Below are 71,193 nucleotides of genomic sequence, written 5' to 3'. Positions count from 1 at the left end.
CCTCTTGGGCACAGGAGGCCTGGGGGCTTTCCCAGCTCTTGGTGACCATGCCTTGGGAAACATAAAAGGCTTTTCCAGTCTCCAATCTTCCTCCCTCAATCTCTCAAAGGAATCCTTTCAGATGCCCAAGGCTTTCCTCTGAGATATCTGTGGGCCATCCCTCCTTGACACAGGAGGCCCGGGGACTTTCCATACATTTGATGGTCATATCCTGGAACAAGATGAAAGGCTTTCCTCATGCATCCTCTTTCCAAAGTACAACAAGTAGCAATGATAGACATTTTACCTTTAAAAACGTGCTCCACAGATTTGCTCCTTGACATGGGAAAGGCTCTCCATGCTGCCGGGCCTTCTGCTCCTCACTAAGTCATTTCCTTTGTTTTACCATTGCTATCCAGATGAGGATGGAATTGGTCTTATTTCCTAAGGACCTTGCATTCTTTTCCTCAAGGCTCAAGCAGGATTTTCATCCCTTCAGCCCCTCCAGGTAATTCCTGCAGATGCCCAGGGCCTTCCTCTGAGATGTCCTGAGGGCTATCCCTCCCTCCTGGGCACAGGAGGCCTGGGGGCTTTCCCAGCTCTTGTTGACCATGCCCTGGGACAAGATAAAAGGCTTTTCCAGTATTTTATCTTCCTCCTTAAGCCCCTCTGAGTAATTCCTCCAGATGCCCAGGGCTTTCTTCTGTGATGTCTTGTGGGCTATTCCTCCCTTCTGGACACAGGAGGCCTGGGGGTTTCCCAGCTCTTGGTGACCTTGCCTTGGGAAACATGAAAGGCTTTTCCAGTCTCCAAACTTCCTCCCTCAACCTCTCCAAAGAATCCTTCCAGATGCCCAGGGCTTTCCTCTGAGATATCTGTGGGCCATCCCTCCTTGACACAGGAGGCCCCGGGGGCTTTCCATGCATTTGATGCTCATGCCCTGGAAAAAGATGAAAGGCTTTCCTCATGCATCCTCTTTCCAAAGAACAACAGGTAGCTATGATAGGCAGACATAGTACCTTCAGAAACTTGCTCCACAAATTTGCTCCTTGACATGAGAAAGGCTCTCCATGCTGCCGGGCCTTCTGTCATTTCCTAAGTTATTTCCTTTGTTTTGCCATTGCTATCCAGATGAGGATAGAATTGGTCTTATTTCCTAAGGACCTTGCATTCTTTTTCCCAAGGCTCAAGCAGGATTTTCATCCCTTCAGTCAGCTTTGAAAGTGACCTCCCTTGGAGCTGGCCTTTCAGCAGAAAACGCTCCGTTAGCCTTTCCACTCACCTGTCTTCCTCCCTCAGCCCCTCCAAGGAATCACTCCAGATGCCCAGGGCTTTCCTCTGAGATGTCTTGTGGGCTATCCCTCCCTCCTGGGCACAGGAGGCCTGGGGGCTTTCCCATCTCTTGGTGACCTTGCCTTGGCAACATAAAAGGCTTTTCCAGTCTCCAATTCTCCTCCCACAATCTCTCCAAGGAATCCTTCCAGATGCCCAGGGCTTTCCTCTGAGATGTCCTGAGGGCTTTCGCCCCCTCCTGGGCACAGGAGGCCTGGGAGCTTTCCCAGCTCTTGGTGACCATGCCTTGGGACAAGATAAAAGGCTTTTCAAGTATTTTGTCTTCCTCCTTCAGCCCCTCCAAGGAATCACTCCAGATGCCCAGGGCTTTCCTCTGAGATATCCTAAGGTCTATCCCTCGCTCCTGGGCACAGGTGGGATGGGGGCTTTCCCAGCTCTTGGTGACCTTGCCTTGGGCAACATAAAAGGCTTTTCCAGTCTCCAAACCTCCTCCTTCAACCTCTCCAATGAATGCTTCGAGATGTCCAGCGCTTTTCTCTGAGATGTCCTGTGAGCTATCCCCCCCTCCTGGGCACAGGAGGCCTGGGGGCTTTCCCAGCGCTTGATGACCATGCCCTGGGCCAAGATAAAAGACTTTTCCAGTCTCCAATCTTCCTCTCTCAAGCTCTCCAAGGAATCCTTCCAGATGCCTAGGACTTTCCTCTGAGATATCTGTGGGCCATCCCTCCTTCACACAGGAGGCCCGGGGGCTTTCCATACATTTGATGGTCATACCCTGGAACAAGATGAAAGGCTTTCCTCATGCATCCTCTTTCCAAAGTACAACAAGTAGCAATGATAGACATTTTACCTTTAAAAACGTACTCCACAGATTTGCTCCTTGACATGGGAAAGGCTCTCCATGCTGCCGGGCCTTCTGCTCCTCACTAAGTCATTTCCTTTGTTTTACCATTGCTATCCAGATGAGGATGGAATTGGTCTTATTTCCTAAGGACCTTGCATTCTTTTCCCCAAGGCTCAAGCAGGATTTTCATCCCTTCAGTCAGCTTTGACAGTGACCTCCCTTGGAGCTGGCCTTTCAGCAGAAAAAGCTCTGTTAGCCTTTCCACTCACCTGTCTTCCTCCCTCAGCCCCTCCAAGGAATCACTCCAGATGCCCAGGGCTTTCCTCTGAGATGTTCTGTGGGCTATCCCCCCCTCTTGGGCACAGGAGGCCTGGGGGCTTTCCCAGCTCTTAGTGACCATGCCGTGGGACAAGATAAAAGGCTTTTCCAAGATTTTGTCTTCTTCCTTCAGCCCCTCCAGGTAATTCCTGCAGATGCCCAGGGCCTTCCTCTGAGATGTCCTGAGGGCTATCCCTCCCTCCTGGGCACAGGAGGCCTGGGGGCTTTCCCAGCTCTTGTTGACCATGCCCTGGGACAAGATAAAAGGCTTTTCCAGTATTTTATCTTCCTCCTTAAGCCCCTCTGAGTAATTCCTCCAGATGCCCAGGGCTTTCTTCTGTGATGTCTTGTGGGCTATTCCTCCCTTCTGGACACAGGAGGCCTGGGGGTTTCCCAGCTCTTGGTGACCTTGCCTTGGGAAACATGAAAGGCTTTTCCAGTCTCCAAACTTCCTCCCTCAACCTCTCCAAAGAATCCTTCCAGATGCCCAGGGCTTTCCTCTGAGATATCTGTGGGCCATCCCTCCTTGACACAGGAGGCCCCGGGGGCTTTCCATGCATTTGATGCTCATGCCCTGGAAAAAGATGAAAGGCTTTCCTCATGCATCCTCTTTCCAAAGAACAACAGGTAGCTATGATAGGCAGACATAGTACCTTCAGAAACTTGCTCCACAAATTTGCTCCTTGACATGAGAAAGGCTCTCCATGCTGCCGGGCCTTCTGTCATTTCCTAAGTCATTTCCTTTGTTTTGCCATTGCTATCCAGATGAGGATAGAATTGGTCTTATTTCCTAAGGACCTTGCATTCTTTTTCCCAAGGCTCAAGCAGGATTTTCATCCCTTGAGTCAGCTTTGAAAGTGACCTCCCTTGGAGCTAGCCTTTCAGCAGAAAAAGCTCCGTCAGCCTTTTCCACTCACCTGTCGTCCTCCCTCAGCCCCTCCAAGGAATCACTCCAGATGCCCAGGGCTTTCCTCTGAGATTTCTGTGGGCTATCCCCCCCTCTTGGGCACAGGAGGCCTGGGGGCTTTCCCAGCTCTTGGTGACCATGCCTTGGGAAACATAAAAGGCTTTTCCAGTCTCCAATCTTCCTCCCTCAACCTCTCAAAGGAATCCTTCCAGATGCCCAGGGCTTTCCTCTGAGATATCTGTGGGCCATCCCTCCTTGACACAAGAGGCCCGGGGACTTTCCATACATTTGATGGTCATATCCTGGAACAAGATGAAAGGCTTTCCTCATGCATCCTCTTTCCAAAGTACAACAAGTAGCAATGATAGACATTTTACCTTTAAAAACGTGCTCCACAGATTTGCTCCTTGACATGGGAAAGGCTCTCCATGCTGCCGGGCCTTCTGCTCCTCACTAAGTCATTTCCTTTGTTTTACCATTGCTATCCAGATGAGGATGGAATTGGTCTTATTTCCTAAGGACCTTGCATTCTTTTCCTCAAGGCTCAAGCAGGATTTTCATCCCTTCAGCCCCTCCAGGTAATTCCTGCAGATGCCCAGGGCCTTCCTCTGAGATGTCCTGAGGGCTATCCCTCCCTCCTGGGCACAGGAGGCCTGGGGGCTTTCCCAGCTCTTGTTGACCATGCCCTGGGACAAGATAAAAGGCTTTTCCAGTATTTTATCTTCCTCCTTAAGCCCCTCTGAGTAATTCCTCCAGATGCCCAGGGCTTTCTTCTGTGATGTCTTGTGGGCTATTCCTCCCTTCTGGACACAGGAGGCCTGGGGGTTTCCCAGCTCTTGGTGACCTTGCCTTGGGAAACATGAAAGGCTTTTCCAGTCTCCAAACTTCCTCCCTCAACCTCTCCAAAGAATCCTTCCAGATGCCCAGGGCTTTCCTCTGAGATATCTGTGGGCCATCCCTCCTTGACACAGGAGGCCCCGGGGGCTTTCCATGCATTTGATGCTCATGCCCTGGAAAAAGATGAAAGGCTTTCCTCATGCATCCTCTTTCCAAAGAACAACAGGTAGCTATGATAGGCAGACATAGTACCTTCAGAAACTTGCTCCACAAATTTGCTCCTTGACATGAGAAAGGCTCTCCATGCTGCCGGGCCTTCTGTCATTTCCTAAGTTATTTCCTTTGTTTTGCCATTGCTATCCAGATGAGGATAGAATTGGTCTTATTTCCTAAGGACCTTGCATTCTTTTTCCCAAGGCTCAAGCAGGATTTTCATCCCTTCAGTCAGCTTTGAAAGTGACCTCCCTTGGAGCTGGCCTTTCAGCAGAAAACGCTCCGTTAGCCTTTCCACTCACCTGTCTTCCTCCCTCAGCCCCTCCAAGGAATCACTCCAGATGCCCAGGGCTTTCCTCTGAGATGTCTTGTGGGCTATCCCTCCCTCCTGGGCACAGGAGGCCTGGGGGCTTTCCCATCTCTTGGTGACCTTGCCTTGGCAACATAAAAGGCTTTTCCAGTCTCCAATTCTCCTCCCACAATCTCTCCAAGGAATCCTTCCAGATGCCCAGGGCTTTCCTCTGAGATGTCCTGAGGGCTTTCGCCCCCTCCTGGGCACAGGAGGCCTGGGAGCTTTCCCAGCTCTTGGTGACCATGCCTTGGGACAAGATAAAAGGCTTTTCAAGTATTTTGTCTTCCTCCTTCAGCCCCTCCAAGGAATCACTCCAGATGCCCAGGGCTTTCCTCTGAGATATCCTAAGGTCTATCCCTCGCTCCTGGGCACAGGTGGGATGGGGGCTTTCCCAGCTCTTGGTGACCTTGCCTTGGGCAACATAAAAGGCTTTTCCAGTCTCCAAACCTCCTCCTTCAACCTCTCCAATGAATGCTTCGAGATGTCCAGCGCTTTTCTCTGAGATGTCCTGTGAGCTATCCCCCCCTCCTGGGCACAGGAGGCCTGGGGGCTTTCCCAGCGCTTGATGACCATGCCCTGGGCCAAGATAAAAGACTTTTCCAGTCTCCAATCTTCCTCTCTCAAGCTCTCCAAGGAATCCTTCCAGATGCCTAGGACTTTCCTCTGAGATATCTGTGGGCCATCCCTCCTTCACACAGGAGGCCCGGGGGCTTTCCATACATTTGATGGTCATACCCTGGAACAAGATGAAAGGCTTTCCTCATGCATCCTCTTTCCAAAGTACAACAAGTAGCAATGATAGACATTTTACCTTTAAAAACGTACTCCACAGATTTGCTCCTTGACATGGGAAAGGCTCTCCATGCTGCCGGGCCTTCTGCTCCTCACTAAGTCATTTCCTTTGTTTTACCATTGCTATCCAGATGAGGATGGAATTGGTCTTATTTCCTAAGGACCTTGCATTCTTTTCCCCAAGGCTCAAGCAGGATTTTCATCCCTTCAGTCAGCTTTGACAGTGACCTCCCTTGGAGCTGGCCTTTCAGCAGAAAAAGCTCTGTTAGCCTTTCCACTCACCTGTCTTCCTCCCTCAGCCCCTCCAAGGAATCACTCCAGATGCCCAGGGCTTTCCTCTGAGATGTTCTGTGGGCTATCCCCCCCTCTTGGGCACAGGAGGCCTGGGGGCTTTCCCAGCTCTTAGTGACCATGCCGTGGGACAAGATAAAAGGCTTTTCCAAGATTTTGTCTTCTTCCTTCAGCCCCTCCAGGTAATTCCTGCAGATGCCCAGGGCCTTCCTCTGAGATGTCCTGAGGGCTATCCCTCCCTCCTGGGCACAGGAGGCCTGGGGGCTTTCCCAGCTCTTGTTGACCATGCCCTGGGACAAGATAAAAGGCTTTTCCAGTATTTTATCTTCCTCCTTAAGCCCCTCTGAGTAATTCCTCCAGATGCCCAGGGCTTTCTTCTGTGATGTCTTGTGGGCTATTCCTCCCTTCTGGACACAGGAGGCCTGGGGGTTTCCCAGCTCTTGGTGACCTTGCCTTGGGAAACATGAAAGGCTTTTCCAGTCTCCAAACTTCCTCCCTCAACCTCTCCAAAGAATCCTTCCAGATGCCCAGGGCTTTCCTCTGAGATATCTGTGGGCCATCCCTCCTTGACACAGGAGGCCCCGGGGGCTTTCCATGCATTTGATGCTCATGCCCTGGAAAAAGATGAAAGGCTTTCCTCATGCATCCTCTTTCCAAAGAACAACAGGTAGCTATGATAGGCAGACATAGTACCTTCAGAAACTTGCTCCACAAATTTGCTCCTTGACATGAGAAAGGCTCTCCATGCTGCCGGGCCTTCTGTCATTTCCTAAGTCATTTCCTTTGTTTTGCCATTGCTATCCAGATGAGGATAGAATTGGTCTTATTTCCTAAGGACCTTGCATTCTTTTTCCCAAGGCTCAAGCAGGATTTTCATCCCTTGAGTCAGCTTTGAAAGTGACCTCCCTTGGAGCTAGCCTTTCAGCAGAAAAAGCTCCGTCAGCCTTTTCCACTCACCTGTTGTCCTCCCTCAGCCCCTCCAAGGAATCACTCCAGATGCCCAGGGCTTTCCTCTGAGATTTCTGTGGGCTATCCCCCCCTCTTGGGCACAGGAGGCCTGGGGGCTTTCCCAGCTCTTGGTGACCATGCCTTGGGAAACATAAAAGGCTTTTCCAGTCTCCAATCTTCCTCCCTCAACCTCTCAAAGGAATCCTTCCAGATGCCCAGGGCTTTCCTCTGAGATATCTGTGGGCCATCCCTCCTTGACACAAGAGGCCCGGGGACTTTCCATACATTTGATGGTCATATCCTGGAACAAGATGAAAGGCTTTCCTCATGCATCCTCTTTCCAAAGTACAACAAGTAGCAATGATAGACATTTTACCTTTAAAAACGTGCTCCACAGATTTGCTCCTTGACATGGGAAAGGCTCTCCATGCTGCCGGGCCTTCTGCTCCTCACTAAGTCATTTCCTTTGTTTTACCATTGCTATCCAGATGAGGATGGAATTGGTCTTATTTCCTAAGGACCTTGCATTCTTTTCCTCAAGGCTCAAGCAGGATTTTCATCCCTTCAGCCCCTCCAGGTAATTCCTGCAGATGCCCAGGGCCTTCCTCTGAGATGTCCTGAGGGCTATCCCTCCCTCCTGGGCACAGGAGGCCTGGGGGCTTTCCCAGCTCTTGTTGACCATGCCCTGGGACAAGATAAAAGGCTTTTCCAGTATTTTATCTTCCTCCTTAAGCCCCTCTGAGTAATTCCTCCAGATGCCCAGGGCTTTCTTCTGTGATGTCTTGTGGGCTATTCCTCCCTTCTGGACACAGGAGGCCTGGGGGTTTCCCAGCTCTTGGTGACCTTGCCTTGGGAAACATGAAAGGCTTTTCCAGTCTCCAAACTTCCTCCCTCAACCTCTCCAAAGAATCCTTCCAGATGCCCAGGGCTTTCCTCTGAGATATCTGTGGGCCATCCCTCCTTGACACAGGAGGCCCCGGGGGCTTTCCATGCATTTGATGCTCATGCCCTGGAAAAAGATGAAAGGCTTTCCTCATGCATCCTCTTTCCAAAGAACAACAGGTAGCTATGATAGGCAGACATAGTACCTTCAGAAACTTGCTCCACAAATTTGCTCCTTGACATGAGAAAGGCTCTCCATGCTGCCGGGCCTTCTGTCATTTCCTAAGTTATTTCCTTTGTTTTGCCATTGCTATCCAGATGAGGATAGAATTGGTCTTATTTCCTAAGGACCTTGCATTCTTTTTCCCAAGGCTCAAGCAGGATTTTCATCCCTTCAGTCAGCTTTGAAAGTGACCTCCCTTGGAGCTGGCCTTTCAGCAGAAAACGCTCCGTTAGCCTTTCCACTCACCTGTCTTCCTCCCTCAGCCCCTCCAAGGAATCACTCCAGATGCCCAGGGCTTTCCTCTGAGATGTCTTGTGGGCTATCCCTCCCTCCTGGGCACAGGAGGCCTGGGGGCTTTCCCATCTCTTGGTGACCTTGCCTTGGCAACATAAAAGGCTTTTCCAGTCTCCAATTCTCCTCCCACAATCTCTCCAAGGAATCCTTCCAGATGCCCAGGGCTTTCCTCTGAGATGTCCTGAGGGCTTTCGCCCCCTCCTGGGCACAGGAGGCCTGGGAGCTTTCCCAGCTCTTGGTGACCATGCCTTGGGACAAGATAAAAGGCTTTTCAAGTATTTTGTCTTCCTCCTTCAGCCCCTCCAAGGAATCACTCCAGATGCCCAGGGCTTTCCTCTGAGATATCCTAAGGTCTATCCCTCGCTCCTGGGCACAGGTGGGATGGGGGCTTTCCCAGCTCTTGGTGACCTTGCCTTGGGCAACATAAAAGGCTTTTCCAGTCTCCAAACCTCCTCCTTCAACCTCTCCAATGAATGCTTCGAGATGTCCAGCGCTTTTCTCTGAGATGTCCTGTGAGCTATCCCCCCCTCCTGGGCACAGGAGGCCTGGGGGCTTTCCCAGCGCTTGATGACCATGCCCTGGGCCAAGATAAAAGACTTTTCCAGTCTCCAATCTTCCTCTCTCAAGCTCTCCAAGGAATCCTTCCAGATGCCTAGGACTTTCCTCTGAGATATCTGTGGGCCATCCCTCCTTCACACAGGAGGCCCGGGGGCTTTCCATACATTTGATGGTCATACCCTGGAACAAGATGAAAGGCTTTCCTCATGCATCCTCTTTCCAAAGTACAACAAGTAGCAATGATAGACATTTTACCTTTAAAAACGTACTCCACAGATTTGCTCCTTGACATAGGAAAGGCTCTCCATGCTGCCGGGCCTTCTGCTCCTCACTAAGTCATTTCCTTTGTTTTACCATTGCTATCCAGATGAGGATGGAATTGGTCTTATTTCCTAAGGACCTTGCATTCTTTTCCCCAAGGCTCAAGCAGGATTTTCATCCCTTCAGTCAGCTTTGACAGTGACCTCCCTTGGAGCTGGCCTTTCAGCAGAAAAAGCTCTGTTAGCCTTTCCACTCACCTGTCTTCCTCCCTCAGCCCCTCCAAGGAATCACTCCAGATGCCCAGGGCTTTCCTCTGAGATGTTCTGTGGGCTATCCCCCCCTCTTGGGCACAGGAGGCCTGGGGGCTTTCCCAGCTCTTAGTGACCATGCCGTGGGACAAGATAAAAGGCTTTTCCAAGATTTTGTCTTCTTCCTTCAGCCCCTCCAGGTAATTCCTGCAGATGCCCAGGGCCTTCCTCTGAGATGTCCTGAGGGCTATCCCTCCCTCCTGGGCACAGGAGGCCTGGGGGCTTTCCCAGCTCTTGTTGACCATGCCCTGGGACAAGATAAAAGGCTTTTCCAGTATTTTATCTTCCTCCTTAAGCCCCTCTGAGTAATTCCTCCAGATGCCCAGGGCTTTCTTCTGTGATGTCTTGTGGGCTATTCCTCCCTTCTGGACACAGGAGGCCTGGGGGTTTCCCAGCTCTTGGTGACCTTGCCTTGGGAAACATGAAAGGCTTTTCCAGTCTCCAAACTTCCTCCCTCAACCTCTCCAAAGAATCCTTCCAGATGCCCAGGGCTTTCCTCTGAGATATCTGTGGGCCATCCCTCCTTGACACAGGAGGCCCCGGGGGCTTTCCATGCATTTGATGCTCATGCCCTGGAAAAAGATGAAAGGCTTTCCTCATGCATCCTCTTTCCAAAGAACAACAGGTAGCTATGATAGGCAGACATAGTACCTTCAGAAACTTGCTCCACAAATTTGCTCCTTGACATGAGAAAGGCTCTCCATGCTGCCGGGCCTTCTGTCATTTCCTAAGTTATTTCCTTTGTTTTGCCATTGCTATCCAGATGAGGATAGAATTGGTCTTATTTCCTAAGGACCTTGCATTCTTTTTCCCAAGGCTCAAGCAGGATTTTCATCCCTTCAGTCAGCTTTGAAAGTGACCTCCCTTGGAGCTGGCCTTTCAGCAGAAAACGCTCCGTTAGCCTTTCCACTCACCTGTCTTCCTCCCTCAGCCCCTCCAAGGAATCACTCCAGATGCCCAGGGCTTTCCTCTGAGATGTCTTGTGGGCTATCCCTCCCTCCTGGGCACAGGAGGCCTGGGGGCTTTCCCATCTCTTGGTGACCTTGCCTTGGCAACATAAAAGGCTTTTCCAGTCTCCAATTCTCCTCCCACAATCTCTCCAAGGAATCCTTCCAGATGCCCAGGGCTTTCCTCTGAGATGTCCTGAGGGCTTTCGCCCCCTCCTGGGCACAGGAGGCCTGGGAGCTTTCCCAGCTCTTGGTGACCATGCCTTGGGACAAGATAAAAGGCTTTTCAAGTATTTTGTCTTCCTCCTTCAGCCCCTCCAAGGAATCACTCCAGATGCCCAGGGCTTTCCTCTGAGATATCCTAAGGTCTATCCCTCGCTCCTGGGCACAGGTGGGATGGGGGCTTTCCCAGCTCTTGGTGACCTTGCCTTGGGCAACATAAAAGGCTTTTCCAGTCTCCAAACCTCCTCCTTCAACCTCTCCAATGAATGCTTCGAGATGTCCAGCGCTTTTCTCTGAGATGTCCTGTGAGCTATCCCCCCCTCCTGGGCACAGGAGGCCTGGGGGCTTTCCCAGCGCTTGATGACCATGCCCTGGGCCAAGATAAAAGACTTTTCCAGTCTCCAATCTTCCTCTCTCAAGCTCTCCAAGGAATCCTTCCAGATGCCTAGGACTTTCCTCTGAGATATCTGTGGGCCATCCCTCCTTCACACAGGAGGCCCGGGGGCTTTCCATACATTTGATGGTCATACCCTGGAACAAGATGAAAGGCTTTCCTCATGCATCCTCTTTCCAAAGTACAACAAGTAGCAATGATAGACATTTTACCTTTAAAAACGTACTCCACAGATTTGCTCCTTGACATGGGAAAGGCTCTCCATGCTGCCGGGCCTTCTGCTCCTCACTAAGTCATTTCCTTTGTTTTACCATTGCTATCCAGATGAGGATGGAATTGGTCTTATTTCCTAAGGACCTTGCATTCTTTTCCCCAAGGCTCAAGCAGGATTTTCATCCCTTCAGTCAGCTTTGACAGTGACCTCCCTTGGAGCTGGCCTTTCAGCAGAAAAAGCTCTGTTAGCCTTTCCACTCACCTGTCTTCCTCCCTCAGCCCCTCCAAGGAATCACTCCAGATGCCCAGGGCTTTCCTCTGAGATGTTCTGTGGGCTATCCCCCCCTCTTGGGCACAGGAGGCCTGGGGGCTTTCCCAGCTCTTAGTGACCATGCCGTGGGACAAGATAAAAGGCTTTTCCAGTATTTTATCTTCCTCCTTAAGCCCCTCTAAGTAATTCCTCCAGATGCCCAGGGCTTTCCTCTGAGATATCTGTGGGCCATCCCTCCTTGACACAGGAGGCCCGGGGGCTTTCCATGCATTTGATGGTCATGCCCTGGAAAAAGATGAAAGGCTTTCCTCATGCATCCTCTTTCCAAATACAAGTAGCTATGATAGGCAGACATAGTACCTTCAGAAACTTGCTCCACAGATTTGCTCACTCACCAGTGATACATGAGAAAGGCTCTCCATGCTGCCGGGCCTTCTGCTCCTCACTAAGTCATTTCCTTTGTTTTACCATTGCTATCCAGATGAGGATGGAATTGGTCTTATTTCCTAAGGACCTTGCATTCTTTTCCCCAAGCCTCAAGCAGGATTTTCATCCCTTGAGTCAGCTTTGAAAGTGACCTCCCTTGGAGCTGGCCTTTCAGCAGAAAATGCTCCGTTAGCCTTTCCACTCACCTGTCTTCCTCCCTCAGCCCCTCCAAGGAATCACTCCAGATGCCCAGGGCTTTCCTCTGAGATGTCCTGAGGGCTATCCCCCCCTCCTGGGCACAGGAGGCCTGGGGGCTTTCCCAGCGCTTGATGACCATGCCAAAATAAAAGACTTTTCCAGTCTCCAATCTTCCTCTCTCAAGCTCTCCAAGGAATCCTTCCAGATGCCTAGGACTTTCCTCTGAGATATCTGTGGGCCATCCCTCCTTCACACAGGAGGCCCGGGGGCTTTCCATACATTTGATGGTCATACCCTGGAACAAGATGAAAGGCTTTCCTCATGCATCCTCTTTCCAAAGTACAACAAGTAGCAATGATAGACATTTTACCTTCAAAAACGTGCTCCACAGATTTGCTCCTTGACATGAGAAAGGCTCTCCATGCTGCCGGGCCTTCTGCTCCTCACTAAGTCATTTCCTTTGTTTTACCATTGCTATCCAGATGAGGATGGAATTGGTCTTATTTCCTAAGGACCTTGCATTCTTTTCCCCAAGGCTCAAACAGGATTTTCATCCCTTCAGTCAGCTTTGAAAGTGACCTCCCTTGGAGCTGGCCTTTCAGCAGAAAAGGCTCCATTAGCCTTTCCACTCACCTGTCTTCCTCCCTCAGCCCCTCCAAGGAATCACTCCAGATGCCCAGGGCTTTCCTCTGAGATGTCCTGAGGGCTATCCAACCCTCCTGGGCACAGGAGGCCTGGGGGCTTTCCCATCTCTTGGTGATTTTGCCCTGGCAACATAAAAGGCTTTTACAGTCTCCAATCCTCCTCCCACAATCTCTCCAAGGAATCCTTCCAGATGCCCAGGGCTTTCCTCTGAGATGTCCTGAGGGCTTTCGCCCCCTCCTGGGCACAGGAGGCCTGGGGGCTATCCCAGCTCTTGGTGACCATGCCCTGGGACAAAAAACACTTTTCCAGTATTTTATCTTCCTCCTTCAGCCCCTCCAAGGAATCACTCCAGATGCCCAGGGCTTTCCTCTGAGATATCCTGTGGGCAATCCCCCCCTCCTGGGCACAGGAGGCCCAGGGTCTTTCCCTGTCCTTGCTGAGCATGCAGTAGGCCAAGATGAAGGATGTTTCCAGTTTCTCGACTTCCTCCCCGAAGCTCTCCAAGGAATCTTTGAAGATGTCCAGGGCTTTCCTCTGAGTTATACTGTGGGCAATTCCCCCCTCCTGGGCACAGGAGGCCTGGGGCCTTTCCCAGGGCTTGATGACCATGCCCTGGGCCAATATAAAAGGCTTTTCCAGTCTCCAGTCTTCCTCCCTCAAGCTCTCCCAGGAATCCTTCCAGATGCCCAGGGCTTTCCTCTGAGATATCTGTGGGCCATCCCTCCTTCACACAGGAGGCCCGGGGGCTTTCCATACATTTGATGGTCATACCCTGGAACAAGATGAAAGGCTTTCCTCATGCATCCTCTTTCCAAAGTACAACAAGTAGCAATGATAGACATTTTACCTTCAAAAACGTGCTCCACAGATTTGCTCCTTGACATGGGAAAGGCTCTCCATGCTGCCGGGCCTTCTGCTCCTCACTAAGTCATTTCCTTTGTTTTACCATTGCTATCCAGATGAGGATGGAATTGGTCTTATTTCCTAAGGACCTTGCATTCTTTTCCCCAAGGCTCAAGCAGGATTTTCATCCCTTCAGTCAGCTTTGACAGTGACCTCCCTTGGAGCTAGCCTTTCAGCAGAAAAAGCTCCGTCAGCCTTTTCCACTCACCTGTCGTCCTCCCTCAGCCCCTCCAAGGAATCACTCCAGATGCCCAGGGCTTTCCTCTGAGATTTCTGTGGGCTATCCCCCCCTCTTGGGCACAGGAGGCCTGGGGGCTTTCCCAGCTCTTGGTGACCATGCCTTGGGCAACATAAAAGGTTTTTCCAGTATTTTATCTTCCTCCTTCAGCCCCTCCAAGGAATCACTCCAGATGCCCAGGGCTTTCTTCTGAGATGTCTGAGGGCTATCCCCCCCTCCTGGGCACAGGAGGCCCGGGGGCTTTCCCAGCTCTTGGTGACCTTGCCTTGGGCAACATAAAAGGGTTTTCCCAGACTTTTCTAGTTTTATCCTGGGCCAAGATAAAAGGCTTTCCTGATGCACTGTATTTTCAAAATACAACAAGTAGCTGTGACAAACAGGACTCACCACTAGTTCCCAAATCTTTCCCCTCAGCTTTCATCCCTGGACACTGATTCATTGAAAGCGCTCTTGAACTTGCCCAGTGCTTGTGCTGCATGCAGAGAGAGCTGGAAAAGGGCAGCTCTGCATGGTGTTTGAGCCTCGAGCCCTTCAACACACAGGCTGTGTGGCACAAGTAAGAATCTCATGGGAAATAGAGTGAAGGGATGAGCAGAGATTGCTCCCACTACAAACATGCACTGGGTAAGAACCAGAGAGAACGGAGCAGAGGTATTGCCTTGGAGGAGCCAGATTCACAGGCAAAAGCCAGGCTAAAAGGGCCCGGAGGAGCCCTGGGGCAAAAGGCAGAACACAAGACACCAATCCATAGCCCTCCCGTGGGGCCCTCCTGAAACTACAGAAAGCTTCATCTCCCCAGGGGCAGGTCACAAGTCCTACCTTCATGGAGCACAAGCAGCAGGCGCCTTACCACAATGGCCCAAAGGAGCAGCCCCGCCACAACGGTGAGTCCTCAGTGCATGGAGGGAGGCAAAAAACTGCCTCAGATACTTAGCAGTCCACCAAGGATGGGAAAAAAGCCGCCTTCTCCCAGCTGCAGGGCACAGCAGGTCATTCTTTTGGAGCATGAGCAGCAGGCAGTTACTGAGTCACAATGGACCACAGGAGCCTGGGGACGTGGGGTCATACTCAATGCTGAAGAGAAAGGCAAAAAACTCCTGGTGACCAGTGCCATCTCAAGTCTTCTAAGACTGGCCAAATCCTCCTTCAGAGCAAGGCAAGATCCTTCCCATGCCTCACAGCCACCTGAAGTGGCTGCTTCAAAACACCAAGACCCCTGCCAACATCTCTACATCCCATTTCTTACTGTCCCTCCAGGTAATCCCTCTGGCTCTCCAGGGCCTTCCTCTGCGATGTCTTGAGGCTGGCTCCTGGCCTTCTGACAGCAGGACAGGGAGTATGCTCCTTTTATACTGCCCTGGGGCATTGTGACATCATTGTTACCAGGTGGCGCTGTGTGCCAGCGTTGTCGGGTGTCGCTGTTTCTCAGCGTTGCCAGGTGACATGGCAGTGATGTCTCCCCCTGCAGAGGCCCACTGGCCACCCCTCTGCCCAGCAACTTTCCCAGGAAGACCCCCAGGCCATCCTCGTGACCAGGAGGCCCAGGGGCTGTCCCTGCCCTTGGTGGCCATGCCCTGGGCACAGCTGCTGCATGTCCCTGATGCCTCCCCCGTCCCTCAGCTCCCAAGGACAAAGCTGGTGCTTTTATGCTTCTCTCGGGCTGTGCCAGAAACCAACCCCACAGCCCACAGACTGCCCCTATCAGCTGTCCCTTCTCTGGCCGCAACTCATTGCCAAGAGACATCATGGCAAGGAGAACAAGGGGCTTGACCTAGCTGGACACAAACATTTTGCCTGGCTATAGCACGGGATGGTTCCAGCAGCCACAGCCCAGAAGAAAGCCCAAGTGTAACCCAGAGCCATAGCCTGGGATGAATGGTGCCAACAGACTGCCACAGAAATATGGCAGCCTTTAAAAAAGCAGTGAGCAGAGGTGACACTGCTGTGGTGGAAAAGCTTTTCAGACATGGCACATTCAGCTCCTGCCCAAAGCACAGGCTGGCAAACAACAACTCATTCGAACCGAAACACAGCCCTTGGCTTCTCTAGCCCTGTCCCACTGACACCAATCTGCGTAGCTCCTCTGTTAAACACATTCATCAGCTGTGCTTAATACAGGATATAAAATATGCATCAGCCACAGGGTGAAACTTCCAGAGCTCATTTGTGACTTTAGCCTTTCTGTGGGTTGTTTGCCTTCATACAGGCTTTGCTGATGGAGGGGATGTCTCCTCTGTCAGAACTTGAGCTGGTAGGGAGGATGAGGCTGTAGAACCACCATATCAGAGATTTTTCTGCTTCATGGGTGCAAGGATTTCAAACTGAAACCTATGCCCTGAGCTACACTTGAGAACAAGCTGTTGTCCAGTTTCTTTTCAAGACCATGCTTTCCTCTCTTCCAAGGGTTACACAAGGCAAATGCATGCCGACATTGCACATTCTGAAACAATGAGCTCTAGCCATACTAACTGCATTCCCGTACTGTGAGGGATGAAGTCCCATAATCTGGGCCTTACCATTTCAAAAGAGCGTCAACGTCTAACTCCATAACGTTCATGATAGCCCTGGTCCCAACACTTTTGGGTCCCTTCCAACTGAATGATGCTGTTCTAATGAAGAATGTTAATAGAGAAAAAGCAGTAGTTTCTCCCACGTTGTTGGAATTGGACAGAAAGTCAAGGAAAAAGGCCTTGTCCAAAGTTGCCCAGCAGTTTAGGAATTGGATTTCAAAAAGATTACTTGACAGTCGAAGTTACACTGCCAACAGAGCTGTTTAGAAAAAAAAAAGCAGGGTTTTTGAGGATATGTGAAGGCTTCTACAAAAATATCTTTCAAGAGTCCATGGATGTTGCCCATGGCAAGTACTGATTTCTGTTTGAAAGCTAAGGCTCTTTCAGCTTGGGCACATTTCGTTTTAAAATGAACATTCAGAATTTCTCAGAGGAAACAGGGACTTGCACAAATTAAGTTAAAAACTCAGCTTCCTATTTCAAAACATCTTTCAGAAAAATGGACCATCCAGCCACAGATGTGCAATAACATGAAGTCCCTCTGTTAATCTCAGATGAATATCAGTTCACGAGGAAGCTGTCTGCTTGGCTGTCTGATTTATGGTATCTCACCTGGCATGTAAGGCTCAGACTGAACCCCATCCTGCCATCACCTTTAAGCACCTGTTTTACCCATGCTTTTATACTTCATAAAAGGAGCTTGCAGAAGTGTTACCAACTTCAAGTCAGCACCAAGTCTTTCGAGAAAAATCACCTGTTGTGATGTCTGAGCCATCCTAGTTCAATGATGCCACCACTCACGTACAGTTCTGTAAAAAATGGGTCTTGCTGGAAGTTCAGGGCCACAGATGGCAGGTGTGCTTTTTTACAGTCCCCACTCGGTTCTGCTTCCCAGGGAGGAGTGTATCTTTTTCTCCTCTGATACTTTACAGCCCCTGATGCTAAGTGTCACAGAAATTCAATTACACCTGTCCTTCCTTGAATTCTTCTCTCACACCCTGGGAAATACAGCAGATCCCCAATTCTGGTGGGCATGAAGCTGTGAAGATGCCAAGTGTCACTTGGCCCAAAACAGACACAGAAACTTCTTTCTGTGTTCCTGTGCTTTCTAGAGCATAGGCATGATTGATCCTAGAAATTCTTCTTGATCTGTGATACTCATCCTGATCTATCTGACATACTCCAGATAGTTAATTTAGGGTCAGATGGAATACATCTTACAAATGCCCAAGTGTGAAGGGTCAGTCAGGGACATCCAGACATTCTGTCATTGCTATCAGGACACACCAATTGTCCAAAGAATATACAGATATTAGATGAAACTACACACTTCAAATCTTTGCTGCCACTGTCACCTTCTCCTTCTCCCTTCCAACAACCTCAAAGCCTGATAGAACATTCAGAGTCCAACAAATACTACCTTTTCATCAAAGTGCATCACTCTCTACTGGAATTGCTCTTTGGCAACCTTACACAGAAAGACTTCAGACCTTCCTTTTTCCTGATTATTAACATGAAACAATGCTCAGGGAGCAGGAATACACACATGCCATTGGAAATGGCTGAGCAAGGGAAAACTAAATGCAACCTAAGGCAGTGAATTGTTCTCCACTTCAAAGCCAAAGCTCCTGCACTTTTCTACATGGTTGTGCTGTCACTCTCCAAAGGTCCCCCCTCCATCTCCCGTCACCATGGCCTCACTGTGTCTGCATGTGAAAGCTGTTGGTGGTTCCAGTGTGTTCCTAGTTGGGGATGGCAGCTGCAAAGATCATAGCAAAGATCTCCAGCTCTGTCAGCCAGCGCTGAAAAGAGATGATAGAGCAATCGGATGAGCTGGCATTTCCCCAGGCATTAAGGCTTTTGTCTTTTAGGGCAAGCTATCCCCTGCTGACAGTCAATGCTGCACATCCGTGCCTTTCCCCTGCAGCCTGCCAGCTGTTTCAAAGTCAACTTCTCTGGCTGATACACAAAAGTCAAACCAGTTTTTTTTCTGAAGCTCCATCTAATTTCAACTTTGGCAAAATGGCTTCAGGAATTAATAAGGCTTCAGGAAGAGCAAGTGGAAACACGTGCCCTTCCTAAAGAGGAATGAGTGCGGAAGAGGGAAACCTCAAGAAAACCAAGGTTCTTCAACTGGAACTAGACACACGTGCTGACTAGGGAAAGCAGCTGTATCTTTTTGCCTGAAGAGTGATAATGTGAAACCCAACTTGAACTTGGGGACCACATAGGATTTGAGGTGGAACGTGTTGTATCTAATGCAAACTCATACAGCTAAAAATCTGGCTTGCATGTGACCCTTTGTCGTGGTTTAGGCCCATCAGGGAACAAAGACCACGATTAGCCTGTACCGAAGAGGCTGAGAATTGCTCAAGGGCAGGGAGGGCTTAATTGCCGCTTAAGGTTCAGGACAAAACAGACCAGGCTACTCGGTTTGGGGAAGAAAACAGAAAAAAAAAACCCAACTCAATTTAATGCAACATCAACTAAAACATACCTCCAAAAACCCAAAACATAACCAAAATGAAACAACACAGAGTAATACATCAATGAAGAGTCCAACCAGCCTTTTTAAGAACACCTTCTTGCCACACCTCCCCTCTTCCCGGGCTCAGAGCCCTGATCCCGGGGTTTTTACCCTGTCCCCTCCTGAACGGTTCGGGGGGGCAGGCAGTGGGGGTTTCAGTTAGTCTGTTCCCAATAGCTTCTGCCGTTTGTCCCTCCTCAGGACGGGTGAACTCCACACCAGTCCTCCCTGCAAGTCCATGGGGTAACTCACACGCATGGCAGACCTGCACGGGCTGCTCCGACGCGCACTTATTCCAAAGGCTGCAACTCCTCTCTGCCTCTCGTGTGGGGCTGCTCTGAGGCACACAGGCTCTCCAGCACGGCCTGGGCCATGGCCGTCTCCCCACACAGTCCCTCGCCTGTCCGGGCTCACTCACATGGAGCTGCTGGTAACTCTCGGTCCTGCCATGGATCTCCATAGGTTGCAGGGGCACAGCTTGCATTCTCGCCACGGCTTGCAGAGGAGTCTCTGGTCTATTGCTTCTCCTTCCTTCCTCCTTCTCTGGCTGAAGGGTCCGCGTGGCTGCCTTGTATCACTCATACACCTCCTGACTCACATTCCAAATTCCTGTCCCCTAAATAGTGATCACAGAGGCGCCAGATTGGCCCAGCCGGGCCAGAGGTGGATGTGAACCCAGGAGCCGGGGGAGAGTCCGCAAACCCTTTACCGGGTCTTCACTGCAACCCGCTCCTCCTGTTACTAAGCCAAAAGCTGCTCCTTGCTAAACCAGAACACCCTTCAACACACTTGATTCCCAGGACTTGAAGATACACACGGGAAAGAAATTGTGATAGCATACTGTTTTCCTTTGACTTGCTTATATCCAAGTCCCTGGAGGGATTTGGTGGGGATACCAGACCTTAGTGGTTGTGTGACTGGTGCCTGATGTCCTATGGAGTCATCTCTTACTTCTTAACATAAAACATACTGCTATTTCTCTGAGATCACTGACTCTGGAAGAGTTACAGCCTTCAGAACTTGCACATGATAATTTACAAAAGGACATTAACATTTCATAGAATCCTAGAATGGTAGGGGTCGGAAGAAACCTTTAGAGATCATCTAGTCCAAGCCCCCTGCAGAAGCAGGTTCACTTAGATCAGGTCGCATACGAACATGTCCAGGCGGGTGTTGAAGACCTCCAGGGAAGGAGACTCCACACTCCCTCTGCGCAGCCTGTGCCAGGGCTCCCTCACCCTCACAGTGAAACAGTTTTTTCTTATGTTTAAGTGGAACTTTTTGTGTTCCAGTTTCATCCCATTACCCCTTGTCCTGTTGCTAGCTATAATAGAAAAAAGGGATGTCCCAACCTTCTGACACCCACCATTTAGATATCTGTACATGTTAGTAAGATCTCCCCTCAGTCTCCTCTTCTCCAGACTAAACAGTCCCAGTTCCCGCAGCCTTTCCTCGTATGAAAGATGCTCCAGTCCCCTGATGATCTTGGTGGCCCTGCACTGAACTCTCTCCAGCACTTCCCTGTCCCTCTTAAGCTGAGGAGCCCAGAACTGGAGACAGTACTCCAGGTGAGGCCTCACCAGGACACAGTACTCCAGATGAGGCCCCACCAGGGCACAGTAGAGAGCGAGAAGAACCTCCCTTGACCACCTGACCACACTCTTCTTGATGCATCCCAGGATGCCATTGGCCTTCTTGGCCATGAGGGCACATTGCTCACTCACGTTTAGTTTATGATCAACCAGGACTCCCAGGTTTCTCTCTGCAGAGCTGCTCTTCAGCAGTTGAAGATCTAGACCTACAAAAGGAATTTCACGATATGTCCAATGAACAGGACATGTTGTTTTTTGTGTGGTCTTTTTCCTATTGTTCCTGGGTTTGTTGGTCATTCTCTGTAGCTTGTTGAGCATCCTCTGAATGTCAGCCCTTCCCATTATTGCATTGACTGCTCCTCTGGATTTGGTATTTGGTTAAAATTAAGAGTAAATTCTGTCTTATTTGAGGATGATGAAGACCTTATAGTACCATTCTCTTAGCATGTCACCCTTAACAGGTAGCCAGGCAATGATTGCTGTGACCTTTCAAAGATGATGCTGGCCATGCAGTGACGTTGGCCACCTCCTTCAGCACTCCCTCTACCTGTGTAGTCGCATAGACTCCTATGGGTAAGGCTCATGGAAGTGATGCTTCCCTCTCCTATTGGAGCTCAGTCAGGAGTTCCATGTGCACCCAAAGTTGATGTTCTGCTATGGCTGCTCAACTTTCTGCATTTTGCAGTGGACCCTTCTTGTGTTCTGAGGTAACTTGAGGTGCAACCACTTCTGCTGGACCTTCTTGCTCCCTCACTAATTGCCTAAACAAGTCAAACACTCACTTTCAAGAAGCCTTCGCAGGGCATCTTCCTGAAATGGTGCTAGTCTAGATGAGTGAAAGCACTCAAACTTGTCCAGCTATTCCTGTGTACTTGCTTGGATAGATCGATTGAGGGTAGAATGAGTCTCCATCTTGAAGCTCTCAGTTTTTCATTTTGGAGATTTTTCACTCGTCATTTAACATGTTCTTCACATAAAACTGCATGTGTGCTGCATCTAGAAAGATGATGCTTTTTCATAGCCTTTTCCTTTAGAAAAGTCTCGTCTTTCTCCTTCTAGTCCTGTGTGTGTAAGTAAGAGGGGAAGGGAGGTAACAGTGTCTATGGGGTGTAGCAATGTGTGTACATCTCTGCACGGTCACATTGACAGGCATTGAAGGTTGAGTCTCTCTGCTTGAGGAAATGTGTTTGGCTAACTGTCCTGTAGCATATTTTTGAGATCTGTCAGAGTTGCTGATGGTATGGCACTCTTGGACTGTGTCTGAAAGGATATTTACTCAGCTGCAGGCAGCTGTTGGTACACACCTGAGATTCAGTGTATCCAAGCCTGCTATGCTCAAAGATCTATCTACTCTGTTGCAGAAGGAAAAAGTTTTTCCAGAGCCCAGCTGTCCACATGATCAGTCTTGTCTTTTCTTAAAAGGAATTGTTTAATTTGAGGCCTGTGAGTTTTCAAGAACTTTTCATTGATGTCTGTCAGCAACTGTAGTCCAACCTTGGAGCACAGCAGGAGTTGATTTATCTTTGCTTACTGGCATGGCTTTAGGCAAAGGAAAGATGCTATTCTTTGCTTTATTCTCCAATGTGACTGTACTGTGCCTGTAATTTACTGGGTCTGCTTTTGAACACATTGTGGTGGGAAGTTTTCAAGAGTGAAAAGAACCTTGAGGAATCTGAGGAACTGCATTTGGATTGCATGGAGACTGCTGTGGGAAGTAGAAGTACTTGTTGATATCAGAAATGTCTTAATTGTATCTACTCCAGAAAAGGGACTGTCATGGTTTGGCCCAGCTAGCACAACAGCACCACGACAGTTTCTCGCTCGATGCCCCCATTCACCCCTACCCTCGTTAAGATGGCGGAGGACCCAGCGAAATGGGAGTAAAAAGATAAGCAAGATTGTTGTGGATTGAGACAAGGGCAGGGAGGGCTGACTGCCAATTATGGTTCTGGGCAAAACAGACTCTAGTACTCGACTTAGAGAGGAAAGTAGGAAAGTTTATTCTACAAGAAACAGAACAGAATAAAAGCAAAAAGGGAGTAGGATGATGAGAAAATTACAACCAGCACTTTAAGATCTCCCTCCCCCATCCCTCCTTTCTTCCCGGGCCCAGCTCACTGCTCCCGATATCTCTACCTCCTACCCCCCCAACGGCTCAGGGGGGCAGGTAGTGGGGGATGTGGTCAGTCTGTCACAGATGGGCTCTGCCGCTTCTGTCTTCTCAGATGAGGATGACTCCTGGCATTCTTCCCCTGCTCCAACATGGGCTTCCTCCCCCGGAACACAGTCCTTAACAAACTTCTCTGGTGTGGGTTGTTCCCAGCAGCTGCGGCTTCTGCCGATACAGGGTCCCTCCCACGGGACACAGTCCTTGGTGAATATCTCTGATGTGGATTCTTCACCGCGGTTGCAGTTTCTGCACTTGCAAGGTCCCTTCCTCGGGACAAGGCCTCCTCCGGCCAAAATCACTGTCCCTGGCTCGGGGTCTTTAAAGAAATGAAAATAAATCTCAGCTTCACCAGTTCTCTCATCTGTTTTGGTGACTTCTGACTGCATAATTGTTTTCTTCTGGAGCCATACTTCACTTCTGGCCAATAGACCTAGCTCAAGTGATAGTAATGTAATGTGTTAATTGATTTTTTTTTTTCTTTTTTTTTTTTTGGTGATACTATAGAAGATGCAGGACTTTGGGCTAGGCAGTTCAGTTGTTTTGCTACTGTTTTCAATTGCTCACTTAAGCCAAACCCATTTAAAATACTGACATAGCAACATTCAGTTCAAGATTAATAGGAAAATGTTAGCATTGTTCTGAGTAATGCTTCAACAGGTTTAGTCATTCTTTCCGGTCGCTACAGGAGATGGAGTCTTTTTATCTGAGATTCCAGTGCAGCCCTCTGCAGGGAGGTGTGGACCTAACCTGTGCCATTAAAACCATGTACAAATTCAAGACTGCCTTTTGAAGAGTTGTGAATATGATGCTGCTTGTCAAGTGCTATTGGAGAGCTTTGGCTGATGAAAAATATTGTTGCTTGCTCCTCCCGACAGTTTGGTTGGTTGATGCTTGGTTAGCTTCTGGAACACTGTGCCTCAGCCAAGGCCTACTAAGCCCTCATGGTTCTGTATCTCAGGCATTGCAGTGGTAGAACTGTACACTGATTCCACGTGTGCCTGCTCAAATCTTGAGGGAGAAATGGTGATTATGCTGGAACGTGTTCAAAATTGGTTTAGTCTTATGTCCTCTCTCTCCTTTTGCTGCTCTCCCCTCCTGTTTCTTTGCTTTGCCAGTCCCCACATGAGGCAGAGTGAGAGCAGGGGGCAGCACTAGGTCTGTGCTTCACAAAAGGCAAACCCCAAGACCTCTGAATTGATACTGACACTCACAATACTGGCAGTGCTGTTATTCACCGTACTACCTTAGGCACTTCTGAGCACCCATCACAGGTCCATTGAACTCTAAAGCATTTTAACACAAACAGAACCGGTTGGTGTTAGAGACAGGGAGAAGTAGTGTCATGCTGGCCCAAATTCAGGAGTGTAGTTTTCTCTATGGGTTCTGAATCTCTCAAGTGCTTAACATCATTCAGTGTCACAGAATTGGGCACTTCAAAAACCTGTAAACACCTTTTCAACTCAGATGTCAGATTTAGTTGCCCTCTGTGATGTCTTTGTTCTATTAGCATACTAGAAATGGCAAAATCAGGTTTATGGGGCTACAAGACTATAATCCTTACTGTTGTTAGTCCAGTTCAGACACTTTTGACAAGTCAAAAATGGGTTTTGCTCCTCTTCTGCATCTCAGGGTTATTGGTCAGGATGAGGCAGCTCATCTCAGAGAGCTTTGCTCTTCTCTGTCTCCTTCAGGTAACTTATACACACCTGTAGTTCTTCATTGTTACGTATAACCATAACATATTTAACATTTGCTTTTTTATAGCTAAGAAAAATCAGTATCATAATTAAGACAATGACTCTGGGATGTAAAGCCAAGTTTCTAATTGTGGAAGAGAAGCACTTTCAGTGCCTTTTGGTCTGTGGTAGTAATATGGCTTACTTGATGCTTTATTTGTTCAGTGTACAGTAATGTCTCCCTTTGCAGCTTCTCTACCACATGCCAGGCTACACGTTTAAGAGCGGGATGCTGTGCCATTTCTGCTGATTGTTTGAAAATTGCTTGGCAGTCCCTAAAGACATTGAGCCTAACGTAGCACATGATTGCAGTGGTTCCTTTGAGCTGAGTGTTGCTTCTGTAAGTACCATGTAATTAAAATCACGTCCTTCAGCAGACGTTACTTTACTTACACATCTCTTGTCAGAGAAATGATACACAATGAAATAATTTGCAGTAATTTGTGGGCACTTGTTGAGCACGTCATTGCAATGGTGTTATACATTTCTAACATTCGCTGGCTTGCTCCTTGATAAGCCTTTTTCATAAAATTGGTCTATGGTTTTATGTCATATTTGCATGCACGTTTTTTTATGTCTCTGAAATTTTGATTTCCACCATGACTTGGCCCAGAGGATGCAGTTTTACATCTCTGGCATCACATATTACACTACACATATATGTAGTCTTTCCAGTCCCAATGTTGCAAGTGCACGTGGAATAGCACACATTCTTCTCAAATATGTATATTACCCTAACCTCTTGAATGCTATTCAGATTTTTCTGTGAAATACAACTGCATCAGTATTTTCTAAGTATAATGTCAACTGACCGGTATACATAAGAAGTGGAAACATAGTTGTATCCAGCTATCAAGCCAAGGCTGGAGAACTCAGTAGCTTCTGTGCTTTCACTGCTGTGGTAATTTTTCTACAACTCAGCAGACACACAGATATACAATGAAATATGCTGAATAAATGTGCTGTAGCCAGAAGGAAATACTATATTGCCCATCAACAAGAAAAGTTCCTTGAACTAACAAAACAGTACTATTCAAAGTGCAAAATAAACAAGCTAGATAGTATATAATTGAAAGACTACCAATTCAGGATATGGTTTGTACATATCATAGATTTGTGGTCACATGATGTATACAGCATTTCAGGAATGTAGGCAGTTTGGCTGTGCCTAGCAAGCCAGCAGAATAACAACAGCTTTCCCATATACATAGGATAATTGACCCTTTGACCACTAGATTTTTAGGCTGAAACCACAATGGCAAGGTAAGCTGTCCTGATTCTTTAGGACTTTAGCCCTGTGAGTTGCACTTGCCTGTGAAATACCATGTTCTTTCTCCCTAATCACCAATTTCTAGCTCTAGCTCTAGAACCCATGCAGTCAGGCTTCTAGTTCTTATCAAACTGTCAGTCTGTTTATGAGGTTTGTTCCCCTCCAAATTTTACATGGTGTTTTAGTAGGGAGCTGACCTTCTGTAGAAAGCAAATCAAGATCCAGACTTTACTGATGAAACTTCACCAGGGGCTGAATGTAGTCTGTCCTCCCTGTTCTGTGCCGCTCCAGGCAGTACACAATAGTTCTGCTGACTTTGACTCCCCGAGACTGAGAACTGAGCCACTACCTCACATTGGATGTGGTAAGGTCACACTGGATGTGGTAAGGTCATGTATTCTATTCCTCTTCTTCAAGGCATTTTGATTACCACTGTCGTGGTTTAGGCCCATCAGGGAACAAAAGACCACGATTAGCCTCGAGTACCGAAGAGGCTGAGAATTGCTCAAGGGCAGGGAGGGCTTAATTGCCGCTTAAGGTTCAGGACAAAGCAGACCAGGCTACTCGGTTTGGGGAAGAAAAAAAAAACCAGAAAATAATTTAATGCAACATCAACTAAAACATACCCACAAAAACCCAAAACATAACCAAAACGAAACAACACAGAGGAATACGTCAATGAAGAGTACAACCAGCCTTTTTAAGAACACCTTCCCGCCACACCTCCCCTCTTCCCGGGCTCAGAGCCCTGATCCCGGGGTTTTTACCTTGCCCCTCCCTGAACGGTTCGGAGGGGCAGGCAGTGGGGGTCTCAGTCAGTCTGCTCCCAATAGCTTCTGCCGTTCGTCCCTCCTCAGGACGTGCCAACTCCACACCAGTCCTCCCTGCAAGTCCGTGGGGTAACTCACACACATGGCAGCCCTGCACGGGCTGCTCCGACGTGCACCCAGTCCAAAGGCTGCAGCTCCTCTCTGCCTCTCGTGTGGGGCTGCTCTGCGGCGTGCAGGCTCTCCAACACGGCCTGGGCCATGGCCGTCTCCCCACACAGTCCCTCGCCCGTCCGGGCTCACTCACATGGAGCTGCTGGTGGCTCTCAGTCCTGCCACGGATCTCCACAGGTTTCAGGGGCACAGCTTGCATTCTCGCCACGGCCTGCAGAAGGGTCTCCGGTCTACTGCTCCTCCTTCCTTCCTCCTTCTCTGGCCGAAGGGTCCGCGTGGTCGCCTCCATCTTGTATCCCTCTTACACCTCCTGACTCGCATTTCAAATTCCCGTCCCCTAAATAGTGATCGCAGAGGCGCCAGATTGGCCCAGCCAGGCCGGAGGTGGGTGTGAACCCAGGAGCCGGGGGAGGGTCCGCAAACTCTTTACCGGGTCTTCACTGCAACCCGCTCCCCCTGTTACTAAGCCAAAAGCTGCTCCTTGCTAAACCAGAACATTCCACCCCTCGCCTCTGCGAATCACTTATTCAAGAAAACATAAGGGAATCTGAACCACCTTCACAAATCAACATATAGTAACTAAGATCAAACAGAACCAAACACTTCCCCGTGAAAATAAATGATATACACATAACACAATAAATACACATAAATAAAAATCCACCCCTAGACACAAGGTAGCCTCACCCAGACGTCTGTTTTGTCCTTTACCACTCCCAATTCACCATCCTTATCAGAAATTCCAATCTCCAGCAGCTCGAGGCCCCACGTTGGGCGCCAAAAAATGTCGTGGTTTAGGCCCATCAGGGAACAAAAGACCACGATTAGCCTCGAGTACCGAAGAGGCTGAGAATTGCTCAAGGGCAGGGAGGGCTTAATTGCCGCTTAAGGTTCAGGACAAAGCAGACCAGGCTACTCGGTTTGGGGAAGAAAAAAAAACCAGAAAATAATTTAATGCAACATCAACTAAAACATACCCACAAAAACCCAAAACATAACCAAAACGAAACAACACAGAGGAATACGTCAATGAAGAGTACAACCAGCCTTTTTAAGAACACCTTCCCGCCACACCTCCCCTCTTCCCGGGCTCAGAGCCCTGATCCCGGGGTTTTTACCTTGCCCCTCCCTGAACGGTTCGGAGGGGCAGGCAGTGGGGGTCTCAGTCAGTCTGCTCCCAATAGCTTCTGCCGTTCGTCCCTCCTCAGGACGTGCCAACTCCACACCAGTCCTCCCTGCAAGTCCGTGGGGTAACTCACACACATGGCAGCCCTGCACGGGCTGCTCCGACGTGCACCCAGTCCAAAGGCTGCAGCTCCTCTCTGCCTCTCGTGTGGGGCTGCTCTGCGGCGTGCAGGCTCTCCAACACGGCCTGGGCCATGGCCGTCTCCCCACACAGTCCCTCGCCCGTCCGGGCTCACTCACATGGAGCTGCTGGTGGCTCTCAGTCCTGCCACGGATCTCCACAGGTTTCAGGGGCACAGCTTGCATTCTCGCCACGGCCTGCAGAAGGGTCTCCGGTCTACTGCTCCTCCTTCCTTCCTCCTTCTCTGGCCGAAGGGTCCGCGCAGGGCTGCCATGTGTGTGAGTTACCCCACGGACTTGCAGGGAGGACTGGTGTGGAGTTGGCACGTCCTGAGGAGGGACGAACGGCAGAAGCTATTGGGAGCAGACTGACTGAGACCCCCACTGCCTGCCCCTCCGAACCGTTCAGGGAGGGGCAAGGTAAAAACCCCGGGATCAGGGCTCTGAGCCCGGGAAGAGGGGAGGTGTGGCGGGAAGGTGTTCTTAAAAAGGCTGGTTGTACTCTTCATTGACGTATTCCTCTGTGTTGTTTCGTTTTGGTTATGTTTTGGGTTTTTGTGGGTATGTTTTAGTTGATGTTGCATTAAATTATTTTCTGGTTTTTTTTTCTTCCCCAAACCGAGTAGCCTGGTCTGCTTTGTCCTGAACCTTAAGCGGCAATTAAGCCCTCCCTGCCCTTGAGCAATTCTCAGCCTCTTCGGTACTCGAGGCTAATCGTGGTCTTTTGTTCCCTGATGGGCCTAAACCACGACATTTTTTGGCGCCCAACGTGGGGCCTCGAGCTGCTGGAGATTGGAATTTCTGATAAGGATGGTGAATTGGGAGTGGTAAAGGACAAAACAGACGTCTGGGTGAGGCTACCTTGTGTCTAGGGGTGGATTTTTATTTATGTGTATTTATTGTGTTATGTGTATATCATTTATTTTCACGGGGAAGTGTTTGGTTCTGTTTGATCTTAGTTACTATATGTTGATTTGTGAAGGTGGTTCAGATTCCCTTATGTTTTCTTGAATAAGTGATTCGCAGAGGCGAGGGGTGGAATGTTCTGGTTTAGCAAGGAGCAGCTTTTGGCTTAGTAACAGGGGGAGCGGGTTGCAGTGAAGACCCGGTAAAGAGTTTGCGGACCCTCCCCCGGCTCCTGGGTTCACACCCACCTCCGGCCTGGCTGGGCCAATCTGGCGCCTCTGCGATCACTATTTAGGGGACGGGAATTTGAAATGCGAGTCAGGAGGTGTAAGAGGGATACAAGATGGAGGCGACCACGCGGACCCTTCGGCCAGAGAAGGAGGAAGGAAGGAGGAGCAGTAGACCGGAGACCCTTCTGCAGGCCGTGGCGAGAATGCAAGCTGTGCCCCTGAAACCTGTGGAGATCCGTGGCAGGACTGAGAGCCACCAGCAGCTCCATGTGAGTGAGCCCGGACGGGCGAGGGACTGTGTGGGGAGACGGCCATGGCCCAGGCCGTGTTGGAGAGCCTGCACGCCGCAGAGCAGCCCCACACGAGAGGCAGAGAGGAGCTGCAGCCTTTGGACTGGGTGCACGTCGGAGCAGCCCGTGCAGGGCTGCCATGTGTGTGAGTTACCCCACGGACTTGCAGGGAGGACTGGTGTGGAGTTGGCACGTCCTGAGGAGGGACGAACGGCAGAAGCTATTGGGAGCAGACTGACTGAGACCCCCACTGCCTGCCCCTCCGAACCGTTCAGGGAGGGGCAAGGTAAAAACCCCGGGATCAGGGCTCTGAGCCCGGGAAGAGGGGAGGTGTGGCGGGAAGGTGTTCTTAAAAAGGCTGGTTGTACTCTTCATTGACGTATTCCTCTGTGTTGTTTCGTTTTGGTTATGTTTTGGGTTTTTGTGGGTATGTTTTAGTTGATGTTGCATTAAATTATTTTCTGGTTTTTTTTTTCTTCCCCAAACCGAGTAGCCTGGTCTGCTTTGTCCTGAACCTTAAGCGGCAATTAAGCCCTCCCTGCCCTTGAGCAATTCTCAGCCTCTTCGGTACTCGAGGCTAATCGTGGTCTTTTGTTCCCTGATGGGCCTAAACCACGACAACCACTTATATTCTGGAGTTTAAGCTGTTTCCTTCTGTTAGGCAAAAATATATGACTTGAACTTTATATAGCATATTATGAAAAATAGAAAAGGCCTTTTTTTTTTTTAATGAATACCTAGCTAGTCTTTATCAACACTGCTCTGTAAAGGCTGAAGCACAATGTCAGGTTCCCACAGAATTGCTCAAGTTGTTGTGGTTCTGGCCCAGTTGACAAGGAAGTACCACACAGTCTCCTGCTCACTCCCCTCTACACCCCTCCTGACTTTCCTTAGGATGGTGGAGGCCCAGTGAGGTGGGAGGAGAAAAGATAACCAAGGACCTGCAGATCAAGACAAGGGCAGGGAGGGCTTGCTTGCCAATTGCAGTTTCTTGGTAAAACAGATTGGACTGCTTGACCTACAGAAGAAAACAAGAACTGTTTCAACTACTACCAACTAAAACCAGGACAGAAAGACAAACAAACAAACAAAAACTACCAGAGTATGTGATGAGAAAAATACAACAAGCACTTTAAGATCTTTCATTTTGCTGTCCTTTGCTTCCAAAGGTGAGAACAAATCCCTTAGCTTCATGTAAGTTGGTCCCAGGATGAGCAAGCACTGGTGCTCTACAGAACAGGAACTGAAAGAATTAGCGTTTGAATCTTGAACTTATACTTTCAAGACAGATTCCTTTATGGTTGTGTTTCTGCCTCCTGGGAAAAAATGTTAAGATGTCCTGTCACTGTAGTTGTAAAGAAATAACACCAGAGAGCACTAAAAATTTTGCAGAAGAAAGTGCTCATTGTACTCTCATTTGTTCCCTAGGCTGGGCTGAAAAAGGAATATTAAGCAAGGGGTGGAGAATCCCAAAAGGGACCTCCTAGTGTGATGTTGGCAATGTGCCTCTGTGCCCCTTTAAAGTATCAGAGGATAAAAAAAAAACAAAAAGGAGAGAAAATTTACAGAATCATAAACCCACCAAAGAAATTGGCAAATAAGGGACCTCTGGAAGTCTCTAGTCCAAGCTCCTGCTCATTGAAGAGCTAACTTCAAAACTAGACAGTGTCACTCAGAGCAGTTCTCTTGCCCCTGTAGGTTTTAGCCAAGGACAGTGACCACACAGCCTGCATGATCACCTGTGCCCGTGCTGCAGCACTCTCATGAAGGAAGAATTTTTTCCTTCTGCAACATTGCAACTTGTGCCCACTGAACATTTTGCACATCTCAGAAAGTCCTGTCTCCAACTTCTGAATAAGCTGCTTCCCATTAAGTGATTGATGATGGCAAACTAAACCCTCTTCCTTTGAATTTTCCCTTTTCCAGTCTGTCTAGACCCTGATTCTGGCACTCTACTGGGTTTACACCAGATGGTCAACATCTTTCTTGAAATAGGATGCTGAAAAGGAGACACAGGACTCCAGCTGTGACTTCGTGACTATGTTGAACCAAGTGAAACAAGCACTTGATGGCGTATTTGCCAGTGCAGTCCTTCTTGATGCATTTAGCTTTTCTTGCCATAGAGGCACACTGCTTGTTCATTGCTCAGCACATTGAACTGCATGGAATATGGTGCCTGTGCTCTGTGTTCAGATATCTAGTCACAGATATTTATGCTGTGTTCTGGTATTTGTTCTAGGGTTAATATTGTGTGTTACATATGTGTACATACTTTTATACTCTTTGGAAGAGATTTTTAAACACTAACAGCCCATTCTCTGGGTTTCTAGTGCAGAACGATTCTATCATGATGAGATCTCAGTCAGATCTCTCATTTCCAGATCTCTGCCTTAATAGTGCAGCATGTCCAGAGACACTTGCTGGGGGTTAGGGGGGCATGGGGAACACTCATCTCTCTATCTTTGAATTTAGATTGTAAACCGATTCTGTCTTGGTGGCTGATGACGAGACAGGCAGTTTCATGGGCTCCTTATCTCAGATACAATGTTAGAATGTGCTAAATCTCCTCTTGAAATGCAGGAGATGTTAACATAGTTACTCTAACCAAGTCTTAACTCAGATGACCAGACTCAGGTGAGATGCTCCCATATAGTTTTGCTCATTGCTGCAGTCTTGGGAAGGTTAGTGTGTATACCACCAATACAGTATGTATATCGTGATTCAACAATGCTGCTAGTGCTTATAGATACATTTGTTCCTATCATCTGGAGATACGAGGAATATTAAATGTATCTCAGTGGCAAATTTAAAATGTTTGTAAAGTTGCACATGATATATTATTTCAAATATCTTCTGATAGAATTGAAAGCTCTGTGTGATCTAGACATCTTTTGTCCAGTCCACACAATTTATAGCCGATCAGGTTTTTTACAACAGCTTTGCTTCCAATTTCATGAGCAGAAAAATAAAAATTGCCAAAAAGCACTGTGACAGTAAAGAAATACATCAATGAGCAAGAAATGTCTAATTCTACAAGTGAGTACGTTTACAGAATGAGCTATGGGATACATGGGGAGAAGGAAACTGATGTATCCGGATTCAAGTCTTACAGCATGTGAAGCAACAGCCTGCAAATACATGATGCATCAATAATCATCTTGGCCTACTGGAAAGAGTTCTGTGCTGAGGGACAGGAGTGCTGAAGAGTCCTGCAGCCTCTGATAATGGTCTGCTGAGTGATCTTGGGCAAGTCTTTTTATTGTTCTCCTTCCAGCTGTGTCCTGGGAACAGGGAAATGACCTTCTTTGCTAAGTTCTCTCAGACCCACAGGTGAAAATGCTACCCAAAAGGTAATACTTTATCATACCGGACAGTAAGACACATGAGTGCTAACAGATCTAAAGGAAGAAGGTAGGCTATGTTTGTACAGCACAAATGCACATTGTGGAAGGCCTAAATCTGTAAGTTGATATGGTGCAGTACTACACTGTGCTGTAAGGACGTATTCAACACACTCTTTTACAGCATATTTCCATTGAACCAGGATGTGTTCACTCAGTCATGAGTGCTGTGGTCATGCTGAGGTGACCTGCAAATATTATCAGCATCTCTGCTGTAACTTCTCTTGCAGAGACATCCCCTGTTGTCCAAAGCACTAGATAGTGTTGTATAGGTGTATGGTCTGCGGATGGATACACCTCTTTTCCTTCATCAGTCGTTTTCCAGGTCACAGATACAGGACTCCAGAAGACTAGAACATGAACACACTACTTATGGAAGTGGTCCTGGCAGGCTCATTGCTCTGGTCCTTTGAAGGAAAACTCAGTATGTGAGAGTCCAAGGAAGGCAATGTGGTGGTGTGCTGGAAGGGATGTTCACTATCTCCTTCCTTAAGTGTTATTGCCAAATTGCTTAGGAGGCTGATCCCATTCTTCTGTTGGTGTATTCACCCTGGCACTGCTTAGCATTGAAAAATGCATCCAAGGGAATGTATGGCCCTCAGAATAAATACACACACCTGAAGTTCAAAAATCTACACACCTGAAGTTCAGAAAGAATTACCTTGCCACCTCAAAAATGCCCAAACTCTATGTAGGGAAGAAACTTACCTCACAGATTTCTAACCCTCTTTGTTTCTTATCTATTCCAGGTCCCACCTGATGAACATAAAGCTACTGCCGTGAAAATGTTGAGCTTATAATCCATAGGCACTGTTGGTTTGCTGAGCCTTTTTTGGTTTTTGGGTTTTTTTTCTCTTTTACTTAGTAAATTCATGAGTTTGCTTGGTTTGGGTGACATCTTTTTTTGCTGCAGTGTGGGATAACACTGTGCAGACTTTCACTGATGGCAGGAAGTGTCTTTGGTTGTAGCTCTAGCTCTCTGTAGCTCTAGCTCTCTGGTCACATCTTTTGGGTACCATTCTTGCACCTCACCACACACTCAGGTTTTTCTGTGACGCAGGATTTAGAATCTAAACTCATACTGGTGATCTACTCATAGGATTCACTCAATTTAACTTAGAAGCCTCTACATTGCAGCCCAGCCTTCGGGAAGTGGAAAGGTCCATTTTGTCTTCAGAGTGGCAGTTCAGGTTTCTTCAAAGTGTGCACCATGAGGCAGCTAGAGCCCCAGGCTGAGCTGCCTGTTCTGTAACAGAAGGTGTTGAATTCTGTTTTGCAGCTCATGTTGCTGTTTTCAGTCTACTTCTGCCTTCGCACGCAATGTAGGACACAGTTGTCACACCCACAAAGGGGGTGTAATCTGCAGCAATTTTTGCATTTACTCTGTGCTTAACTGAAACTGGTAACTATGCTAACATTACAAAGTGACATTACTCAAGCATGTTAGTTAGAAGTAGAGAGTCAATGTGCACTTAGGAACACATGTCAAGATGGGGAAGAATGTGAGCTCTCATTCATTTACCTATTTCAGCAAAGTCACTGAAGCTCCAAACCCTTAATGATGTGCAGAGGACTCCTAGGCAACAACCTCACCATCCTTCCTTGCAGATGTGGCAAGAAAGTCAACTTCCAGGTATCTCCATCCTCTGAAAAGTCAAGGCTAAAAAATCAAGGCCAAATTATTACTTTCCCCATCCCTGACATGTGGCTGACTGATACACAGCAAGCCCCACTGTTTTATTGGCCTCACCAGTATTTGTGTAAGCATATTAATCAGGTGGCTGGGGGGAAAGAAGAGGGTGAGGCATGGTGGCACTGAATCCAAAAGATAGGAAGTGATGGTGGATCTTGGGAAAAGCTAAGCCATGCAGATGCTCAACTCAGCTTGGGAAGAAACATTTTGCTCTTTGGGCAACCTTTCTTTCTTTAGGAATATCAAATCAAGAAGACCATGACTTATGAATGTGAAAAGGTCACAGTGGGGGAATGACTAAGCCGAACCAGGTTCTGCTTCTGAAGCCTTTATTCTTAAAAATGCACCGATAAATAGCAGTGTGTTGTCACAAGCAATAGGCGCATTCAGATTCTGGAGATAATCATACGACAACGGTGCATCTATGATACTGTCTAAACAAGCCAGAAGAACTAGATTTAATGCTATTTACAAGAAATACCAACAATTGACTTTAAGACAGATGGCCCACAGTGAAAGAGGCTCTATTTAACAGTAGCCTGTTAGGTCGTGTGCAGCGTTCTGTTAGATAACGTACAAGAAAAGGGTTCCAGTGAAGCCAGAAGCAGTGCCTTCTCAAAGGGGCACAGCCAACACACAGAACAAATGGGTATAAGTGTCAGCCCAGAGACCATGACCGGGCAGAAAGAAATAATTTCTTTCTTTGTGAGAGTGGTCCAGCACTGTGACAGGTGCCCAGGGAGACCATGGGATCTCTGTCCACAGACATTTCTAAAACCTACCAGGACAAGGCCCTGAGCAACCTGACCTAGTTCTGCAACCAGCCCTGCTTGGAGCAGGGATTAGTCTAGAGGATTCCAGAGGTCCCTTCCTCACCAGATGACTCCATGCCCCTGTGATATACGAGTGGGCAATGCTCCTTAGCCCTGGAGACCTGGGGACCATACTGGAACTGCCATCCTCAGACACATGGGTGGGAAAGACAGGGTTTTCCATTGTCTTTATGAGCAGTGGGTCATAATGATAACAGATCTTAGTTCTCTGTTGACCTTTTCCTACAATAGAGTGGATTGGCACTGAGAAATCAGTGGGTCAGACTTGGTGACCCACATCTGAATAGTCATAAATAAAGCTAGAATTTAAAATGAAAGCAAAGAAAATAATGAAAATACCTACAGAGTTGAAATTATTAACACTATAAAGAAAATACTCATCAAATGAAAATTCTATGGCAGTGCAATATCCATTTTAAAAGTTAGAAAATGTCATAGTTTTCCAGGAGGATAGAAAGAATTCAAGCAAAATGTCTTGCAAAAGCATTCTACTCCCCTCTTCCATTCAGAAATTAAAATTCACCTTCCTTTTCATTGCCAGTCCTAACAGTGAGCACAGCAAGTAGACCTCCAATCCAAAATGAGAACTGAAACCACCTATGGCTCTTTTGTAAATTTGCGCTGTAAAATAACTGCATGCATTTGTCATTTTCTTCAGGTAAGTGAGATTCTGCTAGGTCACAAACGATGTAATCGCCTGGTCTGCACTGCACACTTATTGAGATTGCTCTTGTGTCTGAAAATGTGTTTGGAAGAGGAGAGACATGTTCCCTTAAAATAGAAACAGGTTTTTTTCCCCTAACTCAAAAAGAAGGTGCTTACACAAACTATACATGATTACATCTTGATGGTTTTGAATCATTCAGGAGGGAGTGATGTGAGAAAAGACTACTTAGATAAAGGTGCAGTGATGGAAAGAGAGACTGAGAATTCATGCAACCTGTCTGGCCTTCTAGCTCTCCTTTAAGGACTGAAGATTTTGTTTTGGGTTTTTTTGTATTTAAAAAAAAACCAAAACCAAACAAAAAAGGAAAATGGGATTTGGTTTGGGGTTATGGTTTTTGGGGGGGGTTGTGACTTGTTTTTTTCTTTTCCACTTCAAAAACTAAATATCCTGCTGTAAAGAATGGTGAGAAATTCAGGGGGAAGCAATGGAAACTGATTCAATCAGAGGACAAAAGAAAAATGGTTGATATGTAGGCTGCCATGAAACAAACCTTACCAGTATCCAGTTAACAGTATCCTCATCTGCCCACTGATCACTTTGTGGCTGATAACAGAGCAGCAAGGATTTAGGTATGTTGCATGTGAACTGTACCTGATCAGGCACTTCTGAGTAATCTGTTCCATGACTATCAAAGGTTCATTTTTTTTTCCCTAAACCTTTTTGTTTCTGTTCTAACACTGTTGAAAGTAGGAAGGGAAAAGATCAGTAATATAAGAACACAGAACCAAACTTTTTTTCATTTTAATCTAGATTGCTTTAAGTCTAATTCAATGTAATAGGAAAGGCAAATAGGTTGTATCACAGAACAGAAACATTATTTTCAATTGACTTATGTAGGTTTGTATGACCCATCTGTGTTAAACTGTAAGTTGATTTTCTAAGTGGAAATAAAGCACAAAATCAATAGTATTTCTTCACAGGAAATGTCAGGATGGTGTATGCAAAGGACTTCATGTCTGTGTGTTCCAAATTTTTTTAGTTTTAGAAGGCCTTTAAGGTTCTCCTCAAATCTATGGGGCTTTTGGTTTGTTTTATGTTTCCAAAACAGAAGACAAAAACAGTGTCATAAAAGTACCCCGTAGCAAACACATGATTCATGAAGGAGTTAAAGACAACTCTGGCTTTCTGTCTGTGGACTTGCTGGGGAAAGCAAGGATAGCTCAACTTAGGAACAGCAGCTCTGGTCCTCATAACTACTTTTACATTATAGTATTGAAAAGTTGTTTTAAAAGGCATTGATGATATTACTTTCAATTTTATTTTGAGTTAAATTTAATGCATCATTAATATCATCTACATTCAGTTGTCAAACCACTGTAGTACTCGGTGAATGGAATAGGCTAGTATTTGAGTTACATTTTTACAGCTCTAACTGTGGTTGCAGTTACATTAGCCCCAAAACAATTTATGCTGATATATATCTTGTCTATCTTCCTTTCAGGTGAATAGACTATGTAAGATCAGGCATATTAGCGTAGTACAGCCACAACGCAGATTGTACTGTTTTAGCTACTTGCATGAGAATGAGCCAAGGTTTTGTACCTGTGTTGGTTCATTTTTGGGTATTCCTTAAGGAACTTTACTCTGCTTTGGCCAAAAACAATGATTTTATGTTAATAAAAATAATATTTTTCAATCTTAATTTTTTCCTGTATTCTGAAGGGCAAGAGATTGCATAAGAAGAGATAGTATGGTGGCTGAAAATAGGCTTTGAAGCTGTACTGAAAGAAGTAACTTCCTTCCTTTTATCTGTTTGTCAGCCTTCCTCAGAGCCATAGCACAGCGTATGTATACTTCTGGAGGCAGGCAAAGCTAATACAGGATGCAACCCACTGTATTAAACCAGTTCTTTCCATAAATCTGAAGGACTTGCTCGTCAATGGCAGGCGATATCACATATGTGGATGTGGCAATGCTACCAAGGGAAAGACCACACGCTCCTTCTCAGACATCAGTTCCAGGTAAAACATCTAATCTGCTCTTTGGTGTACATTGTTTTGTCTCATGTATTCTCTCTCTTTCATTTTTAAAATTGTCACTGGATAATACTAGAAGAATGCTATAAGATGCTGCGTGCAGAAGTCATGTGAAGGGTGAAAAGTTGCAAATGCTAGAAGAGATCCTAATGAGAAACAGATCAGGAAAGTTACTCCTAAGTCAGTATTACCATGGAGTGATATCTCAGTTCTAGCTCCTTGTTTTAAGTAACAGAACAAGAAACAAAAATTGCTTATTTTTGAATGCCTGAATAAGCGAATAGGTGTGATCTTATTTTTTATATGAACAACATGATTAAAGATCTGTTAAAATACGCTCCAGCAAATTACTAAAAAAAAAAAAAAAGCGCTTTATGATGTCTTCATGGAAAAGGAGTGGTAAATTAACTAGTAAATCAGACAAATAGTGGCAGCCAAAAGTGCAGTCTCTGTCACTGAAGGAAGTACTTAATAACTCCTAAAACCCTCCTGCTCTTCGTCTTTATTTTCCCAGAACCACATTATCAGTCTGTGATGACTTCATATATTTGTAACAAAACACAAAGGATTAAATTAATATTCAGAGTAAAGAGATGATTTAAACTTTTTTTTTAAGAAATAAAATTTCCGCTGCTTGAAAAAAAGTAATTCATTCATAAAAACATTTTGTCAAAATTCAGGATCACTGCTAATATGAATGACAGCTTCTCACTATGAGCAAATAGGAAATGTTTGTGGTCAGAGTAAGATGATATTTTCCTGATTTCAAGGTTCATTAGTAATTTATGTATTTATTTGATTAAGGAATCAACATTGTGTAATGAGCATTTTTAGAAGATATTTTACTTATGATGTAATGCTGATGCTCTGAACGCATGCACTTAAATGATAGGGGGGAAAAAAAGTATTTTTATGAGACTTGTATCTAAAGAATAAAAATTAGTTGACTTTATTATCTACCTAACAGAAAATACTAACTTAGACTATATGTTTTGCATCCATGGATGCTGTTTGTACTACTCTAACCTGTATAACACAGAGCACAGAGGGTTTCCCTGGAATTTTATCCAGTTTCTAAGGTGATATAATTTATTTGCAAAGGGAAGCAGACAACAAATCTTAATTTGAAAACATCCAGAAATGTCTCTTGATCATGCTGTCTAAAGTAAAATCTCAAGTTTGCATAGGGCAGGGTTTAATTTCCAATGAAAGTTCTCATTAACATCTAGATGGATCTTGTTAGACCTATTGAAATCTATTTAATAGATTTCAGCACTCAGAATTTTCTCACATAAAGTTACTGGCCATAGTCATCAACTAATTTCTCATTGTCCTTTTGCCTTTGAAACTTTCTCTCAAATTTTCTGAAGAATTCTATTTTTGTGCATGTTTTTCTGTTCATTCTCCAGTGTTTCCATCTTCTTTAAAAATTGTGGGCACCAAAGGTGCACCCAGTATTAGTACAAGTCTCAGTTATGCTGTCTCAGTCATAGAGATAAAAAGCTCTTAAATACTCTTTTTCTTCCCTGTTTATAAATCTCAGTATCACTTTTCCCCAACAATATGTCTGGTTATAGTCAAGCTCATATTGTTTGACTACAAAAGTGTCATTATGGGTATCTTTATCATTTTGTTAACCTTTCTGTTATTTCCAGATTTTACTACCAATTATTTTTCTACTTTGGCAGAAGTGGAAAAATCACCAAAATGTTTTAAGCAATACTGGACCTCATATCAGTATAGAATATGCTAAAAATATTTCTGTGATGACAAGTATTGCTCATCATTAACATATAAGGACATGAGTTTTATTGATATGAAAATAGACAACAGTTTGAGCCATGTTATCATGCTTCAAAAATTCTAACAATTTCAGTTGCTTGTTCCTTCCTTGAAGTTTTATTGCTTTTATAAAAATTCAGACATAGCTAGTGAGTGTTCTTCAATTATGATAAATTCTTCAAAAATAAGAGAGTCATTTTTATCATAGGAAGAATGGGAGAAAATGCATTTTTCCTACAGAAATAATTTTGTAATTTAAAAAAAAAAAAACTTCGTATGAAATTCAGGAAAAAATCCTGAAATGTGACAAACATGTTGAGCAATGTTCATGAAACAGACTTAGGTTTAGTTTAAATACAGCAATGATTAGTGTCCACTGCATGCATAGAGGACCCTTGCTGAGATGCTGTGCATTTCTTTAGAGCTAATGGAGAAGAGTCTGGATTCCAGCATGGTGGATTAGGAACTGCCCAGAGTAGCCAATAGGATAGAGGAATGATGCAAGGCACTGCTCAGTCAGATGTTTCTGGGAATTAGATCCTTCACTGCAGCCTAGCAGGAGCTCTTTCCTTCATGGACTAGGCTGAAGGTTCCTTCAGACAGGACAGCTTCTGCATGTCAAACACACTTACAGTATATCCCACTGCTCAAAGTGAGAGTCTCAGCTCCAAAGTGATGAGACTCTCTGTGGCAAACACCACCAGCTCTCCCTTTGGCAATATCCTAACTCTGACATGTTGAAACATCTAGTAAGGATGGCTGGTACCCACACCTCTCTTATTGCCAGATTTTATGCCGATCTTTCTCTTAGCCAGGCATATCAGACTATCTTGCAGAAAAAGAAGCAGCTTCAAGATGAGCATGAGGGAAAGCATGGTTAAAACTCTCAACACAGAGGAGGGAAAACTGGGTTTAATCACCACTGTAAATTTGGCAGATGAATAGTCTGAGTGGCAAATTCATAGACTTCAGGTAAGAATTCAGATCACTAGGCTATGGGAAAGTGGAACATGCCTACCTCCTTCTGGCTGTATTTTGTATGAGTTTCAGACCATTAGATGAAATTTACTGGAGTAGATACTAAAAAACATGAGTGGGAGGAATAACTAATTTTCCCTGCTAAAGTACAGCTGCTGTCAACATCTGGTGCACATGAAAGTAAACATATGAGGAGCCAAACTTCTCGCAAAGTTTTCTAGTAGTTGAGTAGGTGTTTTAAATATGCAAAATTTGGATTTGAGAACGAAAGTCCTGCTACAGGTCTAGTATGCACATCTTTCTTTTAGCTTTTCCTTAACTGTGAGAAAGCAATTTGGTTTGGTCAAGCTATGCAGAGTCTCTTGCAATTCTCACATAGTATTCTTTTCTCAAAGTCTGTTAAATGTGTTTTCTGAGGATAAAGGAAAAGATATAAAAATCACTGGTGACACAGTTGCAAAGAATGTGTAACTTTGCAGTATAATGATAAAGAAAGCTCACTCATTGAATACTATTGGGATAAATTTGAAAGTCTGGACAAACTGTGTTAAATAATGTTTAACAGAATGTAGCAATAAAAAAACATCTGCAGCTGTAATTTTCTGAGGCTGCATCCGGAGAAGTAATTGAAATAGATTTATTCTGATCTTGCTCCAATGGGAAAGTCAATGCCAGGTTGTTACATAATTGGTTGAGTTTCAGTTGTCAGTCAGGTGCTCTGAATTGCAAGAACTAGGTGATTCTTGGATGCTCAGGCAGAGCATGTTGTGGAGGAGTTAGTATGTGGTACTATATGCACATGTTTTGAATCATAGAATCATAGATGGTAGGGGTTGGAAGGGACCTTTAGAGATCATCTACCCCACTCCCCCATGCCGAAGCAGGTCCACCTAGATCAGGTAACACAGGAATGGATCCAGGCATGTTTTGAAGACCTCCAGAGAAGGAGACTCCACAACCTCCCTGAGCAGCCTGTTCCAGTGCTCCATCACCCTCACAGTAAAATAGTTTTTCTTTATGTTTAAATGGAACTTTTTGTGTTCCAGCTTCTTCCCATTACCCCTTGTCCTGTCACTAGATACAATAGAAAAATGGGATGCTCTAGTTTACTCAAGAATAACTTGAGAGTCACTTGATTATGGTTCATAAACGACCACATGCAAGACCTTTCCTTCAGCTGAAGAACAAACCAAGAAGAGTTCAACTCCATCATCAAACTACCCTATCAGTAGTTGTACACTGCTATTAGTTCTCCCTTTAATTTCTTTTTCCCCTCCTCAGCCACACCACATCCTGACCATGTCCACTCTTTTCTGGACCTTTTCCAGCTTCCTCCAGTGCCCCTAGAATGGGGGGGCCCATATCTAGGTGCAATGTTCCCAGTATGGCTGCAGCAGCAGCAGCAAGTGGAACTGGCAGTGTGAGCTCGCTTGCATAAACTCCAGCTTGCACGAGTGGTGATGATGAGGGTGCACTGTGGACTCACAGTCAATCTGCTGCCCAGTTATCACAAGAGCTCGATGACTGTACAGTCTAACTCTCTGGAGCGAATGACCTGCCAGGAGCACTTCCTATCTGCACATTCACCAAGCAGAAACTTCCAGTAAATAGAGATGTCTTTCTGTACTTGAAAATTTGCATGTAGAAATGAAGTGAAATTTCAGTTTTAGTAAGTGACAAAGATCTCCTTGTTGCTAATTTAGGTAATGGTGCGTAAGCATCTGGCAAAACTAAGGTTATGTGGTATTTTAAAACCACTTGCTGATTTCTGAGGACTTCACATTCAAATGATCATGTGCCAACACACACTGTAGTAGAAATAACTTTTTAAAATATTCCATCTGCACAGTTAATAAGTATTATTTTTCATACAGTCTGAGAGATATTCTTTAAAGGAATGGATCTTTAACTGAGAGAGAAAATATTCAGTAACAGTAGCAGATTTTCTAAAGTACTTATTTTAGACAAAGTGTCTCCATTTATAAGACTTGTGCATTCAAAAGTTTAAAAATTATATCTGTTCTTTGGAAAACGTTTACATTCTAAGAATGTATGAGCAATTATTTTTGAGAACAGTCACTTATCTAAATAGTTAACTTTAAATTATAATTTTTCTGTAGTTCATTGAACTAATAAAATGTAATAAAGTAAGCAGCAAAGTGTATTGGGTCAGGTTCTCTAAAGCACAGAACATCTTACCCATATGAATAAACCTTATTCTCCAATCAGGTCCTCAGTAATTTTCTTACTGTAAAACCTCTCCACGCTTCAGCAATTCTCATATCAAATGCTATCTCATTTTAGCCTGATAAGCCTCTCTTCTTCTGCCATGTTTTTCATTGACCAGTGAGACTTTTTTACAACACAGATTGCCCACTTCTTTTTAAGAACCCCAGACAGTGATCACAAACTAGGGCTGTAGCAGAGAAGTTTATTCTTGATTCAGACTGATATCTCACTATTTATGGAAAGAAGGTCCAAATATCTTCCATAAAACTAGCCAGTAGCTCTACAAAATATCCAGCTAAATCAAAATTGAAAATACGTTCAGAAAGAATCCATGTGCGTCTAACGTATACTATGCTATTTTAATGGCTTCTTTGCTTTGTTTTGTTTTTTCAATGTACATCTGGAAAGGGTTGTCTTCAACTATTAGGTCCATCCCTCTGCTATTACAGGCATCATGTAATATCCTGGCATAAACATTCCCAACTCAAGAATGCCCCTAAGAATCACCTTGCTGCAGAAGCATTTCTCTGACTGGCTGTTTTCCCTTTGGGGTCTCACTGCTCCATGAAGCAATCATACCTCTGATGCTCCTTAAGTTCCATCGTCCCTCCCAAGACGGCTTAACAACAACTGTGATATTTGCTATGGATAGGACCCGGGTCTTAGCCATCCTTCAGTCTTTCTGCCTGCCTGCCTCCAGGTCTAGCCACGCAGGACCCAAGCAGTTCAAGTAAAGATTATGGAGGAGGCTTTTAGTTACTTCCTGACAGCAGCAGGAAATGATTAGTCATCATCTTGTCTGATGTTTCTTTTTTTTAAAAAAAAAAAAAAACCAAAACCAAACAGGTGAACTGGCAGTTATGGAAACACATGCCTTTTTTATACCAACTCAGTCTTCTGTGTAATTATTGTTTCTCCACTTATTGGCTTGCAGAACCACAAATGTCAGCATTTCATTGCTCCTTACAGGAAACGTGATCACATACGCTGAGCTGCGCATGAAGCCGAAACACAAAGGGAACAGCAGATCAGAGACTTCCGCTTCTGGTAATGTGCTCTTTTGTTTGGTTGTTCGTTACTAATTATAGATTTAGTCTTTTCTATTACCCAACAGCAAAAGCTGTTATCAAGAGTCTTTATATGCAATCTTTTAATAAAGAAGTGATTTACCATTTCATATAGGTTTGGGCTTTTTTTTCTGGATTCCCAGATTTTACACCTACCTTGTACAAATAATATTTAAAGAGATTTTAAAGGCAATCATTAAAAATGTTTCTGGTCTCTACGTTGAAAAGTTGGCATAGGAAACTAAAATCCCATATTTTTTTAGGAACTCTCCCATAAATGTCTCTGCAGGAACAATCATGGACACACAATTGGCTTTTTTTTAAAGAAGCATAGTACCCAGTTCTCTGCGTGCAGTTAGTGCACTAATTGTTGCCAGTCTCTCTGTACTGAAGAACAGAGAATCATAGAATCATTTCAGCTGGAAGAGACCTTTAAGATCATTGAGTCCAGCCTTTGTCCCAGCCCTATCAACTACTAGACCATTTCCCTAAGTGCAGCATCCACCTGTCTTTTAAACACCTCCAAGGACAGTGACTCCACCACCTCCCTGGGAAGGTCATTCCAATGCCTGAACATGTGTCAGACAAGATCAGACCCACAGAACTCTGAGCTGAAAGTACAAAACATGATCTCAGGCAGGCAGAGAATGGAACAATGCCTTATGTCGCCCAGGTAAGCTCAGGAAAACAGCAGTCATGAAAATGCAACTCCGTGGCTTGTGGAAACAGCACCTTGACCCCTAATTTCCTCAGGTCGTGCTTTTTCCACAGTATTTCACTCTCACTAGCTGACGAATGGGCTGGAGAGATGCTTGGTCAAATATACTTCACTGTGCTACAGTGTCAGTATGGGGAATTTTGCCTTTTCTATGCAATCAGGTAAGTTAGCTTGCAGAAACATCAGGCACGTTAACACAGGAGATACTGAACAGAGAACAAGAATATACCATAGACCATCCCTGATACTTTCCCTGAATTGCTCTGCAGAGTCTTGGAGAGTGTGGGTGGGTGGGTGGGAGAAGGCACTGCTTGAAAAAATTAACTCAAAGGAGAAAGAGATAATTATTAATGGAATGATTGATTGAAGATCACTTGCTCTGTCAAAATGATCTTTTGATTTTACTTTCCTGTATGCAAAATGGATGCAAATTTTTCGTAAGTGAAATGTCACTGAATGTTTCAAACAGCAGACAGACTTTTAGGCATATACTTTCTCTGTTGTTTCCATGGAAGAAACTGGCATACATACAAAGTGCTAACTTTGACCTTAAGCCATTTTTCCTCCTGCCTCCCTTCAGGTTGCCAACATAGATGCTCAGCGTGGTTCTACGTGGCACTGGTCCTGGGAGTCCTTGTGCTCGTCCTGATAGGCATCATAGCCGTACTAGCTGAGCAACGTGAGTAGATCCTACCATCTGCGTAATCTTTTCATAGCAGACATGGTTAAAACTTCCAAAGCAGAGCAATGACAAAAGAAAAATTCCCTGCATCGTGTATTAAAGGTGTCAAGTTATAGACAAATACAGAAAAATAAATGTAACATTGCAAAGGGAATATTTGCTACCTGTCATGTAATATATATATATATATATATATATATAGCAAAGTCTACCTTGTCATCAGTGTTGCTGACAGGTGGTAGAAGCAGATTTCAAATCATTATGACAATCAAAACATTTGGCCTTCCTGACTTAGAAGTTAAAAGCTCCATCCATGGTGCTACTTTGAGATTATATCACTTAATTATCTTGTAGGTTTGAAAAAATAAAATGAAAATCAAACTTCAGATCATTTTATTTGGACTTCCCTAGTACTAGTAATGTCGTAACTCACAGCATGTTCCAGTTATACATGAACAATACTAGAGAAGATATTAATTTCCTAAAAGTCTTGAAAAACTCCAGAAAAATCATGTACCTTCCAACTCTCCCAAAAATCTCAACAAAATATTATGTATTCTTTATGTATCCAGCTATAAAGAATGAAAAACTTATTTTCTTTTCCTGTACTGTCAATATCATTCAGCAGCTACACGCTTTGCCAGAAGAGTAATTGAGGATGCTCATAACTGAGTATATATGCTCCCCTATGTACACACACACACACCCCCCTCCTCTCATTCACAGTGTAACACTGAATGCAAAGACTGTATTTCTTTGACCCCTGTTGTTAACCATACTCTCCTTTTTCTTTGGTTTGTTGTTGTTGTTGTTGTTGTTGTTGTTGATGGTGGTGGTTGGGGTTTTTTGGGTTCTTTTTTTTGTTTTGTGATTTTTGGGGTTTTTTCAAGTTTTGAAAGGCAGAGAAGGAAAATCAGAAAGTTTGTCCCAGTATGGTATCAATAGCACTGGCAATCACATTTCTTCAGAGAAAATTGCCTCTACGATGCTCCTGAAATGGCTCATGAAGGAACTCTGTGAAGATGGACAGGGTAAGGAAAGTTAGTCCTTTCAAAGTACAGAGGATGTGCTGTGTGCACTCCTCAGTTGTCTCAGTTTTCACTTCCATGACACTCTGCAGTTTAAGGGAACTTACTGGTACTACCCAGGGAGCATGGTGTTCCTGCACAGAAGTGGTGACAGGATCTAAGCTAACATTCTAAGGATGTTAATTTTGCTTCTCTTTCAGTGTACATAGTTTCCAGTACCTTCTCTATATTTAATTCTGCCAGGAGCTGCTTTCAGAAATGCTGTATGTTGTAGATTCTCCCCTTGTCCTAGAAAACGCTTTCCAGACAATAGTTCACAAAGAGTGGGAAGGAATTTAGCTTTCCTATCCTTTTGCAAAGATCAGATGGGGGAAGGCCTTTGTGGTCTTTTTATTGTGGATCCCTTGTTTGTTGGCAAATATGGACTGTTTGTAATGATGTTACTTTGAATCATTAGAGGAAGCTGAGACAGAAAATGTGGTGGAAGTTCCTCCCAGATGCTCTGGGGAAAATGGGAAGGAGCCCTGGGAATAACAGCATTCCCCTTATTTAGCACAGTTCCTCTGCAGCTCCGTGGATATAATCTGAATATCATTTAGGTGTCTGTGCTTTCTGGTCACATCATATGTCAAATCCATACACTTCACATCACATCACATTGCATAGTCTTCTCACAAGGGCTGCATATGAGAGAGCAAAAAGAGTCTTTGCAGCCCTCTAGGTAAACTCAGTGCTCTCCATTGGGTAGGGAAGCAGGGAGCTGAACAGAACAGGCACATGAACGTAAAATACTAGAAGGCAGCTGGAACAAGTTATGGTATGAGCTAATGGTTTCTTCTCTCCACCCAAAGCAACAACGTGTGAGCTGTGTCCTCCTGGGTGGCAACTACATAGAGGGAGATGCTACTACTTCTCTGAGAAGGCTGTAAATTGGGATGACAGCCAGAGAAACTGTTTGGCCAGGAAATCCCAACTTCTAGTCATTGAGGATGAAAATGAGATGGTGAGTCTTGCAGCAGCCCTAAAATGTATGATGGGCATCTTTCTTAGCCCTACATTTCACCAAGTGATTGGGGTCCACATACCAGGTGTGCACGCAGGCAAGCAAGAGCCTCCTCAAGTGACGAGCATCTGATTCTCCTCAGACAGGAGCTTATTTTGAAGTACAAGAGATACAAATGTGGAAGCCAGAGTAGTTATGGCTGAGAAGAGGAAGTGCTGAGGACTTCCTAACCATTTCTGTTCCTCGGTTCCAGGAGCAGTGGTCTCCTTCAACCACTAAATGGAAATTCAAACAGCCAAACCTCCTTCTCATTTTCCCTTGGGAAAATGAATAACAACGTATCACTGAATGGCTCTCCTGAGGAACCCAGAATTCCCTGAGGAAGAGATCTTTTACCTCTTCACATTAGGGTTAGAAGCCATCCCTCAGGGTTTTTTTGACAGCTGACAGGAAGTTAGTCAGCCTGAGAACCAGTGTGAATCTAAGCTCTGTGTCTGGCCACATGCATATGGGACGTTGTAACAGACTGTTTTACCACAGCTGGATCCTTGCCCTTGCACTCCATGTGAGGGAGTATTACATGAAAAGCTGTACCTGAGACAGGATAGCCAGCTGAGCAGAGAAGAAAAACTCTGCTGCCAGCTAACATGCTTCTGCTTGTTCCACAGGAATTTATAGACCATAAAGAGAGAGGCATAAAATATATTTGGATTGAGTTAAAGGTCCAAAATGTGAAGAAACAACAGAGTTCAGCTGAAGATCCTGGAGCAGAAGAAAACAGGTGATGATCTGGATGGGGAGGGTGGTCTTTGGCAGTAGCAAAGGTATGGTAATCTGCAGGGGAATATAACTCTCAATCCAAGCTAATTTCCTAAGGTTGAAATCACAGCCAGTTCCAGGTTAACTGGTTCCTGTTGGACACCATTGGAAACATTTGTTATCTTGCCTGTAAAAGCAACCACAATCAACAGTTCATGTATGTCTTAATGCACAGGGACACTATTACCCACTTCTCTCACTGAAATCATTGTCAACAAACTCACTTTACAGACCATGTGTTTACCTCCTCCACTGAATGTGACGCTTGTCAAATGGCATAGGTGCTGGTAGCTGTACAGCTGAATGGTCCTTCCCTGTTACCATTACCATTCAGCATTGTGTCTGCACGTGGAGGTTTTCTCATCCTTCTCACACTAACGTTCCCGAGCATCCATTCCTCAGCAGCCAGCAGTCTCTGCTGTGGGTGCCCATCCCACCTATCCACAGCACATCCCACCTATCCACAGCTATGCTCCAGTGGGTTACCGAACGGGCATCACCCAAACCCCTCACTTGGGATGTTATCAATACTTTTTATCCAGTACTAAATTTCAAGCTGACAACTCATTGTATTCCTTCCTTTTGTTCTCTTACCAGGATAGCTATGAAAAGAATTGAGGATGACAAGAACTGTGCTGTTTACAGAAGAAAAAACATAATCCAAACAGATAACTGCCACACTTTAAAGAAGTGGATCTGTAAGAGGAATGCAACTTTGTTGGTGCTCTGAGCCAAACTGTCAGACAACAGTTTTGTCAGAAGACCAATTTTACTGATAGAGCAACACATAGCATAAGAAATTTTATAAAACTTGCACAGAAATTTGCTTTTCACTGTTCTGTGCTGCCTGAGACTTTGTCAGATGCAAAGAGGGAGCTCCAAAGTTACCATGTGTCAGTGTGAAGGTCATGAAACAGCACTGCATGATTTGAATTAGGGGTGCTGAGCCTTCCCACTGCCAGTTGTTGGCAGCAGCTGCTTCTAGAAGAGAGCAGGGGAGAAGAGATACTCGTGAAGGATGAGCACTGCACACATGTACTATATGATGTACAGGAAAGATGCTGTCTGCAAGGGTGGAAGAGTGTGTTGGAGCCCACAGCTGTCATACATGTCCCTCAGGCTGCTGAGCTGAGGCACTTTTTATTTGGGATTCAATATTTTAGTGTTTTCTGGGGTTTGTGGTTTGGTTTTTTTTGATTTTTTTCCCCTTTACATTCTAATTCCAACTTACAGAAGCCACTTGAAGGCTGGGGAAAAATGAATTTACTAGACTCATAAGTGTCTCATTCAGAGCTGGCCTGCACAGATACTGAATATACAGATACCAGACCAAGCCTAAAGTGACTCATAACACTTGTGGTTAATGACTCCTAGTGCTTAACTAGGGAAGAGGCTTAGACCATAAGACAATATTGCAGTGCAAGGAAATAAAGATGATACCCTGCCTTTCCACTTGTATTTTTTCCTTTTACATTGCAAGTTCTTTAATGTGCTGCAACCACAGTTACTGCCTGGGAGGTATGATGATGAAGTGCTGAAGCTAAAGGCTGGTGAAATTAATGCCTGTGGGCACACTCAGTGAATACGTGGGCATTCAAGTGTCATTTAATGCCTGTGAGTGCACCTCATTAAACATATTACTTGGGTGTTTAAGTGTCATGGATACATTATTTCTGGATCTAGAATACAAAATTGCTAAGAGCAGTCTGAGTGCCTGTATTAGATTCATATATTTGGTAAAATAAAAAAGAATAAATGTCATTAATTGCTTTTTAAGAAATCAGACATAAGAAACACCTTAGTCTAATAAAGGTGATAGCTCCTCTAGATCTGTAGTTAGCATGTGTCTTTGAAGTAAGAGTGACCAAATACAATCCAAAAGTTTACACCATTGTTGAGGTATTTCTAATGACTTGTGAGGAAATCAAGTAATACGTGGTTAGGGGAATTAAAAAAATAACATAGGGGACAATGGAAGTGAGATGTAATAATGTTTTCCTCCTGTGTTAAATCATGTGCCTCCTCTTTGGTATTGCCAGGGCCCTGAGTGCTGTAACAGACCTTAAGGGCCTTCACCAACCTCTCCTCCTGACATTCTCTGGGTCTTTAGCCTCTGACTGATCTCTGACAAGACATATTGGCCTCCAGCCCTGTTCCATCTCCTGGATGGGATATCTGAGTCCTACCTACACAGCAGGTTGAACAAGTCAATTGTAGTTCAATCAACTTTTTCTTTTAATAAAATATCAAATGCTTCTGATGCAAAAGCTAATATTCAGGAAGTCTCCCTTCTAAACTGTGAATCTCTAGTCTCCTATTCTCAGACTGTGGAGCAAAGCAGTTGAGGTACTCTCATACATCCATACTGCTGTCTTCCAAATCTACTTCTCCATGCTTACCCACAGGGTTGTTAAAGTAAATTCTAATTTTACCCACCATAATTCAGTTTCAGGCAAGATCTCTTAAAATGGTCATGAAGTTAATGCTACTATGTTGTGGTTTCCACAGTAAGAAGTGAATTCTTACCTTATTTCACAGAATTATGCAATAAGTTATAGCAGAAAGGACCTCAAGGCCATCTTGTGGCTAGTCAGGGGGAAATTCCAGACTAATTTCCCAGAATTTTAGTACCATTTTATGCATTTTTACACTAGCTATGTGGGGTTAACTGTGTTAGGAGAAAAAAACAAAAACCAAAATCAAAACCTAACATTAAAGTCCAAGATGCTACTCTAACAAAAAATGGACAGACTAGGATGAAAGTCTTTATTAGCAATCAGAGAAACAAGTCCAACATGGCTCTTGAAATGTAGACTCTTTAGCTCATCTTTGCTGTAATACACATAATTAAAGACAGTTGTAAGTTGCAGTGTATGTTGTCTCATACCTGTACTCAGTATATGTTGCCTCTATGGAGGGCTGTGGTTAATGCCTAGCAACTTGTGATGAGTAACCAACAGATATGCTTGCTTGTGAGCTCTTGGCATTAAGTATCATGCACATGACTGCAGCCATGGAACAAAACACTCATGAACAACACGGTAACACCAACAGACTGACACTCCTCCATCTGTGGACACTGATGGGTAACACCTCAATTATGGACAGAGATGCCAGGAAGGTGTGTGTAGGTGAGAGCTGAAAACCAGTAGAGATCTTCAGTGGAAAGAGACACCAAGCACATGGTACAGTCTGCTGTGTTCCACAGGCATGGCACGATGGCTCCTCAGAAGGACTTGGGGGTTACACATTAAAAAGTGAACCGTAATTTCAGTGTGGCTGACTTCTTTTCAAATGAAAAAACAACACGGATTTACCCTACAGAATGTAGCATCAGCAACTAACCACTCACTTGAAAATCAGTTGTTATTCTCATGTTAAAAAAAACAATGAAAAATCCCCCAAACTCAGCACAGTATATGTGTGCAGAAGAGGATTGGTTTGTTTACTCTTTATAGAGAAGCAAAGGCAAGGAAAGAGACTAAAATGATTAAGAGCTATCTACCTATATGGATCTATAATATATACTGTACGCATATATATGGAGATATATTCCCAATTGAGAAAATGTAACTGTAGTGTACTTAAAGCACATCCTTCTCCATGCCTTGGAGATGACGGCTGAATTGCTTTTTTAATGGCAGATGTTTCCTGAGTCATGAAGAAAAACTTTAATTGCTCAACTGGCTTTTCTCAAATTGGTTGTGGTGTTTAATTTTTAACAACATTAATGATACATCTAGTATTTGAGCATTCGTACTATTACTAATGTAATAAAACATGTTGTTGCATGGCCTTGCTGAAGCTTCTACCTACATTTAAAGCAGCCATCAAACTCAACAATTTCACTGACTTAAAAAGTCAAATAGAAGAAATGGCCATTAAAGTGGAATATTTCATCAAACTCCACTCCATGTAAAGTGAGTTCACAGCTTGACCCATTATTTCTTAGCATGACAGACTTTGGATACTAAAGAATATGTCAATTGCAATCCTTAAGAGTCAGATTACAAAAGAGCTTTCATTATAACCTACTACGCTCAGCTTCGCAAAAATCTCCTTAAAGAATAAAAATTTCCCATTTTTGGACTCTATCCTTGATGACATTGATGGGAAAAAAACTCACCAACTTAAAAGTGATGTTATTTTGTAGTTAAAGGAAATATTCAGGAAAATCAGCTCATTAAGAAAGGCTAAGATACAATATTGTGTGTGGATACTCCTTATCCCTTACAATATCTATCCCATTTGTGAAATGTACCAGGAAATTTTACTTTGTTTCAGTCTCATGAATTTTTTTCCCCTAAATGGTGCCTGAGCTGCAAAATACTTCTAATGGCACAACATTAAGACACAAATGACTGTAATTCATAGGCTCTATATTTATTATTTTTTAATATTTTCAATATATATTGCACATATCATATCCTTCAAAACCTTGCCAAACACCTCTCCTCCATCAACTAGTTACACATAAATTAACACCTAGATTATCAGGTTATCCTTACTATAGAGTCCTATTACTGTGCCTATAAAGAATACAAGCAATTAAAAAAAGAGTGTAGTTTGGAACAATTATTGATCATACATAAATAAACAGCTCAAAGTCTCAAGTTGTTAACAGTATCCATAGTGCATGGTCTGGTTACAGTAAAGTCCTATTGCCACAGAAAATAATGAAGAAAACAAGGTGCTGACCAAAACTAGACACCACTTAAATTTGCATAAAAACACAGGGAGGGCAAAAATAATTAGAATCCGGACAAAAACCTCAACAAACACACAACTCTCCAAATAACTTGCCAAACACGGTGAAATTTTACATTCTTAAGAAACGAGGAGACACAATTATATTAACATATATAAGTAAATAAGACTCTGCTCTGGCAGAGGGGTTGGACTAGATGATCTTTCGAGGTCCCTTCCAACCCTTAAGATTCTGTGATTCCCTGAAGCTACAGTGCACTCTAGTGTCTACTTCAAAAATGTCTCCACTTGCTCCTTCCAGAAGTCCTGTAGAGTCCACAGTCCTCTCTATAGCGCCCAGATCACAAGAAAATCAATTTTTTCAACATTACTGCCTGCAGCTTCACTATTTTTTTTTCAGTTCAGTTCTTTTTCCTCACCAGTGCAGATGCTCAGGTAAGATCTATTCTAGCTGCTTTTTTGCTAAGTGATGTGAGAAGAATTTCGGGTACTGTGCAGCTACGTAAATCCCAATGATAATACTGTCAATTTAACAAGATTAATGTAAACTAACATTAACAAAATGCTGAATACAATTCTGAGTCACACAGGATGCATCCCATCAAACCGGGAGAGCAAAATCTGCAACCATCCTGTCTAAAACAGCAGTGCTCATTTTTGCATCACCCTGTATCCATGAGGTATTGTCAGACCTTCAGGCAGCCCCACTTCATAACCCATCCCTGCACAGAGAGCTTGGCTAAAGGAAAAGCAGAAACAATTACCTCCAACTGCACACTCAAAAGGAAAAGAAAGAGTAGCTGCTTAGGATCTTACAAGAGAAGAGTTAACGGAATAAATACTGATGACATGACAAAAAGAAACTACAGGCTGAGCATTAGCTATAAATGGGGAAAGAAAATTACTTATCCAGATGCTGAAGCAAGCCTTTTACATAGTAACTTTAAGAAACAGAGGTTTCCTCCATTGGTAGAGAATTCTGGATACCAGAAAAGTCATTCACCTCCAGGCTAGAGATGAGACTCATTCCCAGGTTCTAGAGTATAGACAAGGCCTGTGTAGTCATCACATCAGTACACTGAAGTGTCAGGGGTGGAGGCTTTGTCCACCTTTACCGTGCTAAGCTAATGTTCAAGCTACAGACCCACTTCCTAGTTAAATAACATCCCGAGGCTGAGACTCCTTCTGACTCAAGATAAGCACAGTCTCCAAAGTCTTTTACTTCAATCCTGTAAGGAAGAATGAAAGACATGATTACTTTGACACTCAGATTCAAATAATGCAATAGAGCAAAAGGAACTATATAGATCACATGTTCTCTTTGTACCAAGCCTGATTTACCACAGGCAAGGCATCACAGGAGGATGCTAGCTTGTGCTTTCAAGAGAACATCACAAAGATTGTCTTTTTCTTAATGGAACCTACTCCCCCCCCCCCCCCCCCCAGTTATGAAATCTAGGACTTGCAGTACTCTTACAGCTTGTCTAGTAGTTGCTTAATGTGAAGTATATCCTTAAAGCGGAGACTGCAATTGAGGCTTGTCCTTCTCAGGGATGCTATGCTATCAAGATTGACTCTTCCTTTGACTTCTACATCCTTCTACACAGCTAAAATGTTCCAGCAGAAGCTGTGAAACAAATGCCTTTCTCATTTCCCTCTTCCTCAGAACTGAACACAGTGCTGTGGTTAAGGGGGTGGCGGAAAACAGGAAGCGAACCTCAAGTTTCCACACCGTAGGTGTCCCTATGTAAGATGGAAGAGTCTCCTTCACCAGCTCTGTTTTCAAACAAGGTGTTACATTGTTCTGTGAATATGTCAACCAGGCTAGTACAGTCTCAGAAAACACCAAGGGATGAATCTCCAGCTGTGTTAACAGGATCCTAACAGCAACTGAGCTTAGACATCACAATGTTTGCTCATCTACAGCTGTGAGGGGCAGCCTGAGACAAGCATAAAGGCAGAAGTATAAGAATGTGAAGAACTGCACTGAAAATGAAAGCACCAGTGGATGACTGTATTGAAGGCAGAGGATAAGCAAGAGTGAGAAGGGCATCAATTTTCAACTTGAGATGCCTCTGTGTTGCTCATATTTCACATTAAATGAGTTAAGGTCTTTATCTGGATTAAATCCTCAAGTCTTGGGGATGAATTGAATACAGCCACATACCACTAGTCATGTCACAAACAAGAGTTTTAAAATTTTCCACTTTGTAATTTCATTTCAGACTTGTAAGATCTCAATGCGTATTGCTATCACTGGTAATTCTACCAACTCCTGCCAGCAGATGTCCCAGGACAAGAAGTAGCAGTGTCCGAGAAGCTGGGACAGCCATTGCTGGGAGGAACAAACCGCTCCACACCTAACACCAGTGGGACAGAACACAGGGCCACCATCATGGAGCAGTTCACGCAACATATATTCACAATTTCACTTTTCCCTCCAGTGGTCTTTTTTTGTCGGCATATTCTATAAGAAGTATGAAAACATCTCTTAGAAGGCGCTCAATGTCTTTGCAATAAACCTCTTCCAGGTTTGCCCTTCTGCAAAATATATTCATAGAATCATAGAATCATAGAATGGTAGGGGCTGGAAGGGACCTTTAGAGGTGATCTAGTACAACCACCCTGACAAAGCTGGTCTATCTAGATCAGGTCACACAGGAACTTGTCCAGGTGGATTTTGAAGATCTCCAGTGAAGGAGACTCCGCATCCTCCCTGGGCAGCCTGTGCCAGGGCTCCCTCACCCTAACAGTATAATAGTTTTTCCTTATGTTTAAATGGAACTTTTTGTGTTCCAGCTTCATCCCATTACCCCTTGCCCTGTCACTAGATACAATAAAAAAAAGTGATGCCCCAACCTCCTGGCATCCACCATTTGGATATTTGTAAATATTAAAGAGATCAGATTCTATAAAGAGGCTTTGTGTTAGTGTTATCTTTCATTCCTCCTCCTGTTGCTTTGGTATCATAGTGGTCTTTTGCTTTAACTTTCACTTTGCTATGCTGTCTCTTACCATGAGCTCCCATCTCATGTTGCTTCTGAATCTGGAATTACGAACTTGTCTTCTAACTGTCATTTGTCACAGTTTTAAACATTGTTATGTGAAATCTCTATTGTATTTCATGCTCTCTCCACAGTCATTCCTTCAACATTAGATTTTTTTTCAAGTCACTGTCTATAGCTGTATTAGTCATCCTTTCTTACTCCCCTATATTTGAATATAACCAGCAAAATGCCTTAATACCAACTTACAGTTCATTGTCTAATGCTTTTCCATTTACCCAAAAGAACTCTTCATTTCTTTTATAGAGTCCAATCCATGGGTCTTGCTTTGCTATCTTCACCATAAAACTCTGCAGGAATGAAGTCATATGAGAAAATAAGTTTTGTAAGTTCAGTGCTGTTATCAAAATACAAAGTCTTTGATACAAGGCTAGAAATTAAAACAATGATGTTGCCCTTCTCCCACAAGGAAAGGTATTAGAAATTAAACCTACAGACTACTGCTGTGTCTGGACCTTGTGCGATGCACTTAACTGAAAGTGAACTTACAATTTGATCAGAAATCAAATGGATTAATTTTGAGATGGGATCCTGGCAGCACTCAAATATTGTAGTGATAGAAATGCCAACTTTGAGAATGCAAACATGCTACTGAATATTAAGAACTGCTATGGAACTGCAAATGCACCATTTCATTGTCTATCCACAATGACAAGAAAGTCTTCAAAGAATTAGGAACACCTTAGCAGCTAATGCATTTCTCCACTGCTGATATGTCTTCATCATCCTGAATTCTTATTATCAGCTAGCAAGGATTTGTGGAGAACATTTTGGTTAAGGAAGATCCTTGCCCAAGTGTGTGCAAAAGAATTGACATCTGCACTCAGTATGCCCATTATACTGGTGTAGAACACATGAGTTGACCTAGAAAGATACTGTTTTAAAATATCAAAGTCTGCTATCAAGGTCTGTAACAGATAAAGAATCACAGAATCTCAAGGGTTGGAAGAGAGCTCAAAATATCATGTAGTCCAACCCCCCTGCCAGAGCAGGCCAGCTAGAGTAGGTCACACAGGAATATTCTCCTATGTTTTTGTGCTACGTAGAATCTTTTCCAATATTGTAGTACAATACAGAAAAAGATGCTCCAAGCTGTGTTTAGGGTAACTGTCTCCTAACTCCAAAGGTCAAGACTAACATAACTTCCAACTTGGTTGCCATTAACCTCTTGCTAAAAGGGAATAGTTGTCTAATTAGAGATGAATGAGATGTAATAGCATTTATCCTGATAGTTGCCTTCTACAGGAGTATTTAGAGCTGTGAGTTTAATTCAGATAAGCCTTGAGCATTTTCTGAAACATCAGCTGCTAAAACTGATGTTTGCTGTTTGCAAGAAGAGGCATGCAGCTTTCTGCAAACTGTGACTTGTCATGGTCTTTGCATCAGCTTTCAAATCGTTCAGCTTAAGAAGTAGGAAGAACACACCGGTTCATTGTGCAGTTCCCCAACAGTGAGATGGGGTAAAACCAGGACCCCCTTTTGTTCCCTTACCAATTCCTGCTGATTTTCAATTATCAGGAGGGAAGCATTGTGCAAAGAGCAGAGGCTCTGACTGGAGTTCCAGTTAGCTTCACTCTCTGAGAGGTAGTAGCACTTCCCCTGGAAATACAGCCATCCTGACGGGCAGAGTTCCAGAAAAGGACAGACAGGAAAATCTTTGGCTGAAGAATGGTTTACTGCAAAAAGATAAAACCCAATCTACCTATTTCTTCGAACCAAAAAAAGGCTTATAAAGCTTTTTAGCTTGCTTCCTGACTACATCATCTAACAACACTGAAGTCTGACCACAGCGTTGTGACTTTTGCCCAGCAGAAATATTTATTGTAAGCTAATTATATACTGTGGCTCTTGTACCGTTATGGTTGCTGACACACTTTTAAAGTGATGAACAGGAGAAGGTTGGTGAAAACAGCTGAGAAGGTAACAAAGATGTATCCTCCAAGGACTCCTCTACAACTAAAATATTTCTGACAACAATAGTTTTTGCATGTGTTGCTTCCTTGCAACTGAATTAATAGTTTACAATAGTGCACTTTTCAAAGGATTACAGATCATTTGCAAAGAACAATCTTCCATTTGTTATTTATTTTCTTGAACTTGGACAGTGAGGTTATAAACCTGAATACCAGAAATACATTAAGACTAAACTGAGTACTGCCTAATGCTACTGCAACTAGTGGAGTCATTTCTTCAGCACTTGACCATTATTTTAAACAGTATGTCATGAGACATCTATTTAACTTTGAGATAAAGTAAGTCTTGAATAAACCTTTTGAGGTTTTGAGGGACTCTGCCAATCTAAAACTACAATAATTTCTAAGGCTAATTATATTTTATTTTTATACAGTTTCCACACTTACCAAACTGAATACACAAAATCAAAATGACAACAGCAGTAAGGACTCCAGCGACACCTCGCCATAACCAGATATTTGAGAACAGACCTGAAAACAAAATGTCAAGGATTTAAAAAAACAATTGCAACACAATACAGAGCTGACAGCCCACGAAGCTGTTCCAAAAAAAAAAGTCCCATGGAGAGTGGGCTGGGAACAGAGCTGAGGACTAGGAAGTGCTTGACATTTAGCTTCTCATCATGAAGCTACTTAGCTAACAAGAACTCTGAATAACTTGAATTTTAATTACATCACCCAGAACTTGACCTAATAGTGAGGTACTTCCCAACACTCCAAAGCGATTGAAAAAGAATGAACCGAGCATGGAACAAATGAAAGTGAAGACAGTAAGTTTTCTGATGCCAAACACAGCATGGATAAGAGAAAGAAGACAAGTCATCAGCTCCAGAACCCAAAACTTCTTGTGAGAGGCATCGAGCCCTATCTCCTAGCAACAGTTTTTCAGAGTCTTCTTTTCCTCCTATCTCCCTTCCAGGAGCCAGCAGTGAGCTGGGTGAGGAGGTGGGAAGGACACACCAACTCGCCACCGCCGTGTCTTGTGTCCTATTTCGCAGTCGGTGCCAGGGGACGAGCTCCTGAAAGGCAGCGAAGGGAAGGTCCCCTCTCACCAGCAGTCACTCTGCTGCCATCATAGAGGTCTGCCCTGGCAACCTCCCATCTCTGTGAAGAGCCACAGCTGGGGTTATCCAGCCTCAATGCACTAGGCGAGCAAGCCCCACGGAGTGCTGGCACGGGGCTGATGCCCAGACGGCCCCACACATGCCGCAGCCCACAGGACAACTCCTGGCATTTCTCGGGTGGGTCTCGCAGCCGGGAGCCAGGCGCTGTCCGCCTCCCCGCCAGCCCCAGCGCACCGCACCGTCCCGACGTGCGCCGGACAGGGGTTTTTCCATCGGCCTGCGGCTCCCGGAACGCCGCACGGCAGCTGCAGAGCACCCGCCGCGCCCAGCCCCTCAGCCCTGCTGCCAGGCCGGACGGAGCGGGCGGTGTCCATGATCCGGGGCCAGCGGTTGCGAGGCCCTTAGGCCCGCCCTCTGCCCCTCTCCACGGCGGAGTATCTCGGCTCCCCGCCCGGCTGCAGCCGCGGCAGCCCCTGCTACGTCACCCCCGGCCCCTCGCCCTCTGCCCCTTCACCTGTCTGGAAGCCTGCACCCCGATCCGGGGAGCCGCTCCGCTGTTCGCCGCCGCCCCCCCGGGGCCCCATGAGTGCGCAGCGGCTGCCCGGCCGGTGGGGACCGAGATCACGGGGCCGGAACTGTCGGATCGGCCGGCCCCGGTGATGGGGGACGGCGAGGGGGGCGGCCGGGAGCAGCTTCCCGGAGCCTCGGAGGCGGGCGGGCTTGGGGAGCGTGCCGATGCACGGTTCTGTAGTCGCCGTGTCTCGGCTCAGTGCCACAGTCCGGTGACAGAAAATGGGAATGGGAAATGGTTTAAGAAGAACTTGGCTCCCACCAGATCTTGTTGCACTTTTCTGACATCAACAGATTTCGGGACTTGGAGGGAACTAACCTAAAGGCAGAAGGAAGAGCTTTAGGAAGAACTTTTTCACTGAGAGGGTTATTAAACATTGGAACGGGCTGTCCAGGAAGGTGATGGAGTCACCATTCCTGTAGATATTTAAAAGACACATAGATGTGATGCTGAGGGACATGAGTTAGTGTAGTGATGGGCCCAGCAGTGTGAGGTTAGTGGTTGGACTCAATGATCTTAAAGGTCTTTTCTAACCGTAATGATCCTATGATTCTGAGGTTCTTGCTGCTGTTGCATTTAAAGGATGGCTGCTTAAAACTTCGTTGCTTTTGAAAACCTGGCCAGCAATTTGCCTCACCCAGGAGAGCATGAAGCCTAATGATTCTGACTTGCCTGCAGTGGTGATGAAAGTGTAGGCAGAAGCTGTAGACAGGGCCCTACATATCTCGAGAGTTGGCACACAGGACAGACATTTCATCTGGTGTGTTATGTACAAGAATTGGTTTACTTACAACAGATATTGGCTCTGTTGCATGTTGAATTAGCCAGAGGAACACGTCTCTCTTCAAGTCAACTTGTGGGCTATGTGCAAGGCTGACAAGGAATTCGGTGGCGGTTTATCCAAAACAAGCATCCGTCTGTACCTGAGTGAGAAAACCTTAAACAGAAAAACCATGAGGATGGAGGATTACACTTTATGCTTTCACTGCAACCTCCACTGCTGAAAATTGTTTTCAGGTGTTTATATTTACACGAAATAAAGAGCCATATAACTTACACTTCCATAAATGTAAATCAGCTTGCATTTGATTTTAGCGTTTGTCTGCAGCAGATGACCATTTAAGCAATGGACTGGGAGAGATGGGCAGGCCAGCATGCCTGGGATGACACTTGAGAAGAAAGAGAAAGGCAAAAGGATGAAGAAGAATCCAAAAGATAGGTGCAAACAAGGCTTAAAGCACAGTGACTTCAAGGAAGTTAGGGAACTGAAGATTCCTAGAGAGGGAGAATGGGAGAGGGAAGAGACAATGTCCAGAAAGCACAAGCTGTAGGTACTTCAAGCAGTTCAAGCTGAATCCAGAGGGGTAGTGAAGGAGTGTGAGGTGTGGAATTAGGGCAGCAGGGAACTTCAGTACCTGTTTCATATAGAGTAGATTTTGCATACATGGAGATAATGAGTTAAGAGTATATGCACAGCTATTATTCTAAGAACGGGTTACTCAGCATTAATTCACTCAGAGAAATGGCTCACTCTCTTGTCATTCATTCCTGCCTGTTATTGAGGTTGAAAACAACTTGTTGTGGCTTATAACCACAGAGCATTCGCGGGTACTCGTCACCCTTACTCACCCACTGATAGAGAAGGTATTTTTGACAGTTGCAGGCAGCTCTCCAGGCTGAAAAAAAAAAAAAAAACCCTGAGAACCTGCAACTTACTCAGTTGTGAGTCATCTGATGCTCCAAAACTACTATAGTTATTAACCCCACAACACTCGACCTTTAGTTTCCCTGGTCAGTTTGGCTAAGAGTAAGCAGCCCACAGCTGTTAAGAAGGAGGTGTAATTTGGTCGTTCCCCACCGCCTCAGCTTAATGCATTGGTGAGGGAGAGCTGCTGCTGAGCTATCAGTAGACTAATTGAGCATTTGCACAGAGTGTACAGACTGATCTTGGAAGCAGCGAGTTGGTCCTCATACATGAGCAGAATGCAGTATGCAAACTGAGTGTAAGAAAGCCTCTTGTCAGACTCATGCTCAGCTCCTGGCTCTTCTTTCTTTTGCCTTACCAGCTGTATGTAAATGGGCCTTGGTGAAGGTGAGCCTGAAAATTCCTCTGTACAGGTAACTCCTACAGACATTACTGGAGGCAGGTGGGATGCTGTTCAGAAAAGGAGGAGTGTAATATATTTATTTTTTAAGCATGCATATTCGGTTTCATGGAATGTTCCCACACTTTATAAAATGAAAATTGAAAAAGAAGACAGGAATTTCTTAAAAGCAAAAATACCCTCCAAATTGACTCACTGGAAAATGACTTAAAAATATTGCCAGGATGTAGGGAGAAATGCCAACATTCTTAGTAAAAAGCATGGCATGTTGTACAAGAAATTGTTTTATCTGAAAAGTAATTGGCCCCTGCAATATGAGGAGCCTCACAAGACTGACTCAAAAAATTACAGTTGGATTCTGTGACACCACCTCCTGCTTGATGCTATGACAAATAGTCTTTGATTACCTTTTTTTACATTCTACCTCTCACTTTTCTGAAGAATTGAATCGAAGTTATGCAAGGAGAAATGACTGCATGTCACAAATTTAGAGGCAGAATGTACCTGTAGCAAGTGTCTGCACTGTGGTCACAGTATCCTACTGCCACAAAACAGCTCTCACACTAGTAGCAATCTTGCTGTGACTGCACAGACTAGGGTAGACTAATTTACCCTCTCTTGGTGACTTGGTCAGTTCATGTCTACCTCGCTCCCAAGCCAAGGGAAGAACTGTTAGTGAGACAGAAATCTTTATTCAGTCCTTGAGGTATTTGTACCCTAAACAAGACATTGACTTCTGATATTTTGAGTTGCTTTGGAAACTCTTGTAAAGTCTACATATATCATACAATCCTTAGTTTCTTAAGGTCCCACTGAACTGGGCCAATCCATTTCTTAGAAAAAGAGCTGAATTAATGTTGTGTTCTTTTTACATTTTTTTTTAAGCTAGTAAGACCTCACTGATCCATTGATAAGTACTTCTCATGCAGCAGGACTTGTGGATTGTTTGTAATGTTTCTATATTACTCCCCCAAAGCCTCCTGGTCTCCATATGCCTCTGTACCGTAGGAATCCTGCCAGCAGGTAAGAAGGAGGAAGGTACTGAAAGATTTGCTTTTGGCTTAGTATTCCTTAAGTTTGTTTCTCATTAGTCTTGTGTTCAGTGGAACAAAAATACATTTCTTTCTTAAGAGTTATTTTACTATTCTGGTGCCTGTTACTTTTTGAGATGGTAAGTTTTCAGGATGATATCGAGAGGTTCCTGTCATTCCCAAAGTGAAATCATTACGACTGCAAAGACAAAAGCCCTTGCTTACCTTTAAGTTGCAAACATTTCTGTGGTTTAACATGAAACTAGTCATATAAGTAAAAATATATTAGACAATAAAATGAAAGAAAAAGATGATGAATGTAGCAGAAGTAACATTGGGTGGCTTATTGGGACATCACATGTGCTTAGTAGTTTTGAACATTAAAAAGTTAGTCTCTTTTAGAAGGTACTTAACAGAGGTATTAGTAGATTGTATTTACGGGAGAAGATATGTTAGTATATGAGAAGTATTTTATGAAGTGCTGGGTTGAAAGTGCTGCATATATTAGACAACTAGCTCTTTTACATCAAAAAAGCTCAGTCATTCTGCTGCAGAAGTTTTGCAAAACATTATTTTGTAATATTTTTGAACAGGAGCCACAAGAGAAAGGAATTCAGCTACATTATCAGCCATTTGTATTTTTGGTGAAGCTAGTGTTCATATCACTTGTGTCTTGCTATTATGTAGTAGAAGACTCATCTTCAAGGACTGACAGTCTTAACACTGAAAATGACCAGGAGAGAAAGAAATAATCAGGGAGGGTTGGAGAATGGAAGAGAGAGCAGTGTTATAATGACATGAAAACAATTTACTCTAGTAAGCTGAATAAAACAGATAAAAGTATAAAAATAAGCATGAAAGGGAGATTAGGGTGGAAACCTCAGAGGACTGGCTTTATCTACAGAAACTGATGATCTGGTCATCAATAACAATTCGTAGCTGTACTTCCTGTAAATGTTATCTTCCAGAAAAGTGAAGCATTTCTTTTTAGGTAATATGTGGTTCACCATAGAACAAATATCATGTTTAAGACTTTGAAAAGTCACTCACCATTTGAAGCCTTTGCTGCCACAAATGAGAAACATTTCAAAAAAAGTCAATTGTAGATTTTGCCAGTTGAATTTGATATCATCGTGTCCCCTCTGTGGGTGGCAGGCATCAAAGCTTGTCCTCAAAATGTCTGTAGGCTACGCGTCTGTACCAGGAAGCTCTTAGAGGCCAGAACTGAAATGAGACCATGAAATGCATCATCAGCCAGAGGCCTCCATTGCTTCTACTGATAGGTCCGTTCTCGACCAAAGAGAAGATTACCTGTGATTTTTGAAATGATGAGTCATCCAGACATGGGTTTGACAGAGCTATTTGACTCAGTTTCCTGTTCAGCATCCTTTGCAGTTGTCTCATGAGTGCAGCCACCTTCCATCAAAGATGTGAATAACATTCAGACTGCTCAAAAAACTTTCCTAATCTGTATCGGTTTAATGGTTTTTCTTCCCAGCATTGCCTGCTGTAGGGCTGAAGGTACTGTAGCAAGAAGTATTGTCTTTCCTGGTGGACCAAAGCAAGGGAAGGATGTTATATAAGTGCAGTAAGAGTATGGGGTAGTGGATCTGCAGAGAGATCAGACCATCTCATGGTATGCAAGCATGTGCTATAACAATACATCATTGATGTAGGAGAGCATTTGTCCTGATTTCAGCTGGGATAGAGTTAATTTTTTTCCTAGTAGCTGGTACAGGGCTATATTTTGTATTTGTGCTAAAAACAGCATTGACAACACAGGGATTTGGTTATTGCCAAGCGGTGCATGCTCAGCATCAAGGACTTTTCTGCTTGTCCCCCTGCCCTGCCAGCAAGTGGGCTGGTGATGCACAAGGAGCTGAGAGGGAGCATAGCCAGGACAGCTGACCACAACACACCAAAGGGACATCTCATACTATAGAATATCATACCTAGTATATAAACTGGGGGGAATTGGTGGTGTGGGGCTTCTGTCAGCAGGGGAGTATTTGCCTTGTGCATCACTTGTTTATTTTCTTGGGTTTCTTTTATCTCTTTTTGTTGTTGTTGTATTCCTTTTCATTACAATTAACACCATTATTGTTATTACATTATTACATTATTGTTATTAACATCATTATTGTTATTATTATATTTTATTTCATTTTGGTTAGTGAACTGTTCTTATGTCAACCCATAAGTTTTACTTTTTTTCACTCTGTGCTGGCTGCTTTTTCGAAGACCTGTGTAGCTTTGAGAATTTTCCTCTTTGCTAACACCTTAACCATTCCAGTGCAGCATTCTGCACCAAACTGGATGTTATCAGTTTTAAAAGCCTCCTTGATGCAGCAGAAAGCTCTTCCAGAAGATGTAGAGACGTGGGGCTTGCCCTGCTAGCTGCTACATGAAGCATTTGAGTGCCAGCATGAAGGAATTTGCTGACCCTTCCCATCCCAAATGAGCAGAACCATGCATAAAGAAGCATGCATAACTAAATACACAAAGAAGAAGAGTGTGGCCAGCAGGTCAAGGGAGGTTCTTCTCCCCCTCTGCTCTGCCCTGGTGAGACCTCATCTGGAGTCCTGTGTCCAGTTCTGGGCTCCTCAGCTCAAGAGGGACAGAGAACTTCTGGAGACAGTCCAGTGCAGGGCCATCAAGATGATGAGGGGACTGGAATATCTTTCATATGAGGAAAGGCTGTGGGAACTGGGACTGTTTAGTCTAGAAGAGAGGAGACTGAGAGGAGATCTTATTAACATTTACAAATATCTAAGTGGTGGGCTTTTTTTCTGTTGTATCTAGTGATAGGACAAGGAGTAATGAAAGAAGCTGGAACACAAAAAGTTCCATTTAAATATAAGAAAAAAATATTTTACTGTGAGGATGATGGAGCACTTGACACAGGCTGCCCAGAGAGGTTGTGCAGTCTCCTTCCTTGGAGGTCTTCAAGACCCATCTGGACATGTTCCTATGCGACCTGATCTAGGTGAACCTGCTTCTGCAGAGGGATTGGACTAGATGATCTCTAAAGGTCCCTTCCAACCCCTACCATTCTATGATTCCATGATTCTAAAGGTGCAAAGACTGTCACTGTTGACAGTAAAGCCAATACTGCACTGTTTATAATGCATTTTTAAATGCGGTGCCTGTGCCTTTTACCTTGGCAAACCCTGAATTATGCTGCTGCAATTTTGTGGGTCATTTCTATATTCTGAGGCATTCTGATATAGTGTTTCTTAATGAGGATTGAAATTCTGATGTATTTCCTGTAACAAACAACTGTGGAACTGCCACAAGTTCCAGGTAGCTGGAAAAATAACTGTTGCCCTTTTCCAGTTGTTTTGGTTCCCTGATTGGAATCAGACTGGAAAATAAGTAGTGCTTATGACACAGGAGAAGGACCATGGAGCTGAGGAAGATGAGAACTGTTCAAGCTTTTATAAGGAGCACTACCTAAAGCTGCAAGGTATGGTTTTGTAATATGTGTGAGTCAAAGCACCAAATCACTGTGACCAAAATGGTCTCTCCCCCTTTCTAGTTACCTGCATGTAATTCTCTCTCTTCCACCATGAAAAAGTTGCTGGGCTTGGTTCACCTTTTCCCTAATAGTCGGTATGTTTTGCTATGATATGTATTTATCTGAGGAGCAATTTAAAATATAGAATATACAGCTTTTTCAGTCCATGCTTGTGGTCTGGTCATGAGGACTCGCAGACTTACAAACATCGTATATAGCTGAAATCCCAGAGGAGGCTGAAGTGTAGAAACTGGTTTCAGTAGGTTTGTTATAGGGCTGATGGAGAGGATGAAAATACAGTAAACAACTGAAATTAGTTACACAAGTTTTCTGTCTAAACCTGGGCAATATGAATATTACCCACCATGTCCATGTTTTTCTGTAAACTAGTGTGTGCATAGCCCTGAAGCACTTCTTGTAGTATGCAGCAAAAGCTCTTGTTCCTTAACATGGCAGACACAGCAGTTTTTGCTGTTCTTTCTCTTTGAGTTGCAGGCATCTGAAAGAAAGGAATCTAGCTCAGATTTAACTGATTATCTGTGCTTCTTTTACTTAAGTAATTAATCTCACATCATTTTTTTACAGACCTTTAGAGTGAGGTTTTGCATTCTTACTCCTTTATACAGGATAGCCCTCTAACTAACCCATAGGCTTGAAGCGTGCACCATCATACTCCATTCCTTGTCTGCATTGCTTGTTCTGTGAGCTTCGGAAAAAAATCTTCTGACATTTGCTTCATGCTTCTAATCCACTCCTGTGCTTGCAGTAAATGCCATGGAGGTACAATGCTAAGGGCTGGTGTGTTTGCATGTGTGCAGTACACCTGAAATTACTCCTGACTTGTACCTGCACAGCTCTTGAAACATTAAGACAGGTGTTGATGATATCAAATGAAAGAATATAGCCACTTTTCTTTAAATTAAAACTCAGATGTTGTATTAAACTCCTCTTGTCAAAGATAATACAGAAATCCTAGAGTTTGTCCTTCAAATAATGCAGAAGAAAATGGTAAACTTTAGGTATTGTGTCATAAACCTGTTCCTATCTTGCTTTAATTTGCAGGAATGTTTTCTGATACTGTATGAAAACATTGGGAAGGCAGGCTTCCCTGCTCAAACCTGACAGATGTTCAAAAGTGTCTCCTTCTCCGGGATAAGAGGAATCAGAAATAGAAGGTAAACAGTGGATGAATAGGGAATAAGGAAGGATCCTGTATGATAGATAAAAAATATTGTCTCTGAGATGTAGGTAGAGTAGTGAGGGCAGAAACTATGGCAACAGTCAGACACTGTGAGTGCAGGGGAGAAGCATATATAACCTAAAAAAATCCCCAAAACCTTAGACCGAGGCTCTTCTCTTAGAAGCCACAGGAAGTAAAGTGTGAAGTGTGAGCAATCAGAAATGCAGGTACTGTGGTGTCTAAGGGGTCAGCCAAAAATTTGATCTTATGTTGGAGAAATGACAGCAAATCCTGGCCTCGTGGTTTGCAAGGATCCAAGGGAAGGGTGAACTAAGTGAAGTAAAAATGCAGAAGGCTCTGAGTTGCTGTGGGTCATTTCCTTGGCCTGTTGAATAGCTGTTTGCAGAGCCTGCAGGCTGCCTAGTGACTATTCATAGTTGTTATTCTGGGCAAAAAAATAGAGGAAGAAACAGTTTCTTCTGTGCATTACAGGATTTCACGGAACTGAAGGGCAAAATAGGAGAACTCCTCTGTCCTCCACAGGTTGTTCCTGTGTGACCAGAATGTTACTCTGAAGAGAGACAGAAGAGCAAGTACCTGGAGAAATGAGAGGCCATCCACTGTTTTAATTTTGTCCAGTTGTAGCAAAGGATTTGTGCCAGGTTCTGAAAATCTTTTTCTGAACTGGCCCGTCAAAGGGCAAACTGCTGCTTGTTAACATGTTAACGTATTTTAAAACTATTACTAGTTGTGTATTTTCTTGAGTTGTGAATATATGGAGACCTCCTTTTGTGTTGTTTGGTTCGTTTTTGGTGGGATTTTTTTGCCTGGGTTTGCATTTTAATCAGGGAAATCAAAATAAAAAGCTTCATCATCTAATAGGTGTATATTTTGATGTGTATGAGTCTTAGATGTGAGTTAGAGAATGTATCCTCTATAGTGCTCTAGCATAGCTTAGAAATTGGTAGAAATTTTAGGGCAATGTGATGCTACCTCCACAGCTCCTGCCCATCATTGAGAGCTATGCATCCATAAGTACTTTAATATAGTCACAGTGGCTTGTCACTCTTGACTGTCTGCTCTTAATTCAGAGCAGCTGTAACATGCACTGATCTATTTCTTCAGCATAAGAGAACTCAGTCTTGTAGGATTTCTGTGGCTTTCAGGGTTCTCTGGAATTTGCTCAATGCTGTCACTGATGCAGTTACTGATTAATTTAATTTTTCTCTTGCAGCAACAAATAAAGTCCTCAATTTTTTGTTTTTTCTTTTTCTTTTCCATTGAACCTATTCAAAGCAGTGTCAGATAGTGATGCACACATCATTGCGTTTCTGGTGTGACTTTTGGATGTTGCATCAACTGCAGCTTTGCAAAGTGTAACATCGGCCATCCTGTTGCTACTGTTTTGAACGTCCCAAGTGCTAGTTTGCTGGATGGGTGATTTTAATAGTGCTGGTTCAGTGATCAAGGTACTTGTGAGATTGCTGTTTGGAGGAACTTGAAATGTTTTTTTCCCTGTAAATTGTTTTCAGTACTAGGAAATCAGTGTCAGATTTTGGCAAGAGGATTGATTCTTTATTTGATGGCATTTTTCATTAATGGGGTACTAATACCTTTTGCAGTTTTCATTCCTCTAGTGCTGGAAAACAATCTGTTTCTTTTTATGTTGGCAATCTTGTGTTTCTTTCAAATATTTAAAAATGGGTTTTGTGACTTAGAGGTTGTTTTTTATAGATCACTTATGCACTGTGTAATAAACCCATTTGTCAAAACACAATTGAGTTTATTTTTCACTGTACTTTTCTTACTTGGCCACCAGGTAGTGAGTCAGGCTCTGTGTTACCCCAGGTCTCTGCATTTGGGAGGTTTAGGGGAAAGATGTGGTGTGTCTATCTGTGTGTGAGAATGTGAACCCATGCTCTCTGCATGGAATAATCTATTTGATAATGTGTAATGCTCACAAAAGATAATCTAGGAAGACCTGAGCTCTGATCTAAAGTGAAGAATTCTCTTCAATAGTAATTGGAATGAAATTAGCTTTTCTTGTCTGCAGTGATAGAGTCTGGAAGATTTTTCTACTCTCAAAGTCCTGTCCTTGGGCAAAAGACATTTGTCAATTTTGTGTAACGGCAGTTTACACTATCAAATTCTTTATGTTTGAAACATAGTAGTTAAGATTCAACAGAGGGCAGGAAAGACAGACAGAGTAGATTCCTGGCAACTACATTCTACAAAAGGTTTCTTTAAACTGTAAAGGGGTGAGATAATTACAGTAGATAGGGCTTAGTATGTCTTGCCTGTATACCCTCCATTTATTCAAAGATTTAATAGTAAGCCAGAAAGAAAACTACTTTAACATTTGACATTTTTTTTTTCTCACCATTTATGTATATTCAGTTGTTTTGGAAGCTTACTTGGTATTTCTGAACTTTGAGGTGTGTGTATATATACCAGTTAGCAGACCTCTCATTTTTTCTGAACATATACACAGGCAATCGTACTCAGACTTTAGCTCTTGAGTGGATATTTTTCTTTCTTTCATGTTGTTGACTCAGGCATCTAATTTTTAGGGAAGAGTTGATGTCCAGACACAGTATTTTGCTTTATAGCTCCTGGTGATTAGCAAAAACCATTTTACATCCCATTCTAATGCACCCAGTTCTTTTCAGGTCGTGTGTATGGTGCTGGATTAAACTGGAAGCCAAGGACCTGCTGCTTGGATACTTCAAGACTGACTTTTCTGCAATGTGCAAGGAAGCACAGTCCAGACCTACACAAGCCAGGACTGACCAGACAGGAGTATTTAAAGGATGCACTGTGAGAATATATTCCGTGCAGCATGAAAGCAATTTAGCCATGGAGGCTGTATTTGAGTTTACTCTTCCTCTCTACTGGGCAGTATAGCTGCATGTGCAGGAATATGACCTGTGAAACCAGATGAGTCTGACTTACATCGTGGTGTTCTGAATTAAACTTTTAAGTCCAGCTTTGTTTTTACATCTTGCTAAAGTGACAGATGGATTGCTTGCAGAAGCATTGAGCAGCCCCTGTGCATTGTTTTTGTTGTTGGTGGTGAAGTCCATACAGATCCTGGCATCTGTGCATCTGTTGTGAAGTGTCCTAGCCATAACGGCTCTAGTGTTGAAAAGAAGCAATAGGGAAGTACCGAGGGAATGAGAGGTAGAAGCAGAGATGAACCTTCACCAGATAGATTTTACAGAGTTTTGTGATAAGTACTAAATAAATATGGTAAGAAACAGGAAGTCGGGGCAGATACTGTAGGCTGGACATGAATGTATCAGTCAGCATACACTTGGTGGAAAAAATGTTATGAGTATCTCGGCAAGAATCACAACTATAAGATTTTAATTTTTGAGAGGAAACAGTGAAGGCGAGGTTCTTGAAATAATCTTTTTCAAATGTAAAAAGCTGAGAAGCTGTTGTGTAGAAGTAACTAAGCAACGAGGCAGTAGGCCACTAACAGCAAGTGCAGCAGAAAGTGGAACTGCACACAGAACAGAAAGAAAAAAATCAAAGCTACACAAAAAAATAAAGTGAGAAAAAAAGAGGGGTCAGGTGTGTGCATGTAAACATATACTTTTGTACCTTTATGCTGAAAGCTCTCTGAGTACAATTCTCTCTTCTTACATACCTATACTGCTTTCCTGCTCTGGATAGGGTATTGCCCTGATTTCCTTCAAAGGTTCATGCAAAGCCCACACCCTTCTGCTTGAAATAACCTTTTACATATATATATATTTATTATTATTATTTATATATATATAATGTATTTATTTATTTTGTTACAAG

General features: G+C 44.2%; 2 protein-coding genes across 4 annotated transcripts; one reads left to right on the top strand and one right to left on the bottom strand.

Moving 5' to 3' along the window:
- The first annotated feature begins 37,661 nt into the window (after positions 1-37,661).
- On the top strand, positions 37,662-49,880 carry LOC133624693 (killer cell lectin-like receptor subfamily F member 1). 3 transcript variants are annotated; one of them, XM_061988815.1, is made up of 7 exons: positions 37,662-37,849; positions 43,823-43,900; positions 45,219-45,317; positions 46,289-46,351; positions 47,200-47,351; positions 48,020-48,132; positions 48,768-49,880. In XM_061988815.1, the coding sequence occupies exons 1-7, from the start codon at positions 37,768-37,770 to the stop codon at positions 48,898-48,900; spliced, it is 720 nt and encodes a 239-aa protein (XP_061844799.1). In that variant the 5' UTR covers positions 37,662-37,767; the 3' UTR covers positions 48,901-49,880. The 3 variants fall into 3 exon arrangements, with proteins under 3 accessions (XP_061844799.1, XP_061844798.1, XP_061844800.1); XM_061988814.1 differs by having other exon boundaries at positions 46,211-46,351; XM_061988816.1 differs by lacking the exon at positions 46,289-46,351.
- A 2,652-nt stretch (positions 49,881-52,532) lies between these two features.
- On the bottom strand, positions 52,533-59,625 carry LOC133626721 (C-type lectin domain family 2 member B-like). The gene is made up of 5 exons (XM_062007568.1): positions 59,494-59,625; positions 58,303-58,386; positions 57,434-57,618; positions 56,132-56,232; positions 52,533-54,106 (listed from the first exon to the last, which is right to left on the bottom strand). Exons 1-5 carry the CDS (start codon positions 59,561-59,563, stop codon positions 53,989-53,991), a joined length of 558 nt encoding a protein of 185 aa, XP_061863552.1. The 5' UTR covers positions 59,564-59,625; the 3' UTR covers positions 52,533-53,988.
- Between the last annotated feature and the right edge of the window lie 11,568 nt (positions 59,626-71,193).

The sequence above is a fragment of the Colius striatus genome, chromosome 1, assembly GCF_028858725.1.
Source record: "Colius striatus isolate bColStr4 chromosome 1, bColStr4.1.hap1, whole genome shotgun sequence".
In the NCBI taxonomy this organism is placed as follows: Eukaryota; Metazoa; Chordata; class Aves; order Coliiformes; family Coliidae; genus Colius; species Colius striatus.
The sequence above is the reverse complement of the archived record's forward strand: the minus strand, read 5'-3'. Positions and strand labels throughout refer to the sequence as shown.

Bases quoted from the DNA above. Each gene is read 5' to 3' on its own strand.
- LOC133626721 (XM_062007568.1), bottom strand. From the start codon at position 59,563: ATGGGGCCCCGGGGGGGCGGCGGCGAACAGCGGAGCGGCTCCCCGGAT. The intron at 57,619-58,302 runs GTAAGTGTGGAA...ATCTTTTTGCAG, and splicing joins GATTTTGTGTATTCAGTTTG to TAAACCATTCTTCAGCCAAA. The intron at 54,107-56,131 runs GTAAGTTGGTAT...TCTTCCTTACAG, and splicing joins AAAGCATTAGACAATGAACT to GATTGAAGTAAAAGACTTTG.
- LOC133624693 (XM_061988814.1), top strand. From the start codon at position 37,768: ATGGCAGGCGATATCACATATGTGGATGTGGCAATGCTACCAAGGGAA. The intron at 46,352-47,199 runs GTAAGGAAAGTT...CTCCACCCAAAG, and splicing joins ACTCTGTGAAGATGGACAGG to CAACAACGTGTGAGCTGTGT. The intron at 48,133-48,767 runs GTGATGATCTGG...TTCTCTTACCAG, and splicing joins CCTGGAGCAGAAGAAAACAG to GATAGCTATGAAAAGAATTG.